At 43.4% G+C, this 60,948-nt stretch overlaps 2 protein-coding genes across 2 annotated transcripts; one reads left to right on the forward strand and one right to left on the reverse strand.

Moving 5' to 3' along the window:
• Positions 1-20,527: 20,527 nt before the first annotated feature.
• On the reverse strand, positions 20,528-27,410 carry LOC142563421 (uncharacterized). The gene is made up of 4 exons (XM_075673975.1): positions 27,398-27,410; positions 25,689-25,943; positions 22,277-22,531; positions 20,528-20,559 (listed from the first exon to the last, which is right to left on the reverse strand). Exons 1-4 carry the CDS (start codon positions 27,408-27,410, stop codon positions 20,528-20,530), a joined length of 555 nt encoding a protein of 184 aa, XP_075530090.1.
• A 4,103-nt stretch (positions 27,411-31,513) lies between these two features.
• Positions 31,514-42,303, forward strand: LOC142563422 (uncharacterized). The gene is made up of 3 exons (XM_075673976.1): positions 31,514-31,519; positions 36,285-36,512; positions 41,270-42,303. Exons 1-3 carry the CDS (start codon positions 31,514-31,516, stop codon positions 42,185-42,187), a joined length of 1,152 nt encoding a protein of 383 aa, XP_075530091.1. The 3' UTR covers positions 42,188-42,303.
• The last annotated feature ends 18,645 nt before the right edge of the window (positions 42,304-60,948 follow it).

A 60,948-nucleotide genomic window follows, 5' to 3' on the forward strand; every position in this document is an offset into this window, starting at 1 on the left:
CCGTAGAGATGTGCGCGCGCATCTTCAGAGCAAATGCAGCGACCACGTGGTATCAGCGACGTCCAGACCTCAACAAATTCCCAACAGTGACAACATATCAGTGATGACAGCTCTGAATGCAAGCATGGACGTACGAGTAGGTGGAATGAACAACAGGCTAGACCAAGTTATTACAGATAGTAATGGCCACAGTGACCGCCTAAGTGAGATTTCACATTGCATGAACTCGATGAAAGAAACACTGCTACAGATAGCAAATGGAAGTAGAAAGTCTGAGAACGTAGCTTCACAAACTGCACCTACCCATTGCTGCTCTGCAGCAATCCAGGAAACTTTGATTGGTCACAGAGAAATGCTGCAGGACCTTGAAGGGTCGATAAGCTTTTCAAATGTGACACTGACGGAAGCTTTGGAGGACACGAAGCGAACTGTCGAACAGCTCAAAGAAAATACAGGAAGCAATTTGCTAGCGGAATTAAGGCAAAGTTCAATTTTTCACGCCGACATGCTCAAAAAAGTTTGTGAAGTTGAGAATACGCTAAAGGCGACCTTTGGAAAGGAGTTGCAGGGTGCCACCAGGGAAATCTGTCGAAATGTGGCAGAAAGTGCTCCTCGAATTGCTGAACCGAAAAATTGCGTGCAGCGAAGTGGGTCGAGTGCAATAAACAAACAACAAGAGCTGGCCCTAAACACAATCAGCGTTAGGCGATATGAGTTTTTTGTAAACAAATTCAAAGCCACGAAAGAGAGCGCGCATTCAAAGGGCTCTCATCTTTACCAGAATGAAAAGGTTTACATCTGTGGCTACCAATTGTCCCCAGGGGTCCACCTAAGAAAAGAGGGAGAGCATGTGTTACTGCATGCTAGATTGCAGCTACACAAGGGAGTGCTGGATGAATTTCTTCAGTGGCCTTTCAATCAGAAAATTCAGTTGACCATCAAACATCCATCAAAAGACAAGCACTGCCAGTTTCTAGTTGAAACTGGAGACAATCTTTTGTGCAATGCGAGGCCCGAAGAATCAAGTAGCAGAGGCTCGTACTTTCCAGGTCGTTCATTTCGCTTGGATGATCTCGAACGCGAAGGATATGTCACGGACGACAAGCTTCAGATAGTTTGGGAACTGGTTCCGAAAGACATACCGCAATAACACTGAGGAGAGCTCTCCGTATATTTTAAAATACTTCGTCTTTTAAAACTCTTTCGGATATACGTCGCTCTTCGGCGTACCTTTGTGGAAAGAAAAATAAAGCATGCTGCTGAAATCTATCTGGGGGCTTTGCTATTATGCGGGGTTAATAATTTTAAGTTTTATGGATTTTACAATAGCTTTCTGTTGAATTTTATTCATTAAGTTGGAATATTACGAGATAAAACCTGAATTATTCAGAAATTTATTAATAAGCTTCTTCTAATAATTATGGCACATATTGTAATTTACGAATTGTAGCCGGTGAGATTGCGAGGCATGTCAACTTCTAATTAATTTTCAGAATGTCAACAGCTTGGAGATGTGCGCCATCCGACTTGCCGCAGTAAGTGCAACACTGTTGTTGCACTTAATTGTTTTAGCAAGAAGCTTTTTAATGCATGAAAAAGAAAAGGTAACTTGAACGCCCATGTATTAGCCATACAATTTTGGGAAATAACAAACTGATGTCATGCTGGGAATTCATGTCGAGTCTTCAAAACACGCCTGCTACAAGAAGTAGCCACAAAACGCCCATGTTTCTGTCAATGAAAGTCCGGTGTACATGAATAATTTTCCCATATTACTTCACTACGGCCATGAATTAATACTTGTTACTTATACATAAGCGAAATCACCGCAACTTTGAAGAATTGGCTTTTGTTGTTGCAGAACCGCTGCACTTGGGTGAAATATTTTACGTGGTTTTTAAGACAATGTGTTCTCTACACCTACCATTATTTTAATTTTTTCCCCATGGTGGCACAGTGACTACGGTGGGACCCAGGTCGCAGGATCGCATGCCGTCGTGGTGGCCGCATTTTCATGGGGGCGAAATATAAAAACGCGTGCGCACCGTTCGTTGGATGCGCGTCAAAGAACTCCTGGAGATCCAAATTAATCGGGAGTCTACTACAGCGCCCCTAACAATGATATCGTTGTTTTGGCACGTAAAACTCAATAATTTATTGTATATATTTTTTCATGTCAGTTATATTCCGATATCGTAAGTCTTTTTTTTCATTCAGAAATTGATTTCATATGTATGATGACATTCATTATTATATTGTAAGGTTGCATTATTGGTGATATTGCCGGTTTTAATGAAGGAATAAAATGAATGTCAATTATAAGGCAGTAGAGTGTCCTCCATTTTCCTTCCACATGTTGGAAGAGGTTGTGAAGTGACTTTTTTAAAAGAGGTGTACACTTTGCTCAAGATCAGATTACCAATTTGTCCATCCTTGGAACAGAATATTTTTAAGCGTTTTACTAGCACGTGGATGCCTTACCAGGCTTTCCTATGTTTTAATAACATCTCTTCAATTCGTATACAGTGCACTGGTAGTGATTACGGCTTGCAGCAAAACCAATCACACACGTCCACTTATACGTCATCGTTCCTGGTCTAACGTAAGTAAATTAGTGGCTTTACCCTGCCAAACGATACATCGGCGGTAATCCTCACAGTAATCCTCATGTGATCCTCACAGCGTCGCTGAATCGGCTCCCGTGTTTCGGCGACATTTGAGAAAAGTACGTGAGTGCTGTTGCTAAGCGCTCTTGTCGACACGCTACATAAGAAAGTTAAGTTTACTTTTGTATGACACGATGAAGAAAACACATGAAATCTTTCGTAATATAGCTCAAAGTTCCTCATGCATGTAGTTCCTTCTTGCTGCAATAGCGCAAAGGAGAAAGTGGGTGCGCGCGCGTGCACGACGTAGCGTGCATGAACGCACGCACGCACACATGCGCAAGTAAGCAATAACAAGGCATCTAAGTTTTGAAGTTCCCGCCTTCGACTCCAGCGCCAATCGCTCCCCTAGCGGGCAGATTCTAAGGTCGACGGTGGCATCGTGTGCCGCGCGCGCGTTTCCGTTCTTTTTGAAATTCTTTCACCAATCATTTATTTGTCCAGTTCAAACTGGCAATTACGCCTTTACTTTTAACTTCACAATACACTTAGATGTGGATTCCACCATAGAACTTAAATCCGTAGCCTTCCTGCGCGTGTAAAAATACAGGGTGTGTTAATACAATTTACTGAAAGATGGCCGAATATGTCTTTGTAAAACTAATTGTGTTAAATATCGTATATTCTTTCACCCGACATGCAGACGGTTAAACAGCCAACAATAACACGACACCTTGTGACTGCAGTAGCGCCCCTAACTGTTTTCCAAAGCTGAGGTCACGCTCTTCAGTGCTTCAGTTTATCTCTAAATCCGCATCAGGATTCAACAGCTTACTCGCCTCTAGAAGCAAGGTACTACTAGTAGGAAGTAGGAATGGGAGAAATGGACAAAGAAGTTGATTATTTTAACTTTTTTCCAGGGCGCACCAGTTACAGAAAAATTTGTGTTTTCATCGGTGGCAGATTACTGCGCTTGCACCAGCGTATGGTTATTCAAAAGTATACTGGATGAAAGAGCGCAAGGCTTACTGTGCGCAATATTCGATCGAACACGATGCTACACATAAAGGAAGATGTGCTTGGAGAACTGTGATTGACCCAAGCAGTATGATTCGTTGAGGATCGGCAGCTGATCTATAAAACAACACCTAGCTGAAACAACCTAAATGAATCCAGTTGCAAATTAACTCGAAAGTCATGATAGGAAATAGAAGATATAGGCTGTGTTTCGACTTCACCACCGATGATGCCACGTATATTAGGTAGAAGGTTGGCATCCATTGCTTTTTGTGACCATCTGACGTGAGCGAAGAATGACTTGGCGCAAGCAGCTGAGCAATATACATTTATGACTTTGAGCGTGCTTGAAATCTTGTAGTAGCGTCACACCCTTCAATTGCGCCTCGTGTACGTTTCGTACGACACACCCTGTAGGAACACTGACATAATAAAACGACGCGCTGAGGGGGCTCCGCTAACGACTGTAACCATTTTCGTAATTTCCAGAGAATGTAAGGGTACAGACGGTGTTTCGACGTCTTTCTTTCTGCATGCTGAAATTGTTGAGCAAATATTTAGAACGCCATATTTTACGCTTAGAACTATCGCTTCATCAATACTTTGCAAAAAAAAAAAAGGTTTTGAGCACGTTTACTGACAAATGTCTCATTCGACAAGCCCAGCCGAATTCATTAACATTGGTCAATCCCGATATAGCTCTATGGTAGTGGTGGCGGCTTGGAGCCAAACCATACATGCTCTGGCATGTCCCTAATATCAGTGCAGTTCTACTGTTTCGTGTTAACATATACACCGACAGCGTGACAGCGCTAAGATTTCTTGTCCAGTTTCATCAGAGGCCTTGCAGAATCCGCTATCGTGCTTTGAGCAAATTTGAGCAAAGCACTCGAATACTCTTTCTAAATGCTCTTGTCTATGCCCTGCAATGGAAAACTTTACTCGCTTTACTGCTCAGTTTGGTCCCAAGCATTGGCGGAAATGATACATTTGTAATTCTCGCATGAAATGTTAAACTTGTACGGATGGAGTTATGCTCGTTTATTGTTGCTGGAACAATGCAAAGAACACAATGGATGCATCCGGATGTGTTTATAGATTGATTGCGCGCACGCACGCACACGAGCGCATAGGCAGCAAGTTGTCATTTTTCCCGGGGGGAGGTGTGGGCCTAGGGTGCGACCAGGTTTATATATATATATATATATATATATAGGGTGTCCCTGCTAACTTGGACCAAGATTTTAAATATACACACGAGCTCTAGGGAAATCGTACTGTCTGCATAGTTGCCGTAGTCGTATGTACTTATGGCCAGTATATTTTCATCACGAAGTATTAATCAATTTTTGATTAGTGACCTTTTTATTTATTGGTGGAATCGCAAACATCTCATTTACAAAGTTGTTGAGCACCTCAGATAACCTCCAAATCAAGCATTTGTTTAGTGCTCAGCTTTCCCTCGTTGGTTTTTCCCAGAAAAAAAAAAAACAAAAGCGCGCGAAACATCCAAAATACGAAATAGATAGGCGCTCGCGCGCTGCTACTCAAGCGCTCCCAAGCGAATAGCCACGGATACACGGCTTTACTTGCGGCGGCAGCTCGATAAAGGGCTTCACGCTATGTGGTGGTCGCGGCATCAAGAGAACGCGCCGCTGACGCTTTGATAAGCGTAGCGCAGCCTTGTACGATGCGGCGATAAGAAAACACAGCCGTACATATTTCAATGGTTGCTTGTAGGAGCTAGAGCAGAGGCGTGCGAGCGCGCATTTATTTCGTATTGCGCGTATTTGGCGGGCTTTTGTTGTTTCTTTTTTAAAAAAACAACCAGGACCACTTCAGCACGAAAGAAATTCTTGATTTGGAGGTTATTTAAGGTGCCCTACAACTTTGTAATCGATATGTTCGCGATTCAAACAATAATTAAGAAGTTCACCAAATAAAAGTACTAAAGCAATACTTCGATGATAAAAATGTTGTCCGTAAGTACATATAACTACGGCTACTATGCAGTCGGTACAATTTTTCTAGAGCTATTGGGTATTTTCAATATCTTACTCAAGGTTAGCTTGGACGCCCTATATATATATATATATATATATATATATATATATATATATATATATATATATATATATATATATATATATATATATATATATATACACATATATGGTGTTTCAGCTAACTTGGGCCAAGCATTGAAAAAACAAACATAGGCGCCACGTGTCTCGAATTGGCGCAGTATTCTTCTGAGCCATATGAAGCACGTCCTGACATACTTTTTCAATCCGCCAAGCAGGGCAATTAACAAACATTGCCTAGTGAACTTTTCAATAGGAAACTCCAGGGAAAAATCCAGGGTGCTTCTTCAAAGCCATCGGTTTATTTCATCTATGCTAAGAAAACTCTTCGGTTTGTTTCTTTTCCATAGTTTCCTTAAAGTGCGCGAAATTTAAATAGAAATACCACGTGACTACCGGCTAACGCGCGGCGCTTTTAGTGATCTCAAACGGCAGCGGCCACAGGGCGCCGCTGCCGCAGATGCGCCAGTCCCCGCCAGTTTCGTGGCTACCCGTGTTGTTGACGAACTCCATTTTTATTTTGTTTTATTTAAGGGATTGCTTTTATGGATAGTAAAGGTACAAAAGCCTATGAACTGAGAGAAAGAGAGAGAGGGAGAGAGAGCAAAAATAAACAACGTTATTAATGGCGTAACGAGGTCGTTCAATTAGGTTGCCGGTGGTTAGAAGGGTAGTGGCCAATTGTTGCCATGACCAGCTTTTCTCTATACTCACCGGATACGTAGCTCAGGCATGCGTAAGCTTACGCACGGCTGATATGCTTGGTGCTTGTTCACATTTTCTTTTCCCTGATTGTGCAATCTTCAACCAGCGTATCAAGCTATGGCGTGCGTTGGCTGTGTGCTGTCATATGTCGTTCTAAAAACGCTACACTCGTTATTATTGTACTAGTGAGAGTACGTAGCATTCTCAACCCATGTTTGTTAGGCACTGCCAATACATTTCGCAAGACGGAGAACCAATTAGCGCCTTTTACTCCCGCTTAGCTGGGCAAAAGGCCAACATTTGTAAGCTGCCTATTCATAGAAATAATTCCTATGTATATCTTTCTTCGTTGCAAACGCTTTGTTTACGTGCAGGTTCCACTGTGATGCTTGCGCTTGAGAGCCAGCGGAACCAGTTTGTCACAAAGGCGTGGGGCCACTTTCACTGCATGCACAGATGACAGCGTCATGACGAAACCACAAGAATAGTTTCGATTTTTGGTGTTGATCGGGTAGATCCATGACACTCGCGTTATTCAGCCGAATATGTCACGTGCCTTACGTTCGGTCATCGCGATGCTAACTTTAAGAAATTATGAAGACGCAGAAGCACCCCACGTGGCAGCCCATTGAGTACACGCAGTTATACGGGTTCGCACTTTCGAGCTGCGCAAACACATCGAGTTATTGAATCACTAGGTGCTACACAGTGCTACACACACGCAAACTCATCCCATTTCGCGTGTGCCAGCAAAACATTCACTTCATCGCAGCCCTTTCACGTTGAGCAAGTGTATTCAGATAAGTAAATCAAGAATCTAATCAACAGAAATAACCAGTTAAACGGCATTATCTCTGCAAACCGTGACAGTCTTTTTGCTGTTGCGGCTCGGGGTTCCGTTTAGGTTAGGAATCCTACCACCACCGGGATGAGTACGTCAGGGAGGAGGAGCGATGGAAAAAGTTCTCCTTAGACACGTTCTACACTGGCTCCAGATATGGAAGCCCACTCCTTGTAGGGGCGCATTAAACGCCTGACCTCACATCGCGACGCGTCAAGACCTCCTCAATGCACCAAAGGTCCGCTTTTTAAAACAGAAGTCTTCCCTAGGAGACTAGGTTAGAGAATCTTCTGGCCGTATCTCGGTCAATCATAATCATTGGGCGGCTCGCAAAATCCCTCCCATGTTGTCGCGCCGTCCGCCGGACTCCACCTCCAATGACGCACCATCGGCCCCGCATACAAGGCAACCATGTCAGAATTTGGGAAACTGAAGTCGACGTAGCGCCCACGCTTGTGTTCGACGTTCGCCACTTTCATCAATTAGTGGGCTCTTAGTGACGGTCAGCTTAGAGCGACCGTTCACGCCTGTTACCGCGTCTACAGAATGCGGTGGTCGTCCCCCTGAGTGAAGCTTCTTTGTTGACCCGTCAACCGTCGCCGTCAGCGCTGCGCCGAAGCGTGGATGGGCGTTGATGAAAGGGGGCGCCACGTGGGGAATACGTTATCGCGAACCGATAGATCGTAGCGGAGTGTCAGGACCAGAGGACCAGTGTAGCAGGCTCTTAGAACGGACTAGCACGTGCCGTGCCTGCGTCGCGAGCACGCGCCGTCCAACTTCAATTTCCTCATCTTTTTGCGATGCCCACCGAGAGCGCCGTCCTTTGGCTTCGGCGCGTAGCGGCGTCGGTGGGCGCTACAGGGCCCCCCGCTCACACGGAACGGCGAAATCTACTCGTCCACGAAGTGGAGATGGTGCCGTCTAGGTTACCTGCAGGTGCGCGTATACGCCGGCAACATCCGCGGGAAGGTCCGTCGGAGGCGTGTCGAGGTAGGCCGATTTGAGGCAGGCTAATGAGACTACCTTTGGCGACCATTGAATACGATGGCGTTGGACTTCGGTGTCTTGTGGATTACACGGTGCAGTCCATCGCATGCGCATAGAGAAAGAAATTCAACAAGAGGGAAAAGAGGACTCGGAAAGAACTGGCAACAGGAAACACGTCACGACTAGTGTTAATTTCATCCCTAAACTGACGCGAGCATAGGAAAAAAAATTTGTGAAATGAATTTAGACAAGGTTTTTTTATTAATATTTCCCGTTCAAAATAAAATTTTGCTTTAAAAGAACTGATACTTTGCGACATGTTTTTCTTGCATTACCCAGCAACAGGCTAGTGGCACGCCAGACGCGCCATAGGCGTGCGTCATGCGCCAGACACGCCACCGAAGTGAGCGTGGCCGGCTGCGCATGTGAAGTTTGTCTGTGGGGCGACCCTTTTCTTTTGGACGTAGCCTGTTTGTTTGGCTCCCGCCGTATTGCGTTTCTTGTGCGCTTCGACACGGCGCCACTGCGCTATTCGACTGGGCAAGGTGTGAAATTTCGTTTGACAGTCTGCGATGGATTTCAAGCAATTTAGGCTTTTACGGCGCGGAACCGAGAATTGTGACGCAGTTAGCGAAAAACAGCTAAACCGTCTTGGCGTAGTTAATTGGAGTTAATTACTCATACTGGGAGATGTTTGCGACGCTTTTTAACAGGCCCAACATTATTTTAACTTTTTTCTGTAGTATTTTGGTACGCTCACCGGTACCCGGCTTTGTGACGCAGTTACTTTCCCGTAAACTGAATCTTATTGGAAGTTTGGCGCTTTCTCTGACCCCCAACATTACTGTGACTAATTTCGCAACATTTGGGGTACCTTTTAAGCACAGTGGCCGCGCCCGGCTTTGTAAGTGAAAAACAGCTCGGCCGTGTGACGTATCTAGTTTCGCGTCTGCTTAATCTTGCCGCACTCTCTGACCCCCAACATTATTGTAATTTCGTTACTTACTTTTTTGTGTACCTTTGAGCATGTGATACTGCGAAAATCAGCTCCGCTGTAGGGAAGAACTAAATTTCTCGTGTACTGTATCTCAGTGGGACAAGTTCCTAACGCTTTTTGTCGCACCGCAGCAGCATATGTTTACTTTCTGTACTCACGCTTGCGAATACGCTACGAGCGATGGCCAGGAGTGATAAGACTGGATTGTATTGCTTGCGCCGGCAAAAAGCGCAAAAATAACACTCGAGGAGCTGAAAAACCAAGAGTTTCAAAATTCTGTTTGCTGAACGACTGAAAACAGGCTTTGCACCCACGCATTTGTCCTGAGGGCGAGTATAAAGAATCCTGGCAGCGTCTAGCGTAGTCTGGCTGAGAACCTGTGCTGTGGCCATTTATATGTATTTTAGCTTACCGTCGCGTTGGCTGAGGCCAAGTTGTTTTGGAAACGCGCAGTCTCCCCTCTATTTGTGCTGTTAAAGTGCAGGAAATAACGACCGGAAATGGGGAATGCTTCAAAATCAGGTGTTTTCATATTTCGTGGTATTATTTGGGACGAGTCGCATATCTTCTACGCCATGTGTACGTAGAAGCGAATTGCTTTCGTTTGAAATACCGCCAATAAACACGCAGTATTCATATAAGGCCTAAACACCAAAATGACACGTGCTTGTAATTTTTTCAGCTGATACCGTCCGGTGGAGCTTCGTACGAAAACGCTGCCGCTTACCTGGTGCCACAACGTAGGTGAACGCACAAAAAGCCCGGAAAGAGTATTTACATGAAGCAAAATAAACATTTTCTCATTTACAAGGCGTCTTTCGTCTACTTTAAGAAATTGCACGTCGCAAAGATTGGATGCAGACTTGCAAATATCGCTCGCACTCACTAGCACTAAATAATATCGTTCCGTAGCACGAACGCACGCGGCTGAGCAGCAGAAGCAACAGAAAAAAAATTCTGCGCCGATTGGCGCAGCCGGCGCAACGCGAGCTAGCTAGCGTTCAAGACGTGCGCGCCCAAAACCGAAACCGGGAAATGTTTATTCCATCCGCTTGGTGCGCTGCAGTCAATTAGACCGCTGCGCTCTAAGGGAGTGTCCGCTCTTGTGCAATGTCTTTCTCTATGGTACGAGGGCGCAAAAGGTGCCTTTACAGCGTCTTGTCTGAAAAAAAAAACGAGCAGCGATGACGCATGGTCCGGATGCGCAGTGGTCCGAAGATCGAGGCGGGATGGGGCGCAGCTGCTGAATGCAGCCCTGCTGGCATTGAAGGTACAACAGAGGCTGTGGCGAGGGGTCCAAAGGAACTAACAAGTATCCAGGAAGCCGCAGGGGTGCACCATAGACGAGTTCGGTCGGCGAACAGCCAAGGTCCCGACGGAGGGCAGCGCGTATGCCGAGGAGCACCATAGGAAGGTGTTCGAACCAGTGGTCGCGATTGAGGCGCGCAGTGAGGGCAGCTTTGAGCTGGCTTTAAAGCCGGTAGTTACCTTCGCGTCAATGAGCACAGTTACCTTCACGTGAATTCGCGTTGCCGCGCAATGCGTACGAAGGTACTTATGTCAGCACTTAGAGAGCCAGGCGTTCCAGTGTCCCCGCAATGTTTTGTTCTCCCTGTGCCACTGAAATTATTCTAGCGTATAGGAATTGTCCATAGACCGTTGGCCAACGGCTTGCAACTTTGGAATCTAGTATTCCTCTAATAAGCATTCTTGCATAACGAGGAATATAGGAAGTAAATTAAAGGTCAGACAAACTAATCCGTCAGAGGTTTTTCTTTTACATGGGAATAAGCAATTGATGGAACAAGAAAATGTAACTGTAACAATGTAAGAAGGTCATCTGTATTTTCGAACAGCTATTGAGAAAGCAGCATTACCAAAGCTATTCCTTCAATACACTAGCACTTCAAGTAACAATTTGAATTGATAAACTTTTGTTACAGATTTGTAGCGTAAATCCCACAACAAGATATATTGAGAGTTCAAGTACATAAATGAAAGCACCATATTGCGGAAAGAGTCCTGAAGTTTGTTCCAGCAATTGCGTTGTGTGTAAGCACGTAACTTATTACCTCAGTTTTTCTCTATATCTGAATCTCAACCACCTCCACCCCCCCGGGACTTTTGCTTCTTCCGTGTTGTATGCAGAATGTGCTGTCTACAGCCTTGCAACCTGTTTCGCGTACTGACATACTTTTACGCGAGTAGTCAGAGATAACTCCCTATTGAAACATTTGTATGGGAAATTGAACGACATGTTTGCATCTCGTACAGATTTGACGAGAAATGAACGATATGCTACGCATATTCAACGAACTCTCATAGAAAATGTGCGAGATCTGTATGATGTGCTACGCAGACTTTTACGAAGTGCACGAGATTTATGCGATGTGCGATAAGAATGCGTAGAGCTTGTATGACATGTGTGCGATGTGCTGTGTAGACCTGACGAGATTATCTATGAGGTGTGTCAGGTGGCGTGCGATGTGGTACGCACTGTAGTCGTATGAGCAACATGATCTTTGGAGTAGACTATGAATTGCATACAAAGTATGCGCACTTAAGTCGTAGTGCATACAAAAGCTCAATAATGACAGTGAGATTTATGATGAGTTCTTTGTAGCAAGAGCATGATCAATGTGCTGTGTGACACTGAACCATTGTGCCACATATTTACCCCCATAAATTACATAGCAAATAAAGTTCAACTTCTGGAATTTCATGCAACGAACACATACATCTCCTTCAAAGCTGGTGTCGGTACTTTTGATGCAGTGATTTTCACTTGGAGACATATTCTCGGATGAACGCTTATGGCGATACTACTGCCTTTGCATGACGCATTCCTGAACCAGCCAATAAGCACTGGATATAGAACAATGATATTGTCAAAAGCTATCATCAGAGAATGAATCCCTTGTTGAGAGTAGATCTGCCTAAGATTTTAATGCAATATAGGAGTCGGGTACGATCAATGTTTCATAATAAAATGCTACATGTTTGTTTGTGCACACAATAAAAGAATCTGGCAATATGATTATAGCGCCTTGAAAACACTTCAAACAAGGACGAATCGGCAAAGGAGTTTATTGCAGGCAGTTTGATCAGTGACAGAAGACGCATGCACTTTGTCTCATCCTAATAATATTGCTTGCATCAGAGATGTCAGTCAGAGATATTCATGGACTTAATGCGTTGTACAATGTCACCGTAGTGTTCTATGATGGAAGTGCACATACCCGGTGCACAGCAATTTTAAACAGTGTGTAAAATTACTTTGGCAGTCATTGCTTGCATCAATGCCTGTAGATACAATGGACAGAATTGGTTGCGAGTGAGAACACATATTGTAACTTGCGATTAGAAATATAGTTCTGAAAAACCTTGAAACAACAAAGAAGTTTCATAATCATTATAGCGATAAAAAATCAGTACAGTGCAAGTTCAAGGGAATGAGTATTGGTGCACGTGACCCAGTTTGTGAGAGCTCCCCTAATAAACAAACAATAAGCATACGAAATTGTGCTTTTCAGTGAAAAGGTCACTTCATTCCACCTTCATTAAATTTGCATGTATCCCGCTTTGGACAGCACATGCACTGAGTCAGGTTCTCTGAGGATGACACTTTCTTTGCAGCAACATCAACTACCTCATGGACAAAAGGTTAACAAAAGGTGCAATACTGACAGTGCCAGGAGGAATAAGTGGGCAGTTGGAGTACACATTACTTCTTTGACAACAACGCATTTGCATTACATATATGCCATTTAACGAGCTGTAATATTCAATGCATTTATTTGTAAAAATAGAGTGGTTACATTCAATCACTTCATTGAGAACAAGGTTTTTGCTCCATATAAAAACTGTTCATAGCAATCTGTGACGCAAGCAAGTGGCGTTTAAAAGACTGGTGAAGACCACAGGTTATTCTACATTAATAGTTGAGCACACATAATCAGTTGTAGGCATGAATTGAGAGCAAAATGGCATAAACCATTGAAGTGGTGGTCAAACAGCGCCACTGCGCTCTATACACTCATTGATATTGAAGAATGGCAATTCCTGTATCCCCATCATGGGCTTTACCTTTTTCTTTTTCATATGATTGGATGTGGTTTTCATTATTTCTTTTCTGCATCACGTCCCCAGCGGCTTTGCGTTCTGTTTAGTGCAAGTTCCAGGACATATGGTATTTTACACAAACTACAGACACGCACAAATGTGAACTGGGAAAAGCTGGACGGTTCGATGCATTGTCTACTCTTTGGCTGTGCTCTTCAACCAAAGTTTTCAAACACTGTTTGGCATTGCATATCCTTATGACAGTGTTTCCCAAGATAAAAAGCTGAGTGCATATTCCACCCAACCTCTACTGTGGTGTCGCATTTCTTTGTTGGTGGCAGCCGATATGTAACATGTAAATTTGTAGTGGGAAGTTAGCTCTTTTACCATTTAGTGTGTAGTTATGATGTGTTAACGCCGGGTATGACACTGTCAATACAAGGAACTGTTCGTGTTCTCTCATCACGGAAAACTTGAGCCAATTTACTTAGTGGAATGCGCAGGTAACTATGTTATGTACTATGTTTTCAGCATAGCAAAAGTTTTAAAAATGTGCTTCAGTCCCATGACACAGCTGCAAATGCTACAAATTCCCACAATGCAGGTTTTTTTATATGCTCAACCTTACCAATGCTCTCCCGCCAAAATGATGACACGACTGTGGAAACTCCCACTATGTGACTCAAGCAACAACACATTACAGTCTAAGAATTGGCCTAGTTCAGACTGCATCATCTCCGGGACCAGCCCAGTTTACTAAGAATGCGTTGGTCCAGTTTACTCAGCAAGAAACTTGCCAAGTATGCTTGGTAAGAAACTGACTGAGCAAACAGCTTTGCAAAAGCAAGCTTTGCTTTAAAATGATGCACTTGGACAGTACAGAAGTTTCAGACAAAGATACGTCACCACTGGAGAGCTCAGCCATGGAGTTTGGCCACCATTCCCATGATCCCTTAAATTTTGCTTCAACAGCACATGCTCAATCTTGTTATTGTCGTAATATCTGAGAAATTGTCATTTACTGCCATGATCTGGGTTCCAATATGTAGAAAATTTAACTACCGACCTGGCTTATATATTCTACAGCAAAAACACCCCTGCACTAGTTCTACTAAAGACATTATATGTCTCTTAATGCATAGCTTACATACATAAGCTCAGTGTTAAGAATTTACAGTACTACATGCTTATCAGTGGATAACATGTACCTTATAGTCTGAATTCCTTCAAACTGTAGTGCAGGCAGTAGCTGTGATTTCAGATTTCCGTATGCAACAGAACTATACTGGTGCACCTCTTCCAGGCAAGAGGATTTAATTATTGGCCATTAAAGCATTTCTCCAAATATAATGGCTTATAAGTGTGACGGCTCATCGTCAGAAACAGCAATAAGTTTTCACATGTGAATTACGAAACAAGATACGAAAAGGCTAACTACTGATGAATTGATTGATACTACAAACACATTGTTGTATTGGATTACTGTATAAGAATACAGTAAAACATCGTTAAACTGTACCCGCTTGAACAGCAGTTTCATTTTAAACGTAGTAAAGTGAAGTCCCCAAGTCAGCGGCCATTCAAAATAATGTGTTTTGTATTCTAATAAACAGTACCAGTTCATTACGAGCGTATTGGTTAACACATAGTGTTTCCACTTTTCCTAGCACAATCACGGCGGTAGGTCGGCCAGGCAGAATTGGCCTCAGAGATCAGAACGGCCTCCAAGCACGAACGCAGAAGCCGCTTGGAAGGGCGAAGCCACACTAACATTAACGTCATTTCGGTGCCGAGCCAGATAGTGCTGTGGCGTCGTGCAAGCTAGGACATGCGTCATGTCAAAGCTTGGACAAAAACCAGGTGCTCAGCATAAAAGAAAAATTGGAAATTGTTTGTGCTACCGAACGTGGCACAAAGTTGGCGCTGGCGCGCGAGAGGGATCTACCGTTCAATAAGGTATGTGGCATTTGGAATGCGAAGGAGAAGATGCTCGGCAGTGCTGCTGGGACTGCGAAAAGATGTTGGCGACGAGGTTCAACTTTTTTAGGTTTGTATTTTCACCATCGTTGCCTCTGTTATTGCCGAATTGTCGCCTAACGACAATGATGAGGACGACACAGAAAAACGACAGCACGGCCGATTCAGGCCCGACAGTGGCAGAAGATGCGCATTACGTCAGCCTCATGTGAGTGTTTGCCGAGCTTAAAGGAGCTGATGCCACTGTAGTTGTTGATAGGGTGCCGCGGCATGATAAGGAACTTTTGTCGCGCAAAATAGATGATACTGCGTGTTTTTTGCCGTTTAATTCACTCTCTCTGAGGTCCGTTTTTGACAGGTAAGTGGGCGATCTCACACTATTTCAGTTTATATCATAAGAAGCCAACAAACACTGACACCAAGGACAACATAGGGGAAATTACTTGTGCTTCATGAATGAAATAAAGAAACGACAAATTAATGGTGAATTAAAGTGGATGAAAAAACAGCTTGCCACAGGTGGGAACCGAACCCACAACCTTCGCATTTCGCGAAGTTTAGCAGTACTACCGTTTAATACGTACTTTTTCCAAGCTCCGGCCAACATCGGTTTAACAAGGTTTCACTGTACATGTAAATTTAACATTCTCATGTGCAGATACTGAGGCCTACAAATGCAGGTAACATAAAAGGTAAATATTTAGATTATTTAGTTGGTTCATGTTTCCCATACAATGTGCTACAAATATGGGACAGGAAAAACAAGTGTACTAACATGAGTGCAGTGTTTGTAATACCGTAATTACTGGTCGATACTTCTAAAAAGAAAATCAAGTACGGAAGCAAGGGGTCGGTTTTGATTTGAGTCGGTGGTTTGGCCGCAACCGCCACTGCCGCATACTTATCGCCACCTCACAGTGACAGACTTGTAGCAACATACGCGTGCGCCATTTTGTTTTCTGGAAGCGATCGTTCAGAGCAGTTGTATCAATATTTCTCAAGTGTCGCGCCATAGCCTCGTGCCAGCCACTGCGGTGGCACTGACCTAGCGGTGCCACTACACTGCAGGCTAATGGCAAAAGGTCGTTTTACACATGGAAAAAAACCTCTAACCTTCAAGCCCAGCTCGAGTTCGGCATGGACGAAAAGAACGTGCCACGGTGGCGGAAATGGAACAAGCTTTCCAACTGCACCGCAGCTCGCATGGGTTTCACCGGACCACAGAGGAGTGAAAACTCATGGTGGAAGATACGGCGTATTCATTAGGGAACAGGGAGAAGCAGGAACGCAAATGACGACGGGGATTATGCAGGAAAAGGCAAGGGAGGTCTCCAATGCTAGGGGTATCGCACAAACCAATTTCAAGTGCAGAAAAGGCTGGGTAACGCGTTTCATGAAATATTTCGGTTTAAGCCTCTGACGACTGACTTTAATGTACCAGAAGCTAGTCAGCGAATTCTGAGGAAAAGCTCATCGCATTTCAGCACTACGTCATCAAAAATGGCGGCAAAAGAGCTATCAATTGGAGCAGATTGCAAACAGTGACCAGACACCGGTGTTCTTCGACATGCCCATTCTTCGACATGCCCATTCTTCGACATGCCCATGTCACACAAAACGAAAAGGGTGAAAGAGATCAAGCTAGGACGGCAGGTTATGGGAAGGAGCAAAAAAGACCAATGTTGTACTGTTTTGCTGATGGACGGACACAACACATTACTGGCCAAATAAAAGTTCCCCAGGAATGTTGTTGTGCACGTTCACGAGAAAAGTTCGATGAACAGCGCCACGATGACGGACTGGGTGAATACGATTTGAAGCAGCCTACCCTACAGCGTCAGCGCTGCTGTCGTGGCCGTCACTGTCGCTATCCGGTGGACGTTCGTGATGATCCCTCATCAGTTAGGAGCAGCACTTGGTTTCTATATGTATAGCAGTGTGCCTTCTTTTCACCAGCAACGTAGTGAATTGCTGATGATCAGCGGGCGTATCAGCCATCTTCCATTTCGGCGGCAACTCATACAAGGCTGAGAAACAACGTGGCCAGGAATGGCTTCGATGCAACGAACCGACACAAGCACGAGTGACCTAATCCATTAGGAGAACTTACGCAAAATGAGGACCATAGAATAAAGGACCAACAGTGAGGACCCAGCCATAGAGATGGCCCAGCGAGCAATCTGGGAGCAGCGCCGGCAGTGCAGTTGGCGTGGTCCATTTGCATTTTGGAGAGTGGCGAGGCAGAGAGCTATGGCCGCAGCCCATTCTTGTTCGGAGGGGCGGAAGGGCGACGGGAGAGATACGCGAGGCTGGTATGAATCTGTCATAGAGAGAAGCGGGATGCGGCAGTTGCAGTGGCAGGCAAGCATGCAGCGCCTAGCATTTCACCTTTTTTTTTGTCTTTTCGAGGATTTCATATTCCATTACCTTTCAGCACGGACATCCAGCAGTCAGAATTCATCGTTATAACCAATAATGCGGCATGGGGCCATATAGTAAGCAGGTTATTTCCCTATAGAAAACATACAAAAGTCGACAGTGTAGCAGCTTTTCGTTGTAATAACCGATATCGTTATAAGTGGTTGAACTGAATCGCACGCTGATTGGCTGGTTGAGAAAAATCGGATGAGCTGATTGGCTGTTTGAGGACTACGTCACACGAAGACAATGGTATCGCCGAAGTGATCGTTGTAGAATAGATGCCCTGGTTTGCAGTGGCATGGGATGAAATTCCAGATGAAATGATCACGAGAGCATTCCGAAAATGCCGCAATTCAAACGCGCTGGACGGAAGTGAGGACGATGCCGTTTGGGAAGAAGTGAGCAAAGAAGAGGACAGCGATGTCGTGGATGACAACAAGTGAACTTAGGACGTGCCTATGGTACACTTGCATAATAAAATGCATGCTTTTCTGTCAATAAAAAGGCCTTCTTTAATTCGGCTTGAATTTAGGTAAGTTCTCTTTCTTTTTTTTACAATAAAGGGCGGTTTGGATTTGAGTAAATACGGTAAGCATGGGCTGCCACAGTCTATTCTTCAATTTCTGCAAGGTAACTACTCTACTCTGGCTTCACGTTGAGGGCAATCAGGACTGGAATTATCATGGATCTGAAGATCAGCACATGTGCGAGGACATAAGCTAGCTTCGACGCTGTCCAGATTGATCAATTTAAGGGCAAGCAATCTGCATTACGAGCGCAGACTAGTAGGATCATTCAGAAAGCCCAATCCTAGCTTCATTCTCCTAACATCGACATTTCCAAACTTTCAACAATGCAAGCTCTTCTCTGCTTTCGTAGAGTAAGGCCGAGTTTCAGGAATTTACTCCGACCAGACAAGTCAGAGAGCAATATGGAGCCACAGTAGAACACAGCAATGAAGGAACTAGCGTGCTTGCCGAGCTTCATTGCCAAATCACCTATATAAAATGAGCACAAAGCATACAATCACAAACTTCAAGCGCAGAAGGCAGTCCCAGAAACGAGACAACAGCCAGATTCGTAGGACCTCGATTGCCACCTCTGCATATGTCAACATTCAAGGGGGCATCGATGAGTGGACAGGCTTCTGAGAACAATTTGACCAAACTATTCACCTCAACTGATTTGACACGTTCCACCAAATTTGACTACCTAAAGTGCTTTCTGGCTGGTGATGTAGCAGCAGAAGTCTCTTGTTTGCACGCACTTGAATCATGCTATGTGCATGCCACCTCACTGTTGAAGGAAAGATTTGTAGATTGAGCAAAGATTATTCAGGACCACTGACGGCACACTGACATCGTTAGAATGTGAAGTCGTCCGATGACACACGTTGCCTGCAACGATTGTATGACGCCGCGCAGTTACACATCCACTTCCTTGGCACTCTATGTGTACTAACTCTAACGTATCCAGCGATGCTCATTGATATCGTCCAGCACGCTCTACTTACGACAAAATTACTAGCTTCACACGAGGGAAGACAAATCACACTCTCAGTGTACACTTGCGTAATAGTTTTTCTGCAAAAGCCTGCGAGTCACTTTCACCAGCAACTTCGTCAGACACCGAACTCAAGAATGTCCTACTGTTTATGCAAGTGGACCTGGAAAGCAGTGAGAAATGCGTGTCACCATCGCAACTACCACAGCAGACCACCGTATTGACAGGTAACTTAGTGGTACACCCATGGAATGTAGAAAAAAGATGAAATTAACCAAAGAAGACCAGCCAGTGTAGGCAGAGAAAGAAAGCGTACCTCATAATGAGATCATAGTTTTGGCACGTAACACCCCAGAAGTTAATTGAGGTTATATGCAACTCTGCATCTGACGTGTCAAAGTATGCGGCAGCGAGCGTTCTTGCAGATACCGAGCTTTCCACAGTGCCACAAACGCTGGTGGCCATATACGCAGCTTTTGTTTCATATCAGTTCAGGTTATTTTTGAACGCAGTTTCACAGAAAAAAACGCGCTAGTGAGATTTCCGTAAATACAGTGACGCAGAGACTTTTGCTATTGTACTTCAGTTCAATCCCGTTCTACAATGTTGGGCAATGTACATACATACTGCTTGCTTTCAGCCTCAAAGTCTATAAACAAAGCCGGCATTGCAACAGAAGCAGGCTTTAAAACAACACAAGTGTCAAGAGGTGACAGAAAACACTCTTTGATGTGAGGAGGAAAACCATCAGCATTTTTACCAATTCTCAGTTTCTGACAAAGCAAGAGAACCACGCCAGCAATGCCGTCAATTACATGCAATATATTGGAACACATAAACAGATAAAAAATTTGCCATCACGGCTTGCAACCACAGAACAGTCACTTTTCTTTGCCTTTCTATATTGCTGGCTGCGTATAATTGCGCCTTCAAAGCTCATTCTTGAATACTCCTCAGTTACAGCACACGTTGCGTCGAAGAAATTTTGCACAGATTGCAATTCCCGCTGGCACTACGTACCTGTAACCGGTGCTCCAAATAAGCATACATTATCAACTCGAGTCGCTTTCTTAATAGGAACTTTGCCAAGCGGTCTTCCGCAAAACCTCACCCCATCGTTTGGAAGAGAAAGCAAATGCAGGGCCAGCTCCAGCTCTCTTGCCAGAGTGACTCTCTCCAGTATTTGTATCGGAGCTCCTTTCGCTGCCTTTACCATCTTTGTCAGCTTTTCATTCCCCTGTTTCTAAACGAAACGCTGAGTTTGCCCAAAGGGGACCCAGATGATCCACGCTTGACGTCAGATGGCGAAGCTGGCTGACATTAAAAGTCATGAAGCGAGTCCCATAGAGGCTTGCAGCTCTGCACACAAATGATTCAAGCAGGTGACCCAGAAAAAAATAATTGTTTCATATCAGAGTATCGTTGAGAGGAAGCTTTGAGTAAGCTTGTCAATGCTCGTGTAAATTATCACATCTCCAATACTTTCATCCGCTTAGCGTGTGTCTCTAACAAGGTTTCAATTAGAACACCCCCATGTATTAACAGTAAAACTTTACGTTATGGGGGACACAGAACAATTACACTCCGACATGTCTTGAGCATCTATTATGGTGTTGGGGGGTGCATCTACAATAGTCACATGATAACTGCAGTCTGATACTCAATTTCAGAAAACATCCGCCCATGTTGGCGTTCCACTATCTTCCTTTCTCTGTCCCTTTTCATGAAATATATTTCGCGCCACAATCAAGCATACCTATGAAAGGTGCACAGATTAGTGTTTTATCTTCCTGCATCGCATTTTGTTTGAGCATTCACAGCAAAAGGAAAACACAGAAAAGAAATCGATCTTGCCATGGTTGTCAATGAGAGTGAAATTATAATGACTCAGACAGTCTGATTGAAGGCTTCATAAATTTTAGAAGCTATGGCTACCAGAAGAAACCAGCAATGCACAAAATTAGGATAGTTGGTTTTGCACAGCTTCAGAAGTGCAGCAATGGAACAAAACAAAGGCAGTTCAGAGCACATAAAATGCAGCCTATTGTAGTGCAGAACCAGGTATAAGTATTTTCTGACTCTTGTTTACCCTCCTATAGAAGTTAGAGTGTGTGCACAATGCTCCCACATCTCTGCGACCCCAAATACCAGACAAGTCATAGCTGCCAGAAAATCATGCAAACGAGGCTGCGGGAGCACTCTTTAACTGGGTGCACTGCTGGTACAGGGACATCGAGTTGAATATGCAGAGTGAATGGACGATCATAAAAAAAATTCGCCTGCCACAATCGTAGCGTGCTGTATAAGTCATGAAAGAAAAATAGTGTCAGGAGAAAAGCTTTGCACTAGAGGATGCATTTGTTTTACAAGACTCGATCTAGGGACAGGCACTTTTAGGGCCTTTCACTCTACTATCTGAGCGAATCAGAAGGCTATATGGCAGAACAAGGTCGAATTTATTGACAAATTCAAGCCTTTGCCATAATCAGTGTCGCTTTGGGCTTGCTGATTACTTCAGCCTGCAAGTATTGTGGTAAGCCAAGATGGACAATGACCACCTAGCGAGTTTCCACAGAACTGATTGGCTAAGGCACGTAATATGTGATGCTTTGATGATCCGCAAAAGGTTTTGTAGGGGACAGAGTAGTCTCTGCGCCTCTGCTCCAACAAAAGTCGTGCATATTCTTGCTTTTCGGCTTTTTAGTTTGTGTACAGTAAGTACTTAATGGGTGCACTAACATAATAAACACATTCTCATCATACGTTTACCCTAAACATTGCTCTAGAAAATTTCGACTTTTGTTTTCCCATTTCTAATAATGAAACATCTAACTATGGTCTGAAGCAGACTTGTGACCAAATGGCCATGCGATATTTTTTGGTGAGACTAACGCTTGCACACACGTTTAGAATAAGTGCACTTAATAGCTGTCGCTGGGGGCTGCAGGTTTGATGAAGGACCAGCTAACGACCATGACAAGGGAACACTGGCAGCAGGAGAATGGTAATAACTGGCCGAGTCTGTATATACTCCTAAAACTAGAAGCAAGACTGTAAATGCAAATAAACAATTTACCTGCACACTGAAGATCAGTTGTTGACATTTCACTCTTGAGCAGAGTGAAAATGACTTCTGCCAGCATTGACATGTGCCTCCAGAACCGCGGTGGCAGCACCCCGAGTACTGATGGCAGAGAGTAGTACAGCAGCCAGTTCTTCCACTCGCTCGCCTTCCACCTGTCTGCCAAGGACCGTGGCAGCCGTGTGAAGGAGTGGGGTGGGCAAATACTCAGGCGACGTTTATCCAGCTTGGCTATAGTTGAAGGAACGCCTGCACAAAAATAAGCCGTAATGTACTACCACAAATTCCATCTATGCCATGAAGAGGATGTTTGCCTCCCCGATTACAATACCTGCAAAGGTTGGGAATAGTGTAATCATATGCCTAGTTTCTAAAGTACCAAGACTAGATGTTCACTATGTCTTAGTAATAGTCTAGTTTTCACGCAATGGGGGGAGGGGGGCATGCGGATATAAACCCATAAAAACTACAGACTGCGCATAGTATGGTAGCTGTTGTCAGGCCACAAATATTTATAGCAATCCAAGCATTAGGCATTACTAAAACAACATTTATTAGTGCTTCGTGCATTATAGCTAATGCTGGCTGCTGTGATATGAAACACACACTATCATCAATTTAATGCACTGAGAAGCACATTGCCTTTACAGTTGTATGACATGCAGAGGCTTGCAGTGATGCCTGACACCGGCAAAAGATGCACAGAGCGAGTGGGAGTTGTGACCAAATGGCCACGCAGTATTTTTTTGGCGTGACTAACTCTTGCATACACGTTTAGAGCAAGTGAACTTAATAGCTGTCGCTGGGGGATGCAGGTTTGATGAAGGACCAGCTAACGACGATGACAAGGACACACTGGCAGCAGGTGAATGGTAATAACAGGCCGAGCGTGTATATACTCTTAAAAATAGAGGCAAGATACTGTAAATGCAAATAAACAATTTACCTGCACACTGAAGATCAGGTGGTGAAATTTCACTCGTGAGCAGAGTGAAAATAGCTTCGGCCAGGGACAACCAAATTAGGAAGGCATACTAAGCTTACTAAGAACTAAGAATGGAATACTTTGAACAGGAATTGGCCTCCCTGGTACAGTATTCGGCCACCCCCTCCCTTATGATTCCTACAATTCACCCATGGTCCCCAGTCCCCAGCAACTACGGAGCACCTGACCAAGGCGGTGGTCAGACCTGCAGCACAGCAGAGAGAACTAAGAATCTCTGGGTCTGGACAGGCCACCAATGGAAACTGACCCTGTCAACCTATTACAGCCAGACTCTGTCTAGTGAGGCTAGCTTAGCAGGACTCTTTGAGGAACTATAACACATTGTTTGGGATATCATCGGCCTTAGTGAGATTAGAAGAACTGGTGACGCTTATACATTGCTCAATAACGGCCATGTCGTCTGCTATAGAGGTCTCCCAGATAACAAGCAATACGGGGTAGGATTGCTAATCCATAAGGGCATAGCGGGCAACATTGATGAATTCTACAGCATTAATAAGAGCGTAGTAGTACAAGCCTATACTCCAACTTCCAGTCACGATGATGATGAAGTAGATCCGTTTTATGAAGATGAATTAGCGATGAGAAAAGTGTAAACTCGGTATACTGCAGTAACGGGCGACTTCAATGCAAAAATGGGGGAAAAGCAGGCTGGGGAACAGGCAATTGGAAACTATGGCGTCGGTTCTAGGAAGCTAGAGGACAGATGCTGGTAGAATTGACAGAAAGGAATAAGCTTCCAATAATGAACAGCCTTTTCAGGAAGCGTAACAATAGAAAGTAGACCTGGAAAAGCCCAACAGTTAAACAAGAAATGAAATTGATTTCATACTTTCTGCCGATCCCAGCATAGTGCAGGATGTAGAAGTGATTGGCAGAATAAAGTGTGGTGGCCATAGGTTCGGTAGGGCTAGGATTCACCTCAGTTTGAAGAGACAAAGAGCAAAATTGGTCAAGAAGAAACAAGTCAAACTAGAGGCAGTAAGGGTAAAGGCAGAAAAATTCAGGCTGGTACTTGAAAACAAGTATGCAGCCTTAGAACCGAGAGATGCTGACACAGAGGTAATGAGTGAAACGGTAGCTAGGCTGCCTTTAGAGGCCGCAATAGAAGTGGGGGGCAAGGCACCAAGGCAACCAGTAGGCAAGCTCTCCCAAGTAACAAAGGACCTAATAAAGAAACGACAAAGAATGAAAGTGTCGAATTCAAGAGATAAGATAGAATTCCCGGAACTGTAAAAACTGATCAACAAGATGAAAATAAGTGATATTCTTAAATATAACGTGAGAAAGGCTGAGGAAGCCGTAAAAAACGGACACAGCCTGAAATAAGTGAGAAGGAAAGTTGGCATAGGACAAACCAAGATGTATGCACGAAAAGATGAGCAGGGTAATACCATCAGCAATCTCGATGGTATAGTAAAAGCAGCGGAAGAATTCTATACTGATCTGTACAGTGCCCAGAGGACTCGGGAGAACTGCATTCAAAACAGCAATGAACAGAATACAGGAACTCCTATAACTCGCGATGAGGTGAGAAGGGCCTTACAAGACATGAAACAAGGAAGAGAGCCCGGCAGAAGATGGAATAACAGTCGATTTAATCATAGATGGAAGAGACAATGCTTGGAAAACTGGCAGCTATTTATACGAGGTGACTATCGACTGCAAAGGTCCCAGAAAACTGGAAGAATGCAAGCGTTATACTAATCCACAATAAGGGAGACGTTAATGAGGATGAACAAGCAGACTGGTAATACTGTAATGACGTGTTCAAGTTTCTTTAAGCCACATGCTCACCATAGGTCTTAGAACATGCAAGTTGTCACAGAATATCACGTGAAATTAAAAAGTACTAACAAAAATTTTGGATCGTGTCTTTTTAGGTGTAATAGCTAGCCGATAACTCAGCAATCAGCTGTTTTATATACTTGTTCAACCCAGCTCGGCCAAATCTGTCAATTTCGGTTATGTGTACTTCTTACATAAACGCATGCCTACTGTAGTCTGGAAACATTTCCTTTTCAGTGCTATTTCCAGGCAGGTATCCATACTGGCCCAATTTCAAGTTTTAGTGGGATATTTTTGACAATGCTCGGCACTCCCCAGTATACAGGCGTGGTTGATTGCTGCTTCTTTTATTTCCTGCAATTTGGAACATGGCAAGCGCATTACATTACATAAGTATTTTGACTTGTGCGCATGATATGTAGTGAGTGACATTTGTAAAAAAAAATTCTGCATATATGTAACATCAGCACTAGCTAAATCATGAATGTTATCAGGCATAGTCTTGTCGCATGCACTGCAAGAGCAAATTGTTATTTCCTTTCAAAATTGACTTTTCTGAACAAAATGTACAATTCAGTTATTCCACTTTAACAAGTGAGCACAGGTACATACCGATGTAGAACGGCTCCTGGGAGTTTGCACTGTCCAGCCAAAACTCGGTAAGCTGCCTTGTCACTCCAAGCAGCACATAGTGCATGTAGTCAACTGCCTGGCTCAACACTGGATTAAACAAATTGAGGTTTATCAGTGGCGATGGACCCTTGATGCCATTCACTGGCATATTCAGCTCAAGGGCACGCTTCATGTCTCTCAGGACCCCTTCTTCTGTTCTCAGTACAAAGTCCGTTTGGACGTAACGAGGAGTACCTGCAATTATTATTACATTATTACATTATTCAAATTGTTTCAATAGCTTCGGTTACGAATGCTTAATAAAAGTGCCTACGCGGTGCACTAACTATACAGGTGGTACAATAATCGATCATGCGCATTCCAATTTGCTGTCTCCACCAGACGCAGGCATCCTGTTACAAAATCTGACTGACCCCTACCCGATATTTTTACGCTTTCAGAATAATGAAGGCTCTGTCAAAGCCACTTACACAAAGCTGACACTTAACAAAGAAGATTTCATTGGTCTTCTATAGATTTATAGATTCTATAGATGTTATGGAAGATTTCAGCGAAGCTGATTGGTCTTCTATAGCAGACATGAAAGATCCACAAACGGCCTTCTCCTTCTTTATATCGGTACTAAAATCCTATTTTGACTGCCACACCCGCAAAGTGAAATGCAAAAAGAAGTTTGCGTCCCTACAGAATCCTTGGCTGTCAGATAAGCTTCTAGCCTTGATGCGGAAAAAAGACAATCTGTACAAGAAAACAAAATTACAGCCATTTAACAGCAATTTGGCTAAGAGGTACAAGAAATTTTCCAACTTTCTTGCTAGCGAAATAAAAAAATCTAAAAAACTTTATTACGAGAAAAATTGTTAGAATGCGGAAAAGACAGTAGTAAGAAATGAAAGATAGTAAATGATTTTTTAAATAGGCGAAACAATTGCGATAATTTCAAGAAAATTATTCATAACGACAGAGCTTACACCTCCTCACAAGACATTGCTGATGCTTTTGCAAAATCTTTCTTTAGCAGCGATTCGCATACACCAACGCAATATAACAATATATTGCGACCCCTACCTCACTCATTCTTTCTTTTTCCAACCACACCACAGGAAATAGAAAACACCATAAGAAATGTAAAAACAAGTGCAAGTCTTGATAATATGCATTCAAATCACATCAAGCTAATTGCCCATCTAATCTCATGCTCTCGCAAGTATTATTAACATATTATTTAAGGCTGGCACCTTCCCACAAGAACTAAAACAAGGTTAAATTACTCCTGTATTTAAAAAGGGTGACCGTGCCTTGATAACTAATTATAGGCCCATTTGCATTCTACCCTTCTTTAGCAAAGTTATTGAACGGCTGGTAGAAAAGCGCCTAATTACATATCTAAATTTAGTATTCTTTCACCACTCCAATTTGGATTCCGCAAGGGCTATTCAACCGAACTTGCTGTTATCGCCCTTACTGAACAATTAAAGATGGCAATCTATAAAGGCATGTATGCTGGATCAGTGTTCGTATTAAGGCCTTTGATAAAATTAACCGCCACATTTTATTCTTTAAACTTGAATCTATCAGAACAGCAGACCCTGCATTAACTTTGATACAAAGTTACTTAAACGATAGAACACAAAGAGTTAGAATTAATGGTCTTCTTTCTAAATCAATGACAACAAACATGGGTGTACCTCTGGGATCCATACTTGGCCCACTCTTGTTTTTAATATATGTTAACGACCTGCCTGGTTGCCTGCTTTCTTCTAACTGCATTATTTATGCAGACGACACAACTATCTTTACCTATGACATTTGTGTACGGAACCCAGTTTCTAAACTTAATACTGACTTAAACAACGTATTAAATTGGTGCAATATTAGCCAGCTCAATATATACTCGTCTAAAACTAAATTTGTTTGATTCACGTCCCATCAGCGCTCATCCGCATTCATTCCTTCGCGCTACCTTGGTGATCATCTTATGCCGCGTAGTACTTCCTGGAACTATTTCGGTGTAGAACTTGATTCTAACCTTAAATTTCATCAACGCATAGCCAACGTTAGGCGGAGTGCAACAAATGGAATAAGGACACTTTTATAAGCTCGGTGTGTGTTTATCCAGGACACAATACTCTCTTTATAATACTCATTTATCCATTCGCATGTAAAATATTGCATTGCATGCTGGGGCAATACGTATCGTACCCACTTACAATCATTACAAGTACTACAAAACCAGGCTGTTAGAATATTTACACTTTGTCCTAACCATTTCAATTCCAAATACTTATTACATAACTATAATATTCTTACTGTGGACGAGCTTATTAACTTTCGTCTTGGAACGTTTTTATATCGACAACTAGATAATGCTTACCGCAACAGTCTGATACCTCAGTTTTGTCTAATGAATTCTAATTTACGCGATTACCACTAAACAATAACTTTATTCTTCCCATGGTTCGCACAAATTATGGTAAGCAGAGTGTACACTTTTCGTCCGTTTCCTTCTGGAACACACTACCTCCTACTATCAAGTCATTTCCAATTTAAACGACAACTAAAAGACCACATTTTATTATCTGCAACCAGTTAGATAATTATTTTTCCCCTCCAAATGTACGTTTGGTTACGCAACACAAATTAAAGTTAATTTGGTTAGGTCTCATTATCCATTTACTTTCATAATGGTGTTATAGTTCTGTGGTTAGTCGAATGTAATAATTATTACACTTTTTTACTAGCATGTCTGCAGGTGACTTGTTTATTACTGCCAAACCTAAAACAATACGAAGTTTGTTATCTTTTGAATATTTTACACTATTTCTTGCAACTGTTGTTTATATTTTTACTTATACACTGTACAGGAGGTCCCATTACAGTCTTTGATCTCGGGACCTCCTCCTGTATATTATTACCTTGTACTATATCCCTGTCTATCAATAATAACACCTAAAAATGATGGAAATGCCCATAATTTTTTTACGTACGCCCAAAAATATGAACATTAATAGGAAATCTCATAAAGTGTTTATTACAAGTGTGCTCACAGTGACACATTGGTGCTTTGTAGGGTGCAAAGCAGTAGGTTGCCTGACGTTTACATTAATGCAACGCGGCAACTTATGCATCTCATGGCACTTCACAAGTTAAACAGTAACAGGCAGTGACATGAAAGTCATGTTGTCAACTGCGAGCAATTCAGTACTTTCAACAAATATGTGCACAGAAATGTGAAGCATATGTTCTTTTTATTCTAGCAAGAATCTGCATCAATGTAGAATGCTTGCAGAAAAGTGCCAGCCAATTTGTTCATCGTGCACTTGTCTCCATCGTGCCTTTCCGTCCTTTGTATGCTGTCGCGCCGGGCATATCATAGATTAACAACTAGCCCACTCTCACACATTGCTTCAATAGATTTCTTGTTCATCGCGTTGCACTGCACCAAGGACAGCCTGAAGAAAAAGATTTTAGCACGCTCTAAGTCGCCAGAAAAATGCCTGAGTGCAAACATGCCACTGACCTATATACAGCCCACTTGACTTTAGTGAATCAGTGCGCTTGGGAAAAGACACAAGTTCACATAAGCATGAATTATGAAGACATACACATGCACTGATGTGTGTCCAAGTCTCCAGGAGCAGTCCTTCTTTTCCAAGTGCATTGCTTCACCAAAATCATGGGTATTCAACTAGCCTATCATTACCTATAAAGTAAGCCAAATAGATACGTTTAATCAATACACTAGATGCTACTGCCTCTGTACTGTGCTACCTTCTGTCACAAGCTATTGCCCATAGTGTAAATATACAATACAGCACTGTATCCCCCCACTATAATGTAGTTGCATAGCAGCTGCACTTCCAAATAGGTGAACGCTGGAGCAGAGAGAAATTACACACAACTGCTCTATGGATACTGAAAACACAACATAATGCAGAGCATGTACCGCACTGTCAAAAAATGGACAGAACTTACGTATTCCATAAACTAGTTAAGATAACCCAATGCAAGAAAGTCGAAAGTGTGCTTAGAAGGCATCAGCACACAAAGTAAAACATTATATAAACCAACGTAAAAACAACTTTGATCTGCAATGTTGGAGTCTAAGACTAGTCATCGTGGGAAGACATATTCCAACACATCCTTATGACAAAATGGCATGTATGACAAATGACAAATCGCTCTGCTAGCGGGCACGTCTGAATCAGAGGGAGCTAATAATTCATGAGCAAGGTGAAAAACGCCATACCTTCAATGTGTTCTGCACAGGTCAGGCACCAGCAGCAGCCGAACCTTCCATTGAAATGTGTCGGGTTCGTCACTGCTGCACGGGCTGGTGCATCAGCTGAACATCAGATGTAATGAACTTTTGATCAAACCGTTTCTGTTCCATACTGCCACACAACAGTTCCAACAGCCTGCAATGTCTCCACAAATTTTTCCATAAACACCATCATGTCTGGATGTTTGTGGCCAAACCACAATCCAGCCAGAACTGGGCTTTGGCGGCGCACACCTGGTAGAAGTTCACTTATAGTGAACTGGTGGGCCACAGAGACGCTTACGACGATTTATAAACAGGGCTTCCGTCAGTGTTGAACGTGAGCGTCAAGCCCTTGTGGGACATCTTGCCACTCTGCCTAAGACTTTTGTAAAAGGCACCACTGGTGATGTCACTCACTGATTCGCATTGTAGTCCTTGCCCTATTTTTTCCATTTGGGCGAACAGAACGTACTTAAAACCTTGCAATCGTCTGACCAATTTGCCGCTTGATGTTCAAGATGCTGAAAAAGCAACCTGCGTTATTCAAAAGCGAGACTTTCATATCTGATTGGCATGCTTGATAGCGTATTGCCTCTGAACTTAGCTCCTCTAGTTGACTTCCGCAAATGCTGCAAAAGTAATGGCGATTCACGGCCGTATACATCGTTGGATACCGTAATTCCTGAGTAGATACTTGCTTCGAGGCAGCATGTCGCCTTGAAATCCAAACAATGCTTCGATGAGACGCAACTACCCGTCCACGGTGTCCTAAGGCAGCCCATGCACAACAACAAAAGCTAGAATTATTACGACTGCAGCAGCTTTTGTTGTTGTCGATCCAGGAAGGGTGCCCGTGCCGAACTCGCGCAGAGCCGTTGCGAGCGCTTGGGCAACGTCTATCGGCGGTACTGGGTCGGATTGCACACTTTCGTTACTTTCGTCTGAGGCCGGGCATGCATTGTCAGTTTGACGGCCAGCTGACGAGGCGCCGATTTCATCGTCTGAGAGTAGCGGACAGTCGTCATACGAGCACGACAGATCAGGCTCGGCAATGTTCGAAGCATGCCCTTGCACAACCGGCTGTGACATGTGACGCAACCTATAGCGGCGTGTCGATGAGCGAGCGTGAAAGGGTTGGCCATCGTGGAGGTACATTTTCCTCTTCCAAGCGGGACGCTCCTTTGATACGCAGGAAGAGGCCACGGTACGGAGTAAAAAAAACTATGCAAATGAAAGCGTAGAAAACTGCAGAACTAAAGAACAAGATACGCGCGCACTCACCCCATGGATTCACTGTTCGGAATGTAGTCACGTGGCCCCGAGAACATCGTCGCACATAATTGGTACGTTCGATTCGCCTGCACCACTTCAACCAGTTCGCGAGGTGCGGCGCCCTGCCATTCTTTCCGGCCATTCGTTTCAGCGGTGCAGAACCTGCCCGCAGTACCCCGACGTTCGTTTCAAAACGTGGAGGAAAGGTGCAGGGCTGGTTCATGATTTTTCTGCACCCGCTCCACTGTCGGTGCCGATTTGAACAGGCATGCAGGTGCGAAGTTTGCACCTGTATGTCCTGCACCTGCAAAGAAGTTTGCAGGGACGGCATGGCCACAACTAGTACATGACCGGGGTTGTTGGAGAAGTATGGGAGAGGCCTTTGCCCTGCAGTGGGCGTAACCAGGCTGATGATGATGATGACAGGTGCGAAGCAGCGGCGCAGCAGACGGGAGCGAGCACCGTTAATAGCCCGCTTACGCATGTCTGATGAGTGTAGGCAACTGTGGTGTGCATTTACGCCCCAGAAAGCGATCATACCTGGATTTAAGGACCTCTCAAACTTACGCACTCCGTGCACATGCGTCAGAAATAGCGTAAGGCTTACACCGCGTCTGCAGCTTTGCATTCGTTCCGTGTGTTTCGCTGGGCCTGCACCTCCAGAATCGAGCTGCACAGTTTCTGAACTTCTCGTGAACCGCTGTGTACTGGTTCACAGTGGTGCAGGCAAATGGAACAGACCCTATAATATATATATATATATATATATATATATATATATATATATATATATAATTTCAAGAAGTTCTGTAGGTGCGGTGCATAGGTAGTTGAATAAACGAAGGAGCACACTTACGAAAATTGCATTTTTAATGTTGTAACGTTTCGGCCGTGGCACGGACTTCGTCAGAATACACGAGTATTCTGATGAAGAATATATATATATATAGACACGTGTACTTATCTGTAACGGGCAACCACGTTTCGCCGCCTAACAAATGTAATCGCACAGCGTGGGACGCGCCTGCATGTATCCGCAGTTTCTGGAAAGTTATCGATGCTTCTATCCGCTGTCTGTTGTCGCCGAACCTTATGTTATCTGATTTCATCACCTGACGCGAATGGTGTAGAACTTTCTGGAAGGCACGCGGGTCCGAACGATTAGTCTGGAAAATTCGACGACTGCCCCTTGACCCGCTGATCAGATTTTCGACGATCGCCGACCGTGTTCGCCGCTATCGTTGCGCTATAAGTGTAGCCTCTTTCGTGGCCACAGTTTCGCCCAATAAAAGTTAGTTTTGTGTTTAACAGTATTACTACTGTGTTCTTTGACGTCACGACCACGTGACAATATATATATATATATTTCAAGGAAAAGTTATGTAGGTCCGGTGCATAGGTAGTTGAATAAACGAAGGAGCACACTTACGAGAATTGCATTTTTAATGTTGTCACGTTTGGCCGTGCCACGGCCGAAACGTTACAACATGAAATATGCAATTGCAATATATATATATATATATATATATATATATATATATATATATATATATATATATATATATATATATATATATATTGGCAATATATATATTGGATATTGCAATATGCAATATATATATATATATATATATATATTATATACATACCCGCCGTGGTTGCTCAGTGGCTATGGTGTTGGGCTGCTGAGCACGAGGTCGCAGGATCAAATCCCGGCCACCGCGGCCACATTTCGATGGGGGCGAAATGCGAAAACACCCGTGTGCTTAGATTTAGGTGCACGTTAAAGAACCCCGGGTGGTCGAAATTTCCGGAGTCCTCCACTACGGCGTGCCTCATAATCAGAAAGTGGTTTTGGCATGTAAAACCCCATTATTTAATTTATATATATATATATATATATATATATATATATATATATATATATATATGATCATCAGCAGCCCGGTTACGCCCACCGCAGGGCAAAGGCCTCTCCCATACTTCTCTAACTACCCCGGTCATGTACTATTTGTGGCCATGTTGTCCCTGGAAACTTCTTAACGTCATCCGCCCTCCTAAGTTTCTGCCGCCCCCTGCTACGCTTCCCTTCCCTTGGAATCCAGTCCGTAACCCTTAATCACCATCGTTTATCTTCCCTCCTCATTACATGTCGGGCCTATGCCCCCCCCCCATTTCTTTTTCTTGATTTTAACTAAGATGTCATTAACCCTCGTTTGTTCCCTCACCCAATCTGCTCTTTTCTTATACCTTAAGATTACACCCATCATTCTTCTTTCCATAGCTCGTTGCGTTCTCCTCAATTTAAGAGAACCCTTTTCGTAAGCCTCCAGGTTTCTGCCCCATGCCTGAGTACTGGTAGGACACATCTGTTATATACTTGTCTCTTGAGGGATAGTGGCAACCTGCTGTTCATGATTTAAGAGTGCCTGCCAAACGCACCCCAGACCATTCTTATTCTTCTGATTATTTTAGACTCGTGATCCGGAACCGTGGTCACTACCTGCCCTAATTAGATGTATTCCCTTACCACTTGCAGTGCCTCGCTACCTATCGTAAACTGTTGTTCTCTTCCGAGAGTGTTAAACATTCCTTTAGTTTTCTGCTGATAGATTTTTAGAACCACCCTTCTGCTTTGCCTCTCCAGGTCAGTGAGCATGCATTGCAATATGTCCCCTGAGTTACTAAGCAAGGCAATATCATCAGCGAATCGCAAGTTACTAAGGTATTCTCCATTAACTTTTAACCCCAATTCTTCCCAATCCAGATCCCTAAATACCTCCTGTAAACACGCTGTGAACAGCATTGGAGAGATGGTATCTCCCTGCCTGACGCCTTTCTTTATTGGGATGTTGTTGCTTTCTTTGTGGAGGACTACGGTGGCTGTGGAGCCGCTGTAGATATCTTTCAGTATTTTTACATATGGATCGTCTACACCATGTTTCCGTAATGCCTCCATGACTGCTGAGGTTTCGACTGAATCAAGTGCTTTTTCGTAATCAATGAAAGCTATATATAAGGGTTGGTTATATTCCGCACATTTCTCTATGACCTGATTTATAGTGTGAATATGGTCTATTGTTGAGTAGCCTTTACGGAATCCTGCCTGGTCCTTTGGTTGACAGAAGTCTAACGTGTTCCTGATTCTATTTGCCATTACCTTAGTAAATACTTTGTAGGCAACGGACAGAAAGCTGATCGGTCTATAACTTTCAAGTCTTTGGCGTCCCCTTTCTTATGGATTAGGATTATGTTAGCGTTCTTCCAAGATTCCGGTACGCTCGAGGTCATGAGGCATTGTGTATATAGGGTGGCCAGTCTTTCTGGAACAATTTGCCCACCATCTTTCAACAAATCTGCTGTTACTTGATCCTCCCCAGCTGCCTTCCCCCTTTGCATAGCTCCCAAGGCATTCTTTACTTATTCCGGGGTTACTTGTGGGATTTCAAATTCCGCTAGACTATTCTCTCTCACATTAACGTCGTGATAGCTACTGGTGCTGTATAAATCTCTATAGAACTCAACAGCCACTTGAACTATCTCATCCATATTAGTAATGATATTGCCGGCTTTTTCTCTTAACGCATACATCTGATTCTTGCCTATTCCTAGTTCCTTCTTCACTGCTTTTAGGCTTCTTCCGTTCCTGAGAGCATGTTCAATTCTATCCATATATTACTTCCTTATGTCAGCTGTCTTACGCTTGTTGATTAACATAAAGAATTCTGCCAGTTCTATTCTAGCTGTAAGGTTAGAGGCTTTCATACATTGGCGTTTCTTGATCAGATCTTTCGTCTCCTGCGATAGTATACTGGTATCCTGTCTAACGGAGTTACCAACGACTTCTTTTGCACACTCCTTAATGATGCCCATAAGATTGTAGTTCATTGCTTTAACACTAAGGTCCCCTTCCTGATTTAAAGCCGAATACCTGTTCTGTAGCTTAATCCGGAATTCCTCTAGTTTCCCTCTTACCGCTGACTAATTGATCGGCTTCTTATGTACCAGTTTGTTCCGTTCCCTCCTCAAGTCTAAGCTAATTCGAGTTCTTACCATCCTATGGTCACTACAGCGCACCTTGCCGAGCACGTCCACATCTTGTATGATGCCAGGATTAGCGCAGAGTATGAAGTCTATTTCATTTCCAGTCTCGCCATTCGGGCTCCTCCACTTCCACTTTCGGTTATCCCGCTCGCGGAAGAAGTTATTTATTGTCCGCAAATTATTCCATTCTGCAAACTCTACTATAACTCTTCCCTGCGAATCTTAGAACCTATGCCATTTTCCCCCCTTGACTTGTCTCCAGCCTTCTTCTTACCTACCCTGGCATTGAAGTCGCCCATCAGTATAGCGTATTTTGTTTTGACTTTACCGAGCGCCGATTCCTCGTTTTCATAGAAGCTTTCGGCGAAGCTCCGTATGTGGGCCCCTTAATGGCAAACTGCTTCTCCGCCGTGGGTCGGTCCCGGTATTGCACTATCTTCGGTATCGGCCGACGTAAGAAAAATTGTTGATCTACGCGTGGTCGCGTTCCGCCCAGATGCTAGCCATATACAGCTTCTCTGTAAAATATTCAGGCGCTTCTTAGAATCTTTTTTCTTGTCGGCAATGGGTTCTGCACTTTGCAGTTAGTCGCTCTTCCATCGTAGGCTGCTTATAAACGCCTCAGGAAATTGTTTTTGCACGGGGTTTCGTTTCAGCAATCGCGACCTTTGTACGTCAGCCATCCGACACAGGTGATAAAATGGTCTGTAACAATATTCACTGAGCGAGGTGACTAGATAATTTTCAGACCGCTCCATGCCGACCTGTGAGCGATGCCGTTAACAGTCAGGAAGAGGGCGTACGTTTATCAGAGCGATAGTAGCCTTGGCAACGGCTGAGACGACAGAGCGCTGGCAGCGTTCGACGTTTCCGTTTCTCTATGGTTTCCGCAGAACTGCTGGCACGGTGTTTCGTAGTTGACGCATTCGCCGTTCGCCATGGCTCCTCAAGGCAAGCGGCACACGCTGTGCGGTTTTACCGAGGAACTGGACTAGAGACCGTTGCACTTCGTCGAGCATATTCCTTCGCACAGAATATGCAACGCGTGCGGTGTGCTGCCCAGATTGACCGTTTTTCTGCCCTGTCAACACGCGCTGTGCGAAAGCTGCCACGAGCAGTGCGTACTCGACGACGGACACGCCTGTCCACTCGACGGTGACCAGTTTCTCGAAGACGACGCTGACTGGAGAGAGTGTCCTTTGCAGAACCTGCTCGGGCGGAAGGTAAGCGAACGCGAAGGAAAGAATGCGTCTGTTGTTGCTAGCAGGTCAATTTCGCAAAGTTCTTTGAATAGATTCATAAAGGAAAATGGAGCTGCTTTTTCAGAAATACGGGTGATTTTCTGTTAAAGTGTTCCTAGATAAGAAGCAATATGGAAATATTAAATAGGAGTTAAAAGCAAGTAGCTGGACGCCATATTGAGTGCAGTCAACAGCAAAAGTTTGCGGGATGTGCGAGCGCGTGGCAAAGCGACCCTCTCCCCTTCTAGCGGTGACCCCTGGTGTCGAGACCGACGCCTACACGCATGCGCGTCCCTCCCAGACTGCAAGCGTGCACATTTCCGCGCTTCCTCCTTGCGCGCCGGCGATATACGAATGTAGCCGCGAGGTAGCCCTCTTGCGATATGCGCTGTGGCGGCTTCGACGGGCGAAACTGTGTGAAACGTGTTTAGAAGCATGAACTTGCGGCCGCATTCTTGTCGAGTCACGTGCGCTGACGCATAGGGCCGGCCCGGTGGCGAACGCAACAAGTCAGTTTTCTTTTTCTGGGCTGCACCTTCTCGTGGCCAATTTTCGTTGTTTATTTCTTTTTATACGAACGGTGCGTTCTACCGCAGAAGAGCGTGGCAGAAGCCCCGCTATATAGGAGACCGGCAAGACAAAAATGGACAATTGATTTCCGTTGTATACTAAACGAAGTTCTGCCCGTCGAAGCCGCCACGGTGCATATCGCAAGTGGGCTACCTCGCGGCTACATTCGGTTATCGCCGGCGCGCAAAGAGAAAGCGCGGAAACATGCGCGCTTGCAGTATCGGAGGGACGCGCATGCGTGCAGGCGTCGTTCTCGACACCAGGGGTTCACCGCTAGAAGGGGAGGAGGGTCGCTTTGCCACGCGCTCGCACATCCCGCAAACTTTTCCTGTTGACTGTACGTATTGGACGTTACCGTGAACTCGCCATGATCCTAATTTTCACTTACTACTGACTGAAAGCTACTTCAGAATGTTCATAATGAGAAATGTTAAGCTTAAAACGAGCGAGTATAGGGCAACGCTGTTCATTTATAAATTCTCCTTCTATGCGGGTATGCTTACTCGCATTCCTAAATGAGTCATGGGGTGGTGTATTTGCGTTTTCTTCGTGTACTTTACCGCAGGCATGATGCGTTTTTCTTGTGTTCTTTTCTCGTCTGTCTCGTTCTCCGAACTTTATTATGCAACTGGTTTCTCGCGGCGTCGCATGCTAGCTCGCATCCCTTTATCACGAAAAGACTTACTGAAATACTAAATTTAACAGCTATATTTACTGATATTCTATCATTGACCGTATACGAGTAGTATTCTGCAATTCAAGCACGTGGCGGCAGGCTCATCTCGCTCTGCGCTCGACTCGCAATGCTTTTCAAATAAGTGCCGTGCAGACTGAGTCTTCCATCGGTAGTTCATCGTGAACAGATGATGTCATCACGCAGTCAGCTGTTACATGCATGTGGGTCTACAAGTTGCATTCTGAGCAGGAATGTTTTTACCGCGCGTGTCCATTAGCGGCATGGCAATTCACCGCACTATGTGTGCGGGCCGGTGGTGGACCTGATTCGCGAGCGAGGAATTCTCCGCGGTAGACCCAGCTTGGGTGCCGGACCCATTTTTCTGGCTTGCAGTAGCCGCACAGCGACGAAGCCAATCAGCGGCGGAGGCGCCGTCACAATGGCTACGCTCTTGCGTCGCCGGCAGCCGCACCACCAGGCATCACCCGTTGTGGTTGCTTCAGTGGCTTTGGCGTGGAGCTGCTAAACACGAGGTCGTAGGGTCAAATGGCAGCAGCGACGGCCGCGTTTCGATTTGGGCGAGCTGCAGACTAGCTCGTCTACCGCGCGTTGGGTGCAGGTTAAAGAAGTCCCGTTATCGGAAATTAATCCACATCCACGCACTAAAACGGCGCTCACAATCAGATCGTGGGTCAATAAAACTTCTTGGGCAAGTTCGTTCATAATATCTAAGAAAAGACGCTCTGCAAAGGAAAGAACGGCGACAGGATATCGTCATGGAAGAGTGCAGACTATGAAGTAAATTTTATTTCAATCTGAGGCGTAGGTATACCGAGTTTACCATGCATACGCAATGAATCAACAAGCAAATATACCCGCTGTGCTAGCTTAGTGGCTATGGTGTTGGGCTGCTAAGCACGAGGTCGCGGAATCGAATCAGGGCCACGGCGGCCGCATTTCCATCGGAGCGAAATGCGATAACACCCGTGTATTCAGATTTAGGTGCCCGTTAAAAAGCCCAGGTGGTCAAAATTTCGGGAGGCCCCTGCTACGTCATGCCTTATGATCAGATCGTGGTTTTGGCAGGAATAACCACATAGTTTACCCTAAATTTGAAAAATTAAACCCATTGAAACCATCTGAACCCATAATTTCTTCGTTGTTTCTTTGCGCCTGGGTTGTAAACTACTTACGTTTACCCTTATGACCGATATAAAAGTAAGTCGAATGTTTGCGCTTGACCGCATCGATAGCCTATCGTCGTCTGTTTTTAATTTCAGAACACATATTCTAAATTGATTAAGGGGGTTATAGAGGCGACTTGCTATAAGGCAGCACTGAAGCACCCTTGCGAACACGAGATGCAGCAAACTTGTTCAAATGAGACAGCACGATTAGAGAAAGCAGGTTTTCCCAGTTGTCCTATCACTTCAAAATCTGAGACCAACTTGTAAAGGAACAAAGGGCAGTTGCAAACCATCAGGCAACGAAAAAAGTCAGGAGACCAGTGCACGTGGTACACTATGTGCATACGTTATCGCACAACTTCAAGAAAGCATCCAACCGACATATTGTGAATTTACTGTTCAGTGCCCCTTGCAAGCGATGTACTGTGTGCCCTCGAATGAGAGCATAGCAGGCCTCAGTCCACAGTCCACGGACGACAAGCGCAACGTGGTTTGCCAAATACCGCTAAAGTAATACCACAAAGCTGCCTTGAAAAAGATGAGTCCACTTGTCGAAACGTTGGCTTCCTCTTTTACCTTGTTCTCGTTTTGGTGATCGTCTTGGATTTTCATCTCCCGCCTTCCCCTTGTCTTCCCAAGGTGTGGTGAGCAAAACGTGAACAAGGTGAATGCAGCAGCCAGCGTTTCGACAAGTGGACTTGTCTTCTTCAAGGCGACATATGCTTTCCTCGCCACAGTATATATAGGTGGGGTTCTTCTAAAGGGGAGAGGGGGTGAGGCGGGAGGACGCGGAAACGAGGGAAAATGTGTTAGCGTGTCGAATTGAGAGTAAAGAAACGCTGAGTACAAGGTCAAAGCCAGGCCCTCCACCCCAGTCTGTCAACACACGCGCGTTAGCCGGCGTGTCAAGGGCGTCTGACACTCCGGCTGACACAAAAAAAGAGGGAAAGGGAAGGGTAGAAGAAAAAAAAGGAAGGGGGGGATACGGCAAGAAATTAAACTAAGTGTTGTTGCCTATAGCTTGAAGTTTAGCATAGCTCATCGTCTTGAATTTCCATCTCCCGCATTCGCCGTCTTTTCTCAAGGTGTGGTGAATTATATCTAGTACAAACCGGACAGCGATGTAATGATCGAGCGCGTCAGTACGGTAGTAAAGTCAAGAATGGGCATGCAAGGCATTTAGCGGGCCATTGGAATAAGTCCATATGCGCGCCTATGATTTAGATGACTAAGTCTCTTGGGAAATGAAAAAGTAAGAAGTAGAGATAAATAATACAGGCAGTTGTATTACAAAGCTTGGACATAGCGGTGTAATGGTGCCTTCTCTGATGTTTTCAAAAAAAAAAAATAACCTTTTTACACGATGTACACTCATTGTGTCATGTTGATGTGTGCATTCGCATGCCTATTATGCGATGTATATATAAAAAGGCTGGCGTTCTTCAAATAAAACTTCAGTTGGCAGTCAGCATTTGTTCTGTGGTAAGTGTGTCTCTGTGTGTCCCTGTATCAGTCGCCCTATTTGCGCATGTTTCTCAGAAATAAACTTATTCTGTGTGCCCTGGAAGCTTCGTACTCTCGCCATCCCTCTACGGGAATGTTTACCGCGAAAATACGTAGCCTCAAACAGCTTCTGGCGCCAGCGAAGTTCGAGGCACGCATAAGTAAACGCACCGAGGGGCCCCTCGTCGTTATGTGGCTCAGGCGCCTGAGGACCGCGCAACCCTACAGGGAGAAAAACTGTTTTCAGAACGTAAAGTATCCCACTTAAACGCAGCAGATGAAGTTACCTCAACATATTCAGGCATTTCACCTGCGACAACCGCTCTCATTCCCGATGCACATGCCATCGGTTTGCACACAGGGTACAACTGCTGTCACCGTTTCGCTATAGAAAATTAACGATTCGTGAAAATCCTGCTAGCCAAGCCGCAATGCCTTGCGTAATGTCGCATTCGAGTGAGGTTGGCTGCGGGATGCCTTCCTTCTTTCCTAACTGTTTCTGTTGGCATTATGGTGAATATCTGAAGAGACATTCACCATAACTGCTGCGAAGGGAAGTGAATGAATTCTTTCGAAAAGTGATGCTGTCACACGGGCGTGTAGCATCACTTCACGGAACAATTCGTTCGCTTCCCTTCACAGCAACAGTACGATGATACACATCTTGACATCTCATGACGCTGTCACCTTAGCCGAGCCTAGAAGTATTTGAAGTTCGAAGGCAACAAATGACATGGTAGATGCTATTATGGAAGTTATTATGAAGATGCAAATAGCTGAAGATCTCTTTTTTTCTATTTCAGGTGAAATGCTGGAATGAGGAGCATGGCTGCGACATGGTTTTCGCTGCGTCTGAGCTGAATAAGCATTTTTGCAATGACTGTGACTACCACGTTATGCCGTGCCTTAAATGTTCAAAGCTAATTCTCCGTAGTAATGTGTCGGCGCACTTACAAAGCAAATGTCGAGACTATGCGGTGTGTCTGGCTTCCGAGGCTCTAGAAAAGTCCGGCAGTGACGAAAAATCAATCTTTACGGCTCTGAATGCAAGCTTAGACAAGCGAGTGGTCGAAATAAAAGACAAGCTAGGCCATATTATTAGTGATATTGGCCAGAATGACCGCCTAAATGAAATTTCACACTGCATAAACGAAGTCAAAGAAATACTGCTACAACAGTCAAACGGAAGTAGTACATTGGATCACCGTGCTTCGCAATCTGCAGTTACTGAGAAAGTAGGGCCGATGGAAATGAGTAGAGAAAGAGAACTGGCCTTTACCACAATCAGCATTAAGCGATATGCGTTTCTTGCTAAGGGATTCAAAGCAATGAAAGAGAGCGCCCACTTAGAAGGATTTCATATTTATTTGAGTGCAAAAATGTACATCTCTGGCTATCACTTATCGCCAGGAGTGCGCTTTACAAAAGATGGAGATGATGTGTCACTGCATGCTAGTATTCAGCTGCACAAGGGTGTGATCGACGAATTTCTTCAGTGGCCTTTCAGTAACAGCATTAGGATGACCGTCACACATCCATCCCAAAGCAAACAGTGCCAGATGGTGTGGCATAATGCCAGTGAACTTGAGTTCTTTCGAAGACCCGAAGATTCAAGCAACGAAAGCGTTTATAGCGCATATGGTTTATTTAGCCTAAATGACCTTGAACGTGAAGGGTACGTCGAGGACGACAATCTTCATATACTGTGGGAGGTTTTCTGAATAAAAGAGGGGGGAATTCGGTGTATTCTATTAAATACATATGCGGTTATACTTGCTGCAAACAACATCGCTCTTCAGATACCGTTGTAGAAAGCAAAATAAAGCTGCTTGCTGAACTTTGTACAAATATATTTCAGTAGGTACTTATCTACACGACATCGCTTTAGCGTGTGTTTACAAAACAGCCTCCCAGTCTCTTGAAAGTTGCTCAGTAGCTGCCGGCGCATAGTGCTCCGGCAGCAACTGCGCATTTCGCAACCGTGCGTAAGTGGAACTGATGATCGCGCACTTTCGCGCGCCATATATAGAGGTAAGCGGGGAGGCAGCGCGGGAGGCAGGGGCGTCGGGGGCGGCGTCGACGTCGCCAACAAGTGCGCACCTTGCATGGCCGGGCGAGGTAGCCGCGCCGCATCTTGGAAAGGGATCTGCAGACGGCTCACAACTGTGTAGCGCGCTGCGTTCTCGCCGCTCTCGCGTTCGACTGGTAGGCCGCCCGAAGGTCATTTCACTCGCTGCTGCTGCCGCACTTACTCACGCCAGCGTTTTGACAGCGAGTGTCCGCGCTCATCGAGTGTGCTCGTCTTTGCTTCCGCGAGCTGATACCATGCTTGTTAATTTCGTTAGCAAGGGAATGTTTCCAAGTTTATACTGCCAATCAAACTACAAATCCTTACTTCGTATAGCTAAAATTTATAACTAATTCGCTATCGCAATCGATGCTTCATGTTTCGGGCGATACTACAACTTTTTTTAATTACTATCTAAATATACATTAGGAAAACCGTCAAAACATTAGAAACGATGGCTTCATTGCTGAAAGAAAAAGCTTGCACTTCTGACGAATCGCTCTTTGACTGTTAATCCAATTCGTATCGCATAGACTTGCTTTCCTTAAGTTAAAGTTGATTTGTTTCGAATCTTAATTCAGTGCGCACACACAAAATATAGTCTTTCTTTAGCTGCACCAAAATTTTGAAAATCGCCTATGGCTAATAGCACAATTCGAAATCTTTCACTAAATTACTCAATGACGCGGACATTACGTTTCTCAGCGATAAGATGCGTCTTTGAGTGATGAAATTTTCTAATTATTTTCTTACTCATAGTCGGAGGGTTTTCATATTTCCGGGGGACGGGGCCACTAGGGCATGACCACCATTCCGAACCCTATATATATATATATATATATATATATATATATATATATACATTGCATTTGTAGAAATTTCGTGTGACCTCGAAGAATGGAGAGCTAAATTGACGGCGTTATATGACTATATACAAGACATCACAGACCGGTCAATTTCACAACCTGAGTCCTCTCGGTGGTGCAATGTCTCCTTCGTGTAATTGTCGCATACTTGGCTATCACTAATCCTGTTTCACCTTTCCGGCAAAATTGCAGCCTCTCTGTCTCTCTTTTTTTCTCTGAGTCCTAGTATAAGTGCTGCTGCGCATGACTGCTGTTGATTCTGGTTACGATGATTCGACGATTGGATTCTGCTGATTCTGCGGTTGATTCATTTCGTGTCGTGATAGGACTTGTGGAAAAAGAAATATTAGAAGCATCCGTGCACTTTATCTACTCTAAGGCAACAGCTATCATAGCTTGTTTCCAGCTAACGCCAAACGCGATGTGCTACTTCGGCCGGGGCGCGGCAGACACGGCACTAGCTCGATCACGATGTTTTTCTTTGTGTCCTTTATTTCATTTTGGATAACTCAGAGAGGGCCTGTTCGAGGGCGCTGCTTTATCATCAGGAGTGGAGCGTAGTCGCGTGGTATTCCCAATATGTCGCGGGGTTTATTTATCAGTCGGAAAAAACATAGCATACAGTTAATACGTCCCTGAAGATACCGCAGTTAGATGTCCCTTGGCAGCGCCTTCAAATACCTCATTGGCACTTTGATAATCAGGATAGTACGTCTCCGGTTAGATAATTACTTACAATTACACAATTAAATTTCAGTAACCAAAAATTACTGGCAGTTACGCCACTGTACTGTAAACAATATGCAGTGTGTTTTCTTCTAGTAACGCATTGCGGTTTTCTTAAATCTTGGTTATATATATATATATAGTCATATCATGAGAAGCCAACAAACACTGCCACCAAGGACAACATAGGGGAAATTACTTGTGCTTAATGAATGTAATGAAGAAACGATAAATTAATGGAAATTAAAGTGGATGAAAAAACAACTTGCCGCAGGTGGGAACCTGCGGCAAGTTGTTTTTCTGAATAGAAATATATATATATATATATATATATATATATATATATATATATATATATATATATATATATATATATATATATATATGACCTTCGCATGCAACTGGCGATGTTTCCATCCCTAATAAACGCTGCAAATTATTAGGACAATTTTTTTTTCCATCAGGCATTAGCATTGCTTATTGTTAAAAGAAGCAACAGTGAGATACACAACATTCACTTGCATTTCACATGCAATTGGTAAAAGAATCTGCCGAAGGGGTCACTGACGTCTATAGGTTTTTCATGGTCATTAAAGCACGCAAAGCAATTTGAAGCATGGTGAACACACAGCAACATATTCATTGCCTTCGCATAGGCTACCCATACGTTTAGAAATAATTTTTATTCGTTGCGCGCCTCTCTTTCGGAAATATAATATACATCGACAAGTGTGTATAGTTAAATATATTGTGTATGTGCAGGGCGTTTACAGTTGAGATTTAAAACAACGTTAAAGCGAGAAAACACGAATGAGGGAGCCGCTGCTAGTGCTTCTAAAGTACGTGTTCCCCTACTGTCGGGATTTGCAGAAATAAAGCGAAAGTATGAATTAAAAGCCGTGCACGTCCGCGCCAACAATTCTGCTGTAAGCTATTAGCCCCAGTAAAATGACAAGTGAAATAAGTGATCGAGCAAAGTCAAAATATACCTCAAATGATGTGGGTGACACAGCTCCGCTAATGGCACTTTAGATAAAGAGGCGGGGGGGGAGGCTTCGGCATCACCCGGGGCCAGGGCTGCTGCTGCCCGCCCCCCCCCCCCCTGGAAAGTTCCGGAGGGGGCTCGGGCCGCGGAGCGCTCCCATAGTCGGCGCCTATGTCCTCACTACTGCATTTACAGCTCGTAATACAAGTTGCGAATTCTAGCCGGTGAACTTGCAAATCATCTAGACTTGGAACCAATTCTTTAGATGGCAGCGGTTTTGAGATATCCGATGCGAAACTTGCGATAAAAATTCACTGTGTTTAAACGGACTATTATAGGGCACAGTTGGCGCATTTACGGCATGATTTAGGAGCGCAAGAAAAGACACGGCATGAAAATAAGGTTAGAGAGGAAACAAGGGCTACTGTCAACCTTTATTCCACAACGTCATCATGAAATGTATACAATATGCTCATACACAGATGGGGAAATCTGGAACGAGAAAAATAAAATTAGGCTATATAGTTCACTCCTCCATATATACGGTTTCTTTCACGTACAAAGAAACACAATGCTAACTAACACAGTACTTCCCCTGTTCTTTGCGACATCATTGCACTAAAAAGCGGGCTCGTTCACTGCAGTTTTTACAAATAATATTTCTACGTCAAAACAACGCGTCAGAATTAGAAGAGTCCTTGTACTCCGCTAAACGCATGTGTTCGTTTTTTTTATCTTCAAGGCACTTCATCATCATCATCATCAGCCTAGTTACGCCCACTGCAGGGCAAAGGCCTCTCCCATACCTCTCCAACTACACCGGTCATGTACTAATTGTGGCCATGTTGTCCCTGCAAACGTCTTAATGTCATCCGCCCACCTAACTTTCTGCCGCCCCCTGCTACGCTTCCCTTCCCTTGGAATCCAGTCCGTAACCCTTAAGGACCATCGGTTATCTTCCCTCCTCATTACATGCCCGCCCATGCCCAATTCTTTGTCTTGATTTCAACTAAGATGCCATTTGCCCGCGTTTGTTGCCTCACCCAATCTGCTCTTTTCTTATCCCTTAACGTTACACCCATCATTCTTTCCATAGCTCGTTGCGTCGTCCTCAATTTCAGGAGAACCCTTTTCGTAAGCCTCCAGGTTTCTACCCCATATGTGAGTACTGGTAACACACAGCTGTTATACACTTTCCTGTTGAGGGATAGTGGCAACCTGCTGTTCATGATTTGAGAATGCCTGCCAAACGCACCCTAGCCCATTCTTATTCTTCTGGTTATTTCAGTCTCATGATCCGGATCCGTGGTCACTACCTGCCCTAAGTAGATCTATTCCCTTACCACTTCCAGTGCCTCGCTACCTATCGTAAACTGCTGTTCTCTTCCGAGACTGTTAAACAATACTTTAGTTTTCTGCAGAATAATTTTCAGACCCACCCTTCTGCTTTGCCCCTCCAGGTCAGTGAGCATGCATTGCAATTGGTCTCCTGAGTTACTAAGCAACGCAATATCATCAGCGAATCGCAAGTTGCTAAGGTATTCTCCATCAACATTTATCCCCAATTCTTCCCACTCCAGGTCTCTGAATACCTCCTGTAAACATGCTGTGAATAGCATTGGAGAGATAGTATCTCCCTGTCTGACGCCTATCTTTATTGGGATTTTGTTGCTTTCTTTGTGGAGGACTACGGTGGCAGTGGAGCCGCTATAGATATCTTCTAGTATATTTACATATGGCTCATCTACACCCTGATTCCGTGGTGCCTCCATGACCGCTGACGTTTCGGCAGAATCAAACGCTTTCTCGTAATCATTGAAAGCTATATATATAAGGGTTGGTTATATTCCGCACATGTCTCTATCACCTGATTGATAGTGTGAATATGGTCTACTGTTGAGCAGCCTTTACAGAATCCTGCCTAGTCCTTTGGTTGACAGAAGTCTAAGGTGTTCCTGATTCTATTTGCGATTACCTTAGTAAATACTTTGTAGGCAACGGACAGTAAGCTGATCGGTCTATAATTTTTCATGTCTTTGGCGTCCCCTTTCTTATGGATTAGGATTATGTTAGCGTTCTTCCAAGATTCCGATACGCTCGAGGTTATGAGGCATTGCGTATACAGGGTGGCCAGTTTCTCTAGAACAATCTGACCACCATCCTTCAACAAATCTGCTGATACCTGATCCTCCCCAGCTGCCTTCCCCTTTTGCATGCCTCCTAAGGCTCTCTTTACTTCTTCTGGATAGGCCCTTACGCTGTGCCTATTCTTTCTTCTATGTGGCGTATACTTCGCGCTCATATGTCTTGGCACTGTTCTAATTAATTCCGGTAACACTAGTTTATGAATTGCAGCACAAAAATAACTAGAGCGCCAATTTAGTTCCTCGTATGCTTTGAAGACGTTTATCTTGGAACTGGAGTCACCCTGAGAAACGGTTGTAAGAGGATGCGCTTTGCTAACTCGCCGGCTACCAATTCCTAAATTGGAATATCAGCCGTAAAGTAAATATTTGTACAGTTACTTTAAATTTCGTTAATTGCCCTATTATCGATTATGAATTCTGTAACACTAATGTCCACCTCGTCAAGTAATTTAGGTCCAGGCTTGAAATTGTGCTACCTGCGGAAGGCGATTTTTTTAATTCCGTGCAGCTAAATAAACACCTACTACAAGAAAACTTCTTACTAGTACATAAGGCCGAATGGAATAGGACATCTGCCAGTTTTCTGTTAACGAGGATAAGGAGCGATGTTGCTGGCTTTAGGTGGACCGAGGCCCAAATTCTGAATGTTTAGTTATTGAGGCGCCCTTAATGTATGAAAGTTTCATCGGTTCTCTCCGGCTACAGTAACACAGCCCCGAGGCTGCGTTCAAGTTTCCTCGGCAGTGCTTGCCCACGTACTGATCGCTTGCTCACGCACCCCTGACTTGCCGCTGACAAGCTCGTAGGCGAGCTAAATATTGCGATTCTGAGTTCCGGCAGACGGGAGCGTTTTCTCCACGAAATTAAAATTACAGCGAACCACAGGAGAATGTAATAAAGAAAATGACGGAAAAAAATAAACAAGATAAGCGAATGAGCGACCATGATAGGTGAAAAAAATTCTGCAGATGACGTGCACTTTGCGAATCTCTACTGCGGAGCATTTTCCAAGTACATGGGTATCCCGCATTGTTTGGGGTTGAACCAGACGAGGCCACGTGGACCAGCATCTCCATGCAAATTGTGCAGAGTGTAAGTCGCGAGCGTACGTTCTTGTGAAGACAGCGACAGGGCGACAACTACGTTCTCCACGGTCTTATAACAGCAATGACGTGATCCCTCCGCCGGCGGTTCGACGCGGGCACACGACATGTTTGGTTCTACATAGATAGTGGACATAGGCAAGCGAGAGGCACCGATCATGACGTCATATGCGACTACGCGTAATAACCGTAGCCAGATATGACTATTTCATGTCGCCTGTGTTAAAGCAGCGATCGGATTCATTCTACGGCGAAGAAATATTGCGCTTAATTTGAGTGCAATCATAAAGTTCGTACAACGGCGCTCAGTTTCTAGGTAGTGCAGGCTGCTACGAGGAAATTACTAGGCAATATACCGGTCGTAGCGATCGTGCTGTCAAACACTCTACCTAAATGAGTGGGCTGTCACAGAAAAATACGACGAAGTTGCACGGGGAGCATGCACCGAGTGTTCGAAAGAAAGCTAGAAGCGTGCGTGCGATCGTAAACAAAGAAATAAAGAAATCGCTTTTTCACTCGAAAGGCGAAGCATCGATTGCAATAGAAAATTAGTCTACCGCTACACGAACTAAGGTTAGTAGTTTAATCGGCCGTATATACTGGTGAATACAGGTATACTAAATAAATTAATAAGCATAGTATAACGCGCGCACAAGCAAACGTGAACACATTTGTGATTCAAGTAATTTTATTGAGCTGTGTTTAGTGTTCAATCTTACCCAGATTACTTATGGGCCTACTCGCGGCCCTAATATATTAGATCTTAGTCTCACAGCAGAGCCACATAGCGTAAGCCCTCTCGTGCACATTGATGGTTTTAGTGACCATAACCTACTATATATCTCAGTCGATATTCCGCTCAAACTTGCTGGTTTTCAACGTAAGGTTATCAGGGATTATAACAAGGCGAATTACGAAGAAATCGACGATGAACTTCAAGTTTTCCTTTCACAAAACGTTTCTTCCATCATTGACCAACAGGCATGTTGAAGTAAATTGGAATTAATTCAGAAATATTATGTCAGTTCTATTAGATAAATATGTGCCACTAGTCCCTGTATCTACTGACAAACATAACCCATTGTTTAATAAATTATTTCGATCGTTCCCAAATTCAAAGAAAATATTATGCGCTTCTGCTAAACGGCTATCATGTCCCTCGTCGTGGTCTTAATATAATGATTGTTTAAAAATTTACTGTCTCGCAATATCTGGAGTGAATAAGAGGTGTTCTTCTACCGAACTGTCCTCACTTTTGCACACTCGCCATAAAATGTTTTGGCAAGCCATTTCTCTTGGTCATGGCAGTAATACTGTTTATTGCACAACACTGACAATGTTCCTGTTTCTGCATCTAAGTGTGCCTCAACTTTCAATTCATTTTTTTTGCTTTAACTATTGAAGACTGCTCCTCCGTTCCTTGTGTCTCCGACCTCGATTATCACTTCATGTCCCCTATATATATTAGAGTTGAGGCATTTCTAAACTAATACGCTATTTAAGGTGTCTATGTTGGGTTGAAATGACAATATCAATTCTAAAATTCTAAAACGCACATTAGCTATGTCCCGTCAGACTTTATACTGCAGTCTTTATCAATTGATCGTCTTCCTGCTGACTGGAAGATAGCCAAAATTATTTAGATATTCAAAGATGGAGACACACTCGCCTCGTAGCTACCGCCCCATTTCGCTAACATACATTTGTTGCAAGCTTCTCGAGCACATCATTGCCTTCCATATATCCAACCATCTTGAATCTAACTTTTCCTCTCGAAATCAACATGAATTTCGTAAAGCGTTCTCTTGTGACACGGAACTATAGGAATTCGCCTGAATTTACGAATTTAAGCGAATGGGGTGCTATGTCATCAACGGTATGTGCTATCAACAAGAAATAAACTATTAATCTACGACGCATTCTTAGTTCCAATACGTAACTATTTCCACACTGTCTGGGGCACAATTACGAAACATAATTTATCCAAGAATATTTTTACACAGAAACGTGCGATAAGGTTAGCTGCTAACATACCATGGTATGCCCGCACAGAAAATTATTATTCCGAGTTTTCTATAATTAAAGTGCCTTATCTTTATGCCTTCAGGATAATTCTTATGTACAAGAATGCTATTAGAACAAACAACGCAGATATGTTGACACTATTCAACCTTGAAAGCCATGTGCCCGTGTACAATGTACGCCGTTGCACCGCTTGGTCTACACCGTTTTGCCCGACTGTGTACCGATTTCAATCAGGCGCCTATAAACTTCCCTGTTACCTTAACGCATTTGAACAAAATAACAACTCATTGGAAGAAGCGTCGAAAAATAGGTTCATTATTGTTTTGCCGCTCTTCTACTACTGGATTGAGTTTCATTCTGTTTTTGTATGTTGCGTTGTTTGTTACATCACACAATGTTAACAAGTGCACTGAGGCTATTCTCAGTTTTGTACGTAAATTTTCTTCCTGATCCCTACTGTAAGTATTTTGCCCTTGCACGTTCGCAAATTCCGAATGTATTCCAATGTTTCCAATATTTCTTTGCGTTTCTCATGACTAAGCTGTTTCCTCGTCATGCTGTCTCGTGGGGTGTAATGGGGTTTTCTTAAGCCGCTGTATGCGGCTTTTACCTTTACCTCCGCTCTCATTCTGTATTCTGTGGAAAAAGAGAAATAAAGATTATTATTATTATTATTATTATTATTATTATTATTATTATTATTATTATTATTATTATTATTATTATTATTATTATTATTATTATTATTATTATTATTATTATTATTATTATTATTATCGTTGTCACGGCAGCTGCGTCATCAGGCCCTGGTCATGCCCTTTTCTTCGTGCCATTTTTGTCGTACAGTTTTGTTACACACTCATTGTCACGTCATGGTCATAATACACTCGTCGCGTCCCCTTGAACTCACGCCGTTGCCATGCCATTGCCGGCATACAGGCATCGTCAGAAAATTCGTTGCCTTACCATCGTCAGAATCCTGTCGTGGTCGTCAACTCTTGTCGTGCCGTTATCACCATGCCATCGTCGTCACGCATTCGTTTCACCAGCTACATTGCTCGATTGCTATTCGCACTGCCGTTGACAGTCATCGTGAGATGAGCTCCGCCGTAATTTTTTTCACGTGGTGTATGTTAAAACGACGATGGCATTTGTCCTTCGAGGAAGAAATATTAAAACTGATTAACTTGGGCGATCATGAAGGCGGTACGACGTCGCTCAGTGTCTATGTAGCATAAGCTGCTATGAGAAAATTACTGGGAAAGTGGGCCTATCCTGGAGATGGCGTAGTTTAACACGACGACGCAGAGCACGAGCTGCCACATGCAAAGACGACAAAGTGCTACGTGGTGCACATGCCCAGTACATCAAAGAGCTGGCTGCCTTTGAAATTAGAGAAGTATGCCTGCAACGCTAGGCCGGTCCGGCTGCATTGAGGGCAAGGCACCTGGTAGCGAAGCTTCCGGGGAAGCCCATACGTTCAATACATAGCGGTTCATCGGCGGTCCATTGGGCTAAGCGCCATCGTTGTAACGAGAGACCACTTCTGGCGGGTTGAAAAATAATATGGCGTCATATTCTTTAAAAAAGAATGGGACGTCATTTTAGTTTACAGCGGCGCGAAATTTATTTTCGTGGCCTGTCATTAGGCAGTGTCTTCAGATGTCTCGCCATTCGACCCGAAGGTTGTTTCGAGCTTTTAGCGCGTAAATCAATACAGGGAAACGCCAGCCACGCGGGTGTCGCAATCACACCCATGCATGGAACATTCTTTCACTGTGGACCGAAGAAAGGCTTTCGATACTGAATACTCGTCGCAACGTCGGACAGTAGCCCGTCAGCAGGCGCAGCCGTACGAAGGCAGCTAAGTGAAAAATTATGTCATGACCATCATTCACCACTTTTCTTTCTTTCTTTATTCAATACTGCAAACCTTGTACAGGTCCAAGCAGGGTGGATCAAATGACAACAAAACAATAAACAATAATAACAGAGTGAAAAAAAACATCGAAATGTGGCGAAAGGCAATAAGGAATCATTCCAGTCGGTTACCGTGCGAGGGAAAAATGAAAACTTGAATAAATCTGTTCGTGGAAAATACGGTGTCAGGGAATTAGGATGATGGTGGCGTGTATGCCTTGACGTTGAAAGTGACAGATATGGAGAAGGGTTAATAGCTAGATATTTATTCCAATGCAAGAAAAGGAATTGCAAACGTAAATTTTTCTTCGTTGTTCAAGACATTGTATACCGCTAATCTGCATTAATTCAGAGGGTGAATCATACGGGGAAAATTTAGAGTAAATAAACCTTACAGGTTTTCTCTGTACCTTTTCTAGGCGGGTGATATTGTGTTTATTAAATGGGTCCCAGACAACGCATGCATATTCAAGTTTAGGTCTAATTAGTGAATTGTAAGCAAGTAATTTTACGCTAGGGTTATTTTACGCTCTTAGCTTATGTCTTAAAAAGTACAGTTTACGGAATGCGGAAGAACAGATGTTATCTATATGTAAATTCCATGATAAAGTATTAGTTAGTGTGACACCCAAATACTTATATTTAGTCTCTTCCAGCAAAGGTGACGAACCAAGCCTGTAGTTAAAAAAAAACTTTTTTGCGAGAGAAGCGAAGAAAGACGGTCTTATCTGTGTTAAGTTTCATGTCCCACGTTTCACACCATTCAAAAATCTTAGCAAGAGAGGAGTCAAGATGAATTTGGTCGTTAATTGAAGTTATTTCTTGAAAAAGCACACAATCATCCGCAAACAACCTGATTTGGACATTCGGATCAAGTTCAGCAGCAATGTCATTAATATATAATAAGAACAATAATGGCCCCAGCACACTTCCTTGGGCACGCCAGAGCCGACCGGAAGGCAACCTGATTGCTGCTCATTAACTGTTACAAATTGGTAGTGATTGGTTAAATAGTTTGATATCCATATGATTAAAATTTCTAGCAGTCCAATACGTCTGAGTTTTAAAATTAGTTTGTCATGGAGAACTCTATCGAAAGCTTTACTGAAGTCGAGAAATATTGCATCAATCTGCCCGTTCCTATCGAGACATGAAGCGAGTGAATGTATTACTGTCACTAATTGTGTAATTGTTGAGTATCCTTTTCTAAACCCGTGCTGGAAATTAGAGAGGACTGCATGTGCATCTAAAAATTAATTAATCTGGTTGGCAATAATATGTTCGATTAGTTTACAACATGATGATGTAAGTGATATTGGACGATAATTTTGTAATTATGTGCGGTCACCTTTCTTGTGTATTGGCACAACCCTGGCTATCTTCCAGTCGCTCGGTAATTTTCCGTAAAGCAATGAAATACGAAATAAAATAACTACAAACCTTGCAACAGATTCCGCATATCTCTTCAGATACACGTTAGGAAGGTTGTCGGGACCACATGATGATTTAGTTTTTAAATTTAGTAACATAGAAACTATGCCGGGGTATGAAATAAAATTTACATCACAGGGGTGAAACACTGCGTCATTGGATGGACAAGCACCGGATTTAGAAAACACACTGTGAAAGTAGTGATTGAATTGGTGCGCAATATCCCCGTGATCGGTAACCACAGAACCATCAACCAAAATTTGCGACACCGGTTTCTTTTTTTTCACTTATATAATTCCAAAACTTTTTTGGTTCCTCTACAATGAAATTTGGCAGCACTGTATTAAAATATTGTTCTTTCGAAGAGTGTACTTCACGTGCAAGACCTTCTTTTAAATGCTTTAAATGACCTAAATGCAAGCGCTGTTTCTTTAACCTTTTTATCTTTCACTTTAAGTGGATTATTTCACGCGTCATGCACGGCGTTTGTCTACGAACAAATTTACGTTTGCTCGGCACAAACTTATCGATACAGAAGTGGCACATATCTTTAAAACGGCGCCAAAGTGTGTTCAAATCAGTATCATTAAAATCGATAAGGCATGTTTCCAGATGTTCTATAGTGGATGCATCATCTGCACGTGAGTAATCTTTGAAAGAACAATGTTTCACAGTGTTATTAGGTAGAGTAGAAGCGACAATGAGTAAGTGAACACTGACAAGTAGGTGGTCAGAGATGCCTTCCACAATTTCAACAGTGTAATCACGTATTCCTCTTGGCAAAAATACCAAATCCAGTACAGATTTGCTAGTTGCTTGTACACGTGTCGGTTCCTGAACTATTTGAATGAGGTCATGTGTTAACATTATGTTAAGTACACTGTTTAAATTATTGCTATTTTGAGGAAGGGATTCAAAACGCTCCCAATTAACGCCTGCCAGGTTTTGGTCACCAATAAGTATCAATTTGTTTCTCTGGAACCGAGACATATGCTCTTCAAGTTTTAACAGATAATCAGCTGATGCATCAGGAGGTCTGTAAATGGCAAGCAGAATCAAGGTATGGCCCCAGCATGAGATCTTTATGCACAAACATTCAAGGTCGGGAATTTCCTCCAAGAGAATAGCCTGTATGTGGTCTGTAATTAGAACTGCAACGCCACCTCCCCTGAAAGGCCCTGAACATGTTACCAAAACGAAACAACTTCTAAACGGAACGCCACCAGAATTCGCAAAACTGTTGATATGCCAAACAACACTTGTATAGCAGCTGAAGAATATTACGAGCGCGCTTTTCTGCACACTACGCGAGCTAACTACATTGCCACTGATAGCGGTGTGAACACCCCTTCTTTAGCAGGCGCTACAACAGGTTCTCCCTCCTTAACTATAAAGTTGGGAATTTTCTGTCTTCCTCGCCACAAATAAAATTCATTGCCAATTTGGCTTCCGCTGAATATGCTGAAGGTGTGGCTTGTTTCCCCTTAAGAGGCAGTTTTTCTTTACTGATGTTTTTCTCTTATCACGTAGTCGCGCTTCAATCACTGCTCCCATATCAAACCTTGCTGGTGTCGGCGACAAAAGCTTCGGACGACACCTCTCGCCCGAAGCTTCGCGCGGGCGAGAGGTGGTTGCAAGCTTATGCAAGTTTTACAACTTGCTCTTGTGAAGGTTCTCAAAGTCCAATGTTGAATATTTCGGCACCAGGTGGAGTATCATATCGCCTCTTTTTCGATGAGGTTCCCTTTAGAGGCTTTGAACGGCTCACAACAGCGTTTGCCAAGCCAATTTATGGTGTGGCCCTCTGCTGTCCTTTGCTTGCAACATGGCACCGTGGTGGTGTTCGCGTTTCCATTAAAGCAAGCTGAATAACTTTCTACAAAAAAGATTTGCTATTTGAATGACAGTGCAGAATCTCAACCGAAAAACAAAAACTTCTTTAACCTCTGCCGTGACAAAAATTTTTTTAGCATGGTAGTAGAGTGGAGGTTTCTTGTGACATCCGATAGTAAAAGTGCTTTTGACTTCTAAGAGGTACATTGAAGTATCTTGCAGCTGAATCAAATCTTTCGGAGCTATTCTACGACAAAGCAGTGACACCACTTTTAGCTATCTCTACGGCTGAATCATGACCTCTATGGTACCACAGCCCTGTCAATGACAAGTGACAATGGAGAAAAAACATTCTAGCGGCACTATACCAGCGTTACACAGGCAGCTACTCAGGGGACAGAACGGCCTTATTATTCTTCTCCTACATCAGTGTCAACTTTCGCGTGCGATTTACGTGATATGCTATGACCAGGAAACTCAAAATCTCCAGAAGCACTGTGGTCAAAACAAAACAATCACCGCGATTACGAATATATGACATATCTCGGCGCTTCATCTTATTGAAAAATTATCATGCAAGTGTCAAGAGCAGCTCTCCTGTATTTTATTATGAGTGGCAGCAAAGCGAGAATAATAAAGAGACCGTGAAACATCTTTGCAAGCATGTCGTGTGGAAACCGAAAATCCACGTTATTTGCACCACCTGAGGTTTTTAACGTGCATCTAAATTTGAGCGCACGAATGTTCTTGCATATTGCCCCTATTCTCTTTGTTCTCGCTCTAAAAAATATGCTGGAAATATTCACAGATATATTATTGTGACCACCCAATATTGCGTTTTAACCTATACAACTACAGTGCGACCTTTTTGTGAATTTATTTGGCGTTTTCCTGTAATTGATTAATTATTCCCCGGAAAACCATTTCAGTTCCCAGGTGAGAAAGTGCACAGACATGTCAAGTGTTATATAAGTAGTGGAAGCATAAAATACTGCTCAACTCTCACATGGAAATATTTCTTCTATTAAATTTCTATAATAGGAAGATTTTGGCAGTTTAAAGAGAGAATAAATTGAAGCTATAGGAATGAACTCCAAATTAAGGCCGGGATTGTCACGTTGTAGGGAAAATTCGGATTTCACAGGTTCAAAAGAATCTTCGAATTAACTGAATGTCGACATAACGAGGTTTTACTTTAGTGAAAAATGCGCTGCTAAAAGTAATTTAAAGCTTTATTAGGCACACTTGCACTCAGCGAAACAGGCAATACTCATCAATTAATTATACAGGACATTTTTGGCTATAGAATCAGCAACACAATTCTGTTGGTTTTAGATACAAATAGCCACATCTTGCGCATTTGTAACCGTCTTAGGTGTAAACAAAGCCACGGAAGAAACATTAGCAATGTGCAGGCGCGGTCACTTCTAACAAGAACGTATAGTATGCGGCATCATTTCGCAGAGTGCCCCACAAGCGGCACTTCATGACAGCTTGCGGCGCAGGCACAGTCAAGTGATTGGCGAAAAGCCCGGCGCGGCGTTTGCCAACACTTCGCGAGCGCCGATGGAGGCACACATTCCTGCTAGCAGTGGCCACGTCTGTACATGTGAGTAATAAGAAAGAACATGTCTAGTGTACATAATAAATGATTTAACAAACTATTACATGAAACCTATATGTATGTGTTTTCTAACCATAAGTTGTAGTTTTACCTCAGGAAATTTAGTCATTCATATGATGAATAGAATTATTATACACTTCCTGTGATGATGATGATGCAATAAACTGCGACAATTAAAAAAATCTGAGATGGCTAACAAAATGTTCAATACATTTCGCTTAAAATTCATGACTCAATATGCAGTAATGTCAGTACATTGTGGATATTTAGGGCACTAAGTCAATGTTGCAAAGAAATAAATTATTCTATTGAAAAGCTGGCACTCCAAGGAAGCAGATACACATTGTTTTATCAATATGACGCACATCAATGAGAAAGCATGGCCAGGAATGCAAAACACAATCCAAAGAAATGCATGTATGCTTAATACCAATAAGACCATGCAATTTGAGCACCTGCCTGTCGTTAAACTCTGAGTGCCGGGTATATTTCAAGCAGTTGCGCAAGGGGCGGCTTCAAAACTTCAATTAAGCTCCTCCGGCTTCGAAATGTCTTGACTATTGATTCTTCAATTTTATCAAGGCTGCCGCCTGCCATGCGCAGCTCCAGCTTCATAATTTTAATGTGGGAGTTAACACTTTTCTCACCTTCTCTTTCACCATAGGTGGCCTTCCAAAATGTTGCCTACAAATTATAAAACACTAAGCATTGTACACACATGTGCACACATAAGTCATACATAAGTAGCAAAAGTTAACAGATAATAGTACACGGTTCAGATAGTGACTGTGAATGCAAATGTTATAGGTCTACATATGATATTGACCGCAAATAAAGACGGGGACAGCGGAAGAGAATACATAAACAACACGGGCGCTAACTTTCAACTGGTTTATTCATGGCAGCCCGTTGGCATATATAGACAAATAGAACATGCGCAGAACGCAGCAAACAAGAATACTCATCAGCCTAGCGGGGCAACCAATTATCATATATATGCCCACGGGCTGCCGTGAATAAACCAGTTGAAAGTTACCGCCCTTGTTGTTTATGTGTTCTCTACCGCTGTCCCCGTCTTTATTTGCGGTCAATATGATATGCAGTAAACACGAACTAGGCCAAACTGAAGTTCCTACAGGTCTAAGATAACATTAGTGCAAAACGAAGCATTTGTTCCGCGATGTGGCCTGCACTGTTGATCTTAATTTCTGTACACTGAAGTAAGCTTAAAAATAAATTTGTGAATCGAAAAAAAGTCCTTGTGATTTAAATCTAGATCCCAAGACACCAAGTTTTGATGTGCTGCCAAACTTTTATAGAAAATGTAAGCAAATAATCCAGTCCGATTTATTCACAATCACCTAAGGGCGAAAAAGTGTGAAGTTAAAGGGGAGTTAATAAAATAGGACTCTGGAATGAATGAGTTAACTTTCTGATGCATGGTTTGACAGCATTAGTATTGCCACCTGTCTCACTATGTGCAGCTTTTTCTTTCTGAGCTTTCTGCCGATTGGCGTCGTGCTTCACAATCCCAGAGGGCAACTTTATCCTCATTTTCTTTGCCTGGGACTTGAGGGCTGTCGGCCATCTGAAATGAAATATTTGAGGCACCATAAATCCGATGAATACTCATCAGCTTTTTTTTTTTTTTCACTAAATGCAGACTACCTGTACCACTAAAAAATACAATGAACGGCCAGCAGGGCCTGCAGATTGTCGTTCAGCACAAAAGGGACACGAATGCAAAAATGAAAAGTCAAGCTAGATTAAAAGATTAGGCTTCTGAAATAACAAATTGATCTGCAGCGATAACACAGCTTTTGTAAGCGAGAAAATAACTAAAATGAAAAAATGGAGTGGCTCCACCTATGTATTTTGGACGGAATGTGCTTCTACTGTTACACTGGCTGATTCACAGATTGGCATAAGGAGATGTCACACGGAGATTACATTAACTCGCACGTTTTGAATAGGGTGACAAGAGTCAAATTGTGGACCAGCAGCAGGAGCTTTGGTGGCAGTTTCCTATGTAGCAAAGTGATATATTGGCCTGTAGCAAATAACGATAGACATAAGATAAATAATATAACCTGGCTTAATATTTTATTGTATTGTCCTCTCTTAAACAATTAATTCAGGAAGAATACAAGACTAGTTTGCAAGAAAAGTCAGCGCGGTGAGTCGACTCGCTTGCGTACCTTATGTACTTTCACTGGGGCCAAGAAAACACTCTGGCGCCCTGGCCAATCTTTAACGTGTGAAATGCTGTGCACATACGGCACAACGACAGGCCGACTTGTTTCTGCGATGTCTCGTTTCTCCAGCATATGTCCTCGTTGCACGACTTCGAGCAACTTTTCAGCAACCGAAGAAAGCAAGTGTACTGGATAATCTGCTTCTACCAGGTGCTTCGCCTGTTTCACTACCTAGCATTGTGGGGGGGGGAGGGGGCAAGATTTCTTGAGGGCGTTGGCTAAGCAAAGATTAGTGATGCTCCTCTTAACTAACTTTGAGTGGGCCGTGCTCAAAGGCAGAAGTGGTTTAGCGCTTTGCGGTTCATACATCCATCAACATGTGTAGGCGTAACTAAAAGCTTCAAATCATGAAATCGAAAGGTACTTGAATCAGGTAAGTCAAAAGTGACAATAAGTGGCGACAAGTTAGCGCTCTTTACTTGTCTCTGTCCTTCCTTTCCTACTTTCTTGAGCTACACAAACGCCGCCATTATGAACCACGACCAGCTCGCCCAAGCCTCTATCCTAATGTGTATTTAAGGTTTTGGTTTCAGCTTCCCTAGCGAGGCAGCACGGAGGAAACGACGCTATATCTTCTACGCCCACTTTGGCACAGACTCTGCACACTCTTCTGCTATATTGTAATTTTAAAACAGAATGACACAGAGACCTACTCTTTGCACTGTTGTTCCACCTTTGCCACTAGCCTTTGCTCAATACATAATTTTAGAGCAACGTGACGCCACTATGACATTACCGCTGTCCAGATCTTTGTCACGCTGTCATCTCCCAAGGTCTTATGCCTACAGATGCATCTTCTAGCAGTGCAACATCGCCACACATAAAACGCTAACGTACTTACATGGCCTTCCCCACATGCATCTCTCAGCTGTGGGAACTTGCGCACAAGCTCCCATGCAGCAACTGCATATATATGGCCCTGGCAGCTGAACCTACTGAAAAAAATATCATATATTGTCACAATAGCAATACAATAAGTGACAATAATAAATGCAAGTAGCTTCAATGAAAGTGTAGAAAAGGAAGTTCTGGCAGAACCAATGACACAATTAATGTCCATGTTGATGTGATTAGCGTTGAAGAAATGCATGATTGGCGTTTAAGTGACCCACCATATTGTCGCCGCCAAAATTCATCATTTAAGAGGCGAAATCGGCAGTTATCATGTAGGTACTTTAGTGCATCAACCCATTCGCATACTAAGCTCTGGAGCAGATCAGAGAAAAAAACGTTTTCTTGACCGCATCTGTCGTGTGAATTGGTTTAAGCAGAGTTTATTTTGTGTTTATAGAAAATGCTTGTCTTGTATACAGATTATTTTCAATTATACACCGTACAAAAAAGTTGAAGGAGTTTTCACTCTGAAATGCCTCGCTCGGCGTAAATTAGTGGGCCTCCAACCCCGCAAACGCATTCCACAAAAGCCAAAGTAGTGTACACAAATAACCACACGCACACACCTAACCTAACCTAAATAAACTCATGTTGAACGATGTGTT

This window comes from Dermacentor variabilis, chromosome 11, assembly GCF_050947875.1.
Source record: "Dermacentor variabilis isolate Ectoservices chromosome 11, ASM5094787v1, whole genome shotgun sequence".
Taxonomy (NCBI): domain Eukaryota; kingdom Metazoa; phylum Arthropoda; class Arachnida; order Ixodida; family Ixodidae; genus Dermacentor; species Dermacentor variabilis.

Coding starts and splice junctions, on each gene's coding strand:
- LOC142563421 (XM_075673975.1), bottom strand. Junction 22,532..25,688: donor CCAGGAGCCGTTCTACATCG/GTATGTACCTGT, acceptor ATTTTTGTGCAG/GCGTTCCTTCAACTATAGCC. Junction 20,560..22,276: donor AACTGATCTTCAGTGTGCAG/GTAAATTGTTTA, acceptor ATTTGTGTGCAG/AGCTGCAAGCCTCTATGGGA.
- LOC142563422 (XM_075673976.1), top strand. Junction 36,513..41,269: donor AGAACCTGCTCGGGCGGAAG/GTAAGCGAACGC, acceptor TTTCTATTTCAG/GTGAAATGCTGGAATGAGGA.